Consider the following 72089-nt stretch of genomic DNA (forward strand, 5'->3'; position numbering starts at 1 on the left):
CCCTGGGCTACTTCCCCATGGCCTCCTCCCAACACCTTCTTTATTCTCACCATAGGACCTTCCTCCTGGTGTTTGATAATGCTTATACTTCTCAGTCCTCCAACAGTACGTGTTCTCACTCTCAGCTCCTAGTGCCTCTTGCTCCCAGCTTCTCACACACACACCACAAACTGAAGTGAGCTCCTTTTTAAACGCAGGTGCCCTGATTAGCCTGCCTTAATTGATTCCAGAAGGTTCCTGATTGTTCTGGAACCTTCCCTGTTACCTTACCCAGGGAAAAGGGACCTACTTAACCTGGGGCTAATATATCTGCCTTCTATCACTCTCCTGTAACCATCTGGCCTGACCCTGTCACAGCATATAAAGGGAGAAGGTTTCTGTTTAACTTTGGAGCTGTGATGTACCCTGCATCCATCCCCCCTGAATTTTTGTCTGATCAACTCAGTGTAGCACTGCTGTGTGCTAAATAAAGACACCTGAGTGACAAAAGCTGGAGTCAAACTGAGTTCTTGGGAGTAGAGTAGAGTAGAAAGAGGTCTCGGAAGGAATCTCAACACTTATATGAATCCATTCTGGTGATAGGAAAGTATCAGAAAATGATTTGGAATTGTAATCAAGGGATATTTCTACCATCAGGAGAAGGGAAAGTATTTAGTGAGGGGAAAATCCCTATAAAATAACCTAACCGTACAAAGATCTGCAATTTGAAATAGTGCAGTGGCCACTGATGCCTGTGATTACTGCGCCAGACCCACTACAAATAAACATACAGAACAGATCCCTTCCAAATGGAGATAGGTGTCAATTCTTTGGCATCCTGTTTTTTAATATTATTCTAGCTATGCATTTTATAAATTTGTCAAAATTAGCAACACACGTCAACAGTAGGAAAGAATAAACAATTTAAACATCAGATATATTCCATATTCCCAATCACCAGAATGTTACTTTCCTGACACAGAGCCCTCCGAAACAGATTTTTATTAAGAAGATACTAGAAGGTATTTTTCAAACTATTTCAATAGTCCAATTCAGATCTTACATATACTGGTTTTACACTAATGTAACTCCATTTTCCTTAACAGAGTTCCTTCCAAGTTATGCTGGTGTCATCAGAATCCAGCTCCACGAGTCCAGAGACTGGTGTAAAACTGACCAGGGAAACAGAAGTGTTTGTGAACAGCCACCACTCCCGCAGATCCTGGTTCTGAGACATTTTCTCATGCTAATTAGTGTGTAAGGGGTCTCACTGACGACAGTGTGAGCAGCCAGGAACCAGGTACTACTCAGCATGAGTGATGGTATTGGGATGTTGCCTGTAGCAAATCTGCTCTGCTGTGCAGGGTTAGATGGCATGCTCATAAACGTGCACCCTGTCTCCCACCCTTCCTACTGCCAGCAGAGCTGAACTGGAGCAGGAAAACTGACTCTTTCCTAGTGTAGACAAGGCTGATGTGTCTGTTCCTCAGATTTCCGATCTGTATATTGGGAATAAAACATCACATCCACATCAGTAAAGCACTCTGAGATCCTTGAATTAGGAAAGAGCAAGGAGCATTCTCAACTCCAATGGGCTTCAATGGCACTATTCATGTTCTTACAGTGAAGCATGTACTTACGTGCTTTGCTGGTTTGGGTCAAAGTGCTCCGCAGCTTGCCAAAGCAAACCTTAACTTATGCGTGTCTAAATATCCCACCTGTACAATGGCAATCATAATATTTTTGTTCTCTCACCCTTAGTCTAAGCCACAATCTTGCAAAGACTAATGCATGTGTTTGGTTTGACACACATGCCTAGTTCCATTGAGTCCACTAAATGTAAGCACAGGCATAAATCTTTGCTAGAGTGGGATTTAAGATTACAAGACCTTTGGGGCAGGGATTGCTTCTCTCTACATGTCTGCACATGCCCCGCACAATGGGGCCTGATCTTCATTAGGGCCTCTCAGTGCTATAATTATAAGAAAAAGAAGAGGAAGAAATATTATTAACAATAATTTCCAGGAGGTGTATGGTACCTTGCAGGATCACACCCTTAATGCAAAGGAACCATGTCGTGCTTTGGCCTCTTTTGTTGCTCCTTTGTTTAATAAAGAATAAAGAAAGATGTTCCTTGACATCCTGCCAATGGCCACACTAGCTCTCCCTTATTTTTCACTCCTCCAGGGTACCGTGTACCTTAATAGCTGTAACTGCTTGCTCGTCATTTTTCCATTTGCTCCTTAAATGCTCCTTACCATTCCCATTCGGTCTCCTTATAAATTCCTCTGACAACACTACAGTCACTAGCTCCCTGTGATTTTTTTAGAGCTCTGTTTTCACTCACAATTAACTTTAACAACTTATCACTCATCCACCTTGGTTTTCAAGTTTTATGTTTAGTTTTACATAATGATAAATACACTCCCCCTAAGCCAGCTCCGTCACCTCTTTAAAGCTCAGCCAGTTTTCCTTTTGAGGGCTATTTTTTAATTAACATTGCCAGCCTATTTCACCTAATATGATCCTCATTTGATCAAACTGGGGCTTTTTAAACTTGATTGTACCCGTATTTGTACCAAAAAGCCCTCCAATGGTTGAACATGGACTTTCATTACAATGTGATTGCTATTTCTCCAATTACCCTCAGTGGTCATCTCATTCATCACATCCCTTGGATGTGACAAAGTGAAATTTAAAACATTATCTCTTCTAGTTGCCTCTAAAGCTGTCTACCCTGGTGAATTCTGGCATACAAAACAACACAAATAAACCCTAAAGCACACAGGATATGCCCACACTGCAGCTGGGAGGGTGCTTTGCAGCACGGATAGACAGACACACACTAGCTCTGCTTAAGCTAGCATGCGAAAAATAGCAGCATGGCACCTGCAGCATGGGAGGCATTTAGGTAGCTGCCCAAGTGGAAACCTGACCAACCCCTTGGGTACATACTTTGGTGGCTAGCCCAAACTGTTGCCCCTGCCACCATGGCCACACTGTTGTTTTTAGTGCACTAGCTCATGCGAAGCTAGTGCATGTCTCTCTACCCACGCTGCAAAACACCCTCCTAGCTGTAGTGTAGACATACCCCAAATGTCTACATACAAATATGGTGCTACCTTCTAAGGGTACGTTTACACTACAAGTGAAGGTGAGACTGCAACATGCGTAGGTATACCCAGGCTAGCACAGGTAACAATAGCAGTGAAGTTGCAGTGGCATGGGCCCCAGCAGAGGCTAGCAACCTGAGTACATAGCCCATGTCACCATGTCTACACTATTGTTGTTACTCGTGCTAGCTAGATTAAAGCTAGCAGTGGTAGGCTACCCATGCTACAATCACACCTTTACTTGCAGTGTAGACTTACCCTAAGGGAGACTTTATACAATTTATGTTTGCCCTGCTGCAAGCTAGTCTAACTAACCATAATTCTTAGGCCATGCTAGCTTGTAATGTTACGGTGCTAGTGTAGGTGAGCAGCACTGACAAATCCATCTCACATAGTACAATTAGATACTCCCACCACTGTCCCACAATGCACTGGTCACTCCTCCAAATCCTCCAAAAGCCTTTACTTGATGGGAGAAGTTCCTAGCAGGCATCATGCTAGTATCGCTTTACTACATGCTATGTGGGGACATGGGGTGAATACAGAGAATTTAGGACTGATAGGCTGAGAAAGAGCCAGCATGAGCTCCTATCCTCATCTCCAAACCCTGCAAAAGCCAGAGCTACTCTCTCCTTCCTCCCGCTGTGATACAACAGGCAACCAGAGGGGGAGCAGTGGAGCAGGTAGGGGAGTTGCTCAGGGCATGCCACGCCTAGAGCACAGCTGCTCTGGGGTGGTAGGGCTTGCAGTGGGAGTCAGTTGGGGCAGGGGTGTGGTAGGGATGATCCACAGGGCACAGTTCAAATTCATGTGCCACTGAGTTACTGTGCTGGCTGGCGAGTGGGTGTTTCTTGGCACACCCACTGACAGATCTCGACATGTAGGGCTCCTCCCAGAGAGGAAGGACCCTGTCCCAGGAAATAATTCCATGGGTAAGGTTAAGGATGTGTCTTCCTTTCTTTGGGAGAGAGGGAAACTGGTTGGTAAGAGCAACACCAGCAGCAAGACGGGAGTTGCTTCTGTAGCCTCCAGGGACAAACAGGTGGTTCTGCGGTTTACTGAGCTCGTGCCTGCATCGTTCTTCTGGTGAACATGCCTGCATGTGCTACCCCACCAATACGAACAGATCACATAACACTGAAATACAACATTTCTTCTTCACTCAGTCACCCTGGAAGGCCACAATTTAGAGCAGGTTGGACACTGCTGGTGTAGATACCGTGTAAGAAGCCAGTACTACCATTCTAATTAAACATGGTTTGATTCTCCAATGTAGACAAGGCCTAAAACACACACACACACACACACTCCGATCCCCTAGAAATTAACAGAATACCTCTCCCTTTTTATCACTGTGTGCATGAATCTTCCAGTAAACCTGTGCCAGATGGAGATCTCCGATTTCCACCATCACTGCAGTTACTACCTATCTTCTCTTGCATCTCAGGGGAATGCCTCCATCTTGCTTTGAAGTGGTAACTCTACTTTAAAGAGAGATTCATGAAAGATCTCAAAAGGCATTATCCATTTTGAGGGACAGGCTGACATTTATCTTTCTTATTATTATAACGAAGGGATCTGGTTGTGGCCAAAGCCGTTCCATAACAGAATTAATATATGAACCAGTTCAGTAACTGAGAAGCCAAAAGAGTTCAGCAAGTACATTACATTCAGCAAGTACAGCAAAGACATGACGAGTTCTCCAGCTTGTAAAATGAAGTAACTGGTGAGATTAAAAAAAAAATACTAAATTTTGCACCGTTCAGACCAATTTACAGAAAAGGGGGAAAAAATTAGGGCCCAATTGTGATCGCAGCTAGACTGGTGTATGTCTGGAGTAATGCCACTGAGGTAGTCAAGTTACTCCATAGGTACCACTGGTGCAGACGAGATGAGAATCAGATCCTTACCCTCGCTATGCCTCATTCCGCAATCTCCAACAATAAAATAAGGCAACAAAAAGAAGAAAGATGTCCTTGAGGTTAAGGCACCAGAGTGGGACTCAGGAGATCTGGATTCTCTTCCTGACACTCCAGCAGACTTCCTGGGCAACCTTGATCAAATCACTTGTTCCCTGACTGTACAATTTGGATCATGATAGCATTTTAAAAGAGCCATATCCTCGGCAGGTATAAACCACCATAGTTTCACTGAGCTCAACAGACCAAGTTATGCCAGGTGACGAGATGGGCCATTTTACTTCTCTACCTTATAGGGTGTGGTGCAGATTATTCAGCAAATGGTTTGACAATGTAAAGAGCTATATAAGGGCTAAGTGTTATTACTATTTTGGGTGAAAATTTGTCTAATTTAATACAAAGGCAAAGAAGCAAAATGTGTGTCCAATGACAGCATTGTATGCCAATCAAATAGAAAAATCTAACACAGATTACAAAACATATCACTTGTATGTTCTAAAGCCCGGAGAGAGGTCTCCATAGGGAAATTAAAGGAATCTTCTTAAACCAAATTGGGTTTGATTCTGACAATCATTAGCTTCACTAGGAGGTCAGGGTGCTCAGCATATCTTGGGGGGAATCTTGCAAGATTGGGTCTTTATCATCTTTTATTTCCTAAAGCATGCTATGCTGCATTTCACACTTACAAAGCAGTGTGTTGGTAATTTGTGACTGACAAGGTGCTAAAGTTATTTCCAAAGAGCCAGATCCTTGCTATTTCAATTTATACCATCTGAGGATCTTGCCCCAAAAGCTAGGGTGGAGCCCAGGGCAAATACAGCAATGGTCCATGCTTTATCATTGAAATTTTAAAATAAATTTGCTGCAACTGGAAAAATAATGAATTTGCTTAAACTGTATGAAAAGAGCATGTCCCATTCTGTGTCTGTTTTGTAACAAATGAGAATCTTGGCAGGAACATTCACTGAAACAGTGGGGTTTAAGTGACTGTTAAATATACTCCAAAAAAGTGAGTTGTATAACAAGTATTCACATTGAATACATTATTCTAAGAGTAACACTCTTCTAATCGGGTAGCCGAACCATACCTTGTCACCCACATATGTCCAACCAAAGCAGCTTCAGTATTGAAAATGCACAGTGAATTTTCTGCAGACAAGCTCCAGATCAAGAACTATTTGGAGCAATTGCTCAACGAACAACATTCAATAACACACGCGTTGGCGAAAACAGTGATCGATCTTCACACAATTTGCAATCAGACAAAAAGGCAGAATACATCAATTAAATGACCCATTCTGTATTACTCACCCCAATCTAGTAGCTCCAGCTCAGTCCCTAAGGCTTTTAGGGATTCTGTTGAACTTTCATAATGTTCTGAAGCAGAAGAAAGGACTGTCTTGGCAGGTGGTGCAATGAGATCAGTGAGCTACAGAGCATTCTTCTGCTAAGAAGTTATACAGACACTAATGTGCTGGGAGAGGCAGCATGTCTGATGCCTAGAGCACAGGGTGGTGGTTTCACCTGTTAGCCCGGCCTTGCCCTCTATGAATTTGCTGCTGTCAGCCCCAGAGCCCCCTAGTCCTTGAGTGCCAAGAGCACAGATACAAAGATTTAACCCATGCAGTGGCAGGAGAGGAAAGGAAAGCTCCTTGCACCTGTAACCCTCACCCCTTTGCACAGCCAAACAAGTCTAGGTTCAAAGTCCAACAGATTTATATTTTAGCAATGGGCATGGGATTGAGCAATGCAGGTATTAAAATAATTCCCTCTGCAAGAAAAAATGAGGGTTAAATTAAGCAAGTGAAGATTAAGAAAGAATCACTGAGGGCCTGGAAAGCTTATGTGTTTGTCATCCCATAGCTTGCACACACATCACCATGTACCCTAACTCAACCCTCCATAACAGTTCAGTACCCAGCAGCTTAATATTTGGGAGACACGGTACCTCCCTAATGCTGTTCAGGACTGTGGTACCTTTTCCTTCATCCTGCACTTTCTGTCCATTGTCTGAGCTCACTAACTTTTGCACCAATCAGGATTTCAGCCATCAATATTTATTGATATTATAATTTTATTCACTGGATAAAATATTTTTTTCAGGTTAGCTAAGGGCTAATTCATCATTATCAACATCATCAATGTGTCCTTTCATTCCCCAAACCAATAAAAAAACAATAAAAAATATGAGGCAGATTCATCCAAACATATCCCCAGCATCTGGTAACATTGTTCCACCCTCTTGGCCAAACCAAAGGCTTTCAGTGGACAGAACCACAGGCACCATAACTGAATTGCTCACTGAGCAAATGAGCAGCAGATAAACCCTTCCCCAGGGGCCATGTGGAACCTCCATAGTATCTGAAGGCTCCAGGCCTTGGAAGCAGCTGGCAGGATAAAGGGCCAGGATTTAGCCCTAAAAATGTACACAACCCATTTCTATCAGATCAAAGAAACACTGATTTGCTTTGTTCTATGGAGGGTTTGGGGCTTTTTTAATATGATGCTTTCCCTGTTCAGCTGCCTGGTGTGGCCTCCTCCCAATGCACTGATTTCTCTTCTCTCATTGCAAAGACAGTCAATATTTATTAAGACATTTTCCCATTCCAAGTTGAAACAGCAACATGCATCCCTATGTTGACTTTAGGGACTTACTGCTCCTCCCACTAACAGAGGAGGGAGGATCCTGAGGGACCTTGGAGTGGTGTTGGTCAATGATATCACTCCTTTTCTCAAGCTGACATTCATCATTGAAGTCAATTATTTGTTGGCCAGCCTTGTTCCTCTGGGTTCACAAAATAGGAGGCAGGAGGATTTTGGTACAGCTTAGGGAAGATTCCTGGAAAGTCAGTTTGATGAGTACACTACGTCAGTAGGCTGTCTGCAGACACAGACTTCCTTCCACTATGTTCATCATAGCACTAGGTTGCAGCAGCTCTGGCGGCAGAACATCACTAACTCGCATTGTTTCCTATTGTATCATCTAATTTCATCTCCACCTGGAGATCCTTGCAATCACATGTGCTCCCCACAGGAAGATCACGTACTCTCACTAGTTGTCCTGATCCCATTCAGCAGAAAGGCGGGCCTGCTAGCCTGCAGAATCATTTCCACGGTGTACTGTTCTCCAGTGAGCTGAGACAAGATAATCCAGAGTGCTAATGAGGGAAAATGCTCAATGTCTAAAAAGAGAGAAGAGTTGGAAAGGCGTATCTAACATCACCCATTTGCAGCCTTTATGCCCTGTGATAGAGCAGTGCCGATAGTTTACAGAGGAAGTCCTATCCGCTCCTCCTTGGCCAGAAGGATGGTGGATGCCATGTGAGGTTTTACAGGTGAGGCCTGGGGGAAAGTTCAACAGGGGAGCAGAAAAGGAAACCTCTTCTTGGGAAGAGTTTTATTTTTTCACTGTAATCACCACCTGTCATTATTTTTGTACACCTTACATAGATTACTGCACAGACCCCCAATGAACTAGAAGTCAGAGTTTGTGCCTAGGTACTCAGTGACTGAAATCTTATGACTATCAGAGATAGCAATGATAGAGATAGAGCTAATGACCTTGTAATTTACAAATCAAAACAACAACTCTGAACTAAAACCAAACCTTGCTATATAGAAAGATGTCACTCTCAAATGTATATTGTATAACACCAGTCACCTTACCTGACTATAAGTTCTGCAACAAATACCCATGCATCTTGCAATAAGATCCGCATCAATTATTTGTGGACCTACCAACACAGTTTCATATATTTTTATGTAGAGTACATGACACTGGAAAAATTAACAGTGCCAACCATTACCATGTATTTATCATAGATGCGTCCAATTCCAAGTACAGTGTTGGGAAAAACCATGGAATTTCAGATACAATGTGTGGTACTTGCTGTTAAATGCTGATTTTTCATAATGACCACTGTACCAAACTCCTCTCCTAGTATCTATACTCTTATCTGTATAGAACAATGCCACTCTTAAATTCAGTCTATGTAGTTTATATGTACAGTAATTGCCATTAAAGGGTCAGTTTTTACCAACAGTTATCTTACTGGTGTTGGAGACGCTACAGCATTTCCTGATACTTAGAATAATTGAGACACTGCAGTGTGGTAGCTGTTGGTAAATCCTGACATTATAATGGAGACATCTGGATATTGACTTATCTGTCTGTAAAGAGCCCTAAACAATTTTTTTTAAAATTTCCAAAATAAAATTTTGTATGTTCTGCAAGGGATAATTGTTATTATAGATGTACATATATGCACAGGGATTTACAAATTTTGTGCCTGCCCCAAAGAGATCACAGACCAAAGACGACAAGACAATCAAAGACAAACATTCAATTTTGGCTCATGTACAAGTTGTTGATGTATCACTCAACCCCACAAATGCCACAATTAATTTTTTCCATAGTTGTTGTGAAGGAAGAGTCACCCCAGGGCCTTCTCTTGTAGAAATTAAGAGCCAAATGTGGATGCCGTTATACTGTGAAGTACCAGGGAACCACTAGAGGAATAATGGACTACTCAGTGTGAGTATCAGAATCCAGACCTATCTGTATGATTACAGCGGTCTCTATTGTGTGACATGATATGAAGTGACAGCATGTTGTGGGTCTAGATGGAAATAAGTCAGTTGTTTTAATTGATAACTGCACATGAACATATATGCCCAGAAGTATAGTTAGTGGGTTTGTGCCTTTAATTTGAACCATGAACCCTTGCAAGCAAAACCATTATGCACATGAAACCTCTGTATCCAATTGTATCTTATTAAAACTACATGGAGTCACAGTTTGGAAGCTACATGTTATATATTGCACTCTGTAATAACCTTTTATAGCATGTTAGTTGGACTGATCTGGAACATTGAACCTGCTTCGATCCATAATGTTTGCCCTACAGCAAAGCAAAACCAAACAAAAACCTAGGGATTAATACCAAAAAGTGTATGGTTTCATCCAGACCCAAGAGTTTCACTTTGACCTTGGTTTTAGGGTTCATTATTTTCCTCTTCTACCTTGTTTAAATCTTCAACATACAAAGTACACCAAAAATATTATCCCTGTGAGTACAGAGAATTGGAGGTACTATAGTTGGTATGGTCAGTAATGGAAAGCAATATACTTGGATACAAGCAGCTATGGGTCCATGTGAGTTTTGCCTAGTTGTATGCATGACAGAAGTCCTGTGTATTGTTAAGTTTGAACAGCATATTTTTAATACATCAGAAAGTTTTTCACCCTAACCAATTTTTGTGCCTTTGCCTTTCGTTTCTGAAAAATAGCAATCACGTTTCCAGGGACCTGTCTGGCCATGTCTTGCTTGCATTGGTCAGCTTTCCCATCAACATAATGTCTCATGTTCTCTCAAACCAGTCTTCAGTGCTTTGGGCAACCTTCTTTTGCCAATTAGCAGCAGTTGTCCCCCCAGCTGTTTTTAAGTGAAAGAGCTCTAGAGTGTTCTGAATTAGAATGCAGCATTCCACCCCCGTTAGCACATCACGATCCAAAGGAAATATGGTCTGCCTGTTTGGAGGCATGATCAGATGCCAAGTTCCCCATGCAAGCAACAAGGAAAACTGACTGGCTATACACAGGAAAATACGAAGCTGAGTATACACAAAGTGCTGTCAAAGGTACAAAATAAAATTTAAAAAAAAACAGAGAAAAATTACTTCTCTAATTTAGTGTCTATCAGTCTGTAGCGGGTTCACCCAGGTTCTGTCACCAACATACTTTCTATGGGGGTCATTCACTCTTGCATCACAATATCTACTGGACAGCAATATGCAATATGTTACTCTGATTCATTCCTCATTCTCACAATGTAACGTGATTACAGTACATGCATATCCATCCGATAGGTATTAATTTATCAAATGTTGACTGGATGGCAATAGATACACCAATATACAGGTGGTCTTGAGTAGCAGTGCTTGGGAAAAGAGGGGATTTTTTCCCCTCCACAGAAAATTACTACAAAAATTATGTTTTTTCTTTTAAATCCACTGTGACAAGGTATCTGATTTACTACTCTCATAAGGCAGTATTTCTAAATCAATTTTTCTTCAGGTGTTCAGTTTTTTATGAAAAAAATCTAAGTTTTCCATGGAAAGCAAGCAGACACTTGGTGCCAAAAATGTCATTTTGTCTAAAGCCAAATTTTCCATCAAAAACAGTTTTGATGGAAAAAAATGTGACCAGGATTAGGCAGAGCAGATTTCCCAGTATAAGCCAGTAGAGATTTCTGTAGGATATGGAGGAAGATTCATTACTGCATGATGAGCAAGAGAAATTAAAATGCATGACAGTGTCAAAGGGGGATTGGGTGTTATGAAATTGCTATCTCAGAATCAACTAGAAATTATAGTACAGAAGAATATTATTTCTAACATGATGTTCAGCAGAAGTCAATACCATTCATTTACAAACAGAAGGGACTTGTTATATTGCAGTGTGAAACCCTGGCCAGCAGTCATTTTTTTATGGTACTGATGAGAATCAGGAAGGGAATGGGGGGCTCATTAACAGGGTCCAGAGGATGATCATGGGTTGACAAAAATCACTAATTCCACAATGTTTTAGTCTGTTTTCTCCATCAGCATTGCACATGCCAGGGATGTTGAAGTTGCTGAGTCACATTTCTCTAGCAAAGCTGAACAGACACCTAGAGAAGCGAGGTCTCACTGAGAGGAGGCACATCAGTGTCCTACAACACAAAGTGTCGTATCAGAGCTCTCGAGGGGAGGTAAAGAAGAGAAGGTGAGGGGGAGGGAAAGAAGTGAGCGATAGAAAGAGAGACACGGGTGCAGGGCAGAAGAAAAGGGGAAAATGGAGTGGTGAAGGGGACTACAACCAGGATGAAGATTTTGCAGGGAAGGAAGGTATGATCATGTGCGACAGGGTTTTATTTGGAAGAACTGGTCAGGTAGTGAAACTTACAGTATCTGGCCATGATATTTGGGGACTACTGTATTTCACTGGCTCTGTCCAATAGATGCATTCGCTGCTTAAGTATGAAACCCAGGAACATCCATGGCCATTAATAATTTTTCATTATCCCTTCAGATTGAGAGAGAGAGAGAGAGAGAAATGTTGCCATCCTTATTCATGCCCTCATCTTTTTTCATTGACTTAACGAGTTTTGAGTACATTTTTCCATTGACTGCAGTGGGCTTTGGAACAAGCCCTCAGGTTTATAGCTTCATTTAAATCAATATGACTGCTTGAGAATTCAGGTACTACTCATTGTGAGAAGGATGGTTGGATCAGGCTGTAAATGATTGGACGGAGGAGAGCTATTTGGGGCCATAAACCTGTGAGATCTGTGCTCTGGCAAGTAATGCCACACTGCTGTGTTGTTCCTTTTTACACAAACCCTTCTGTTGTCTTTGAACTGAGCACAGCTCACCTCCTTCTAATTTCACTGGGAGACAAGTCTAACCCCAGAACAGGGGCAGCCACTGCGGTCTAGCAGGTAGAGCACAGGACTGGGACTCAGAAAACCTCGTTTCTATTTCTGGCTCAGCCAGCTGGGTGCCCTGCATGAGTCATGTCATTGCTCTGTGCCTCAGTTTCCCCACCTGTAAAATGGGGATAATGATACTACCTTACTCTGTAACGTGCTTTGAGCGCTATGACGGAAAAAGCTCTATATAAGAGCTACATATTATTATGACTTGCTGCTTTTTCACTTTGGATACAATCCAACTCCCAGTGAAGTCTTCCAGTGGCTTTAATGGGAGCTAGATCAGACCTATGAACACTGGACCTGTTGGAGACACCTCCATACCTTGAGACAGATGCTCTTTAGTTTTCTACCTTGTTTTCTACAGGCATTTGTATAGCATCTGTCATTCTGAAGCCTCGTAAAAGGCTCACTGGCTGGTAATCATACATCAGTCATCCACCTGGCCACATATGAGGTGACTCACAGCAACCATTTTGTACCAGCAACACTAGACAACTGCCTTTAGGATTGGAAGTAAGGAATGAGTTCTCCATCTGGAGGAGAAATATTTTAGGTTAGCAAAATACATGCTGTGACAAAGCTTTGACCTTGTCTCAGTGCGTCCTGGGCTTCCAAACGGATTATGCTAGCCTCAGAGGCTCACTGTGACCCTCCACATAGCCCTTCTCTCTCTAAAGGCAAGGGTCACAGCCTACTGAGCCAATTTCATCATAAGCCAGCAAGGGAGGTGGGAAGAAGCAACCTTCCCTCACACAGTCTATGTTGTCTCACAGTCTCTGTGATTAATCGGGGAGTGGGGGAGAGCCCGGGCCCACCCTCTACTCCGGGCTCCAGCCCAGGAACCCTAATAGTAGCAGCTATTGGTAGCAGACTTTTTGAAACAGGATGAGTACAATTCCCTGGACCATTTCCCCACAGCAGCCCCCACTTCCTCAACATCTACTTCACCCTTACCTCAGGGCCTCCTTCCTTGTGCCTAATAGGGTTTGTCCTGCCCAGTTTCTCCAGAAGCGTGGCTTCCTCCTACAGCTCCTAACACATGCCTCTAACTGACTGTTAGAGGCTTTTTACTAGTTCCAGCCAGCCCTTGACTGGCTTCAGGTGTCCCAATCAACCTACCTGTCTCCACTGCTTTCTAGAAGGATCTTAATTGGCCCCACGTGTCTTGATTAACCTGGAGCAACTGCCATTTGGTTGTTTAGCCTGGGGTTAACATACCCGTTTCTCACTACTTTTCTATAGTCATCTGGTCTTGCCCTGTCACACTGCACACATTGTAATCTGGACAAGACAATAAAGGGTACATCCCCTACTCTTGAAAAGTATGTGCCCTGGGCTCATTTGCAACTATATCTACAGATAGATTCAGTTTTGTGCCTCATCTCAAAGGCAACACTTCCAGCAGCCTGGTGCCCCCAAAAGGGTGAGGCTTCACTGCTGACTCAGAAGGAAGAGGAATACTTACTGAACAACCAACCAACACCACCTAGGTGTTTGTTGGAGGTCTCCCCTCTCCAACTTTACCCTACTGTGCTAGTTGATAAGAGATGCTGAGATCAGGTAGTACAGATGCAGGCTGCATTGGATGCAAAATGAGAAATGAATACAGTTAGCCTGCTGAGACTGGCAAGAAGGCAAATGAAAACATGAATTATGTTACCTCTCTGACCTTTCATTATAGGAAACCATTCACACAGGCAGATGCTACCATGAAACCTAGAAATGGACCTAGGAATGGGGAAAACAGAGTTCTGGTACTGGAGAGGTTTGGTTTGCCAAAGAAGCAAAGAAACGCTTCATCAGAGTTTAAATCAGATAAACCCTAAGTGTGCTTAAAACACACACACACACGAGAGAAAATAATCTAGAACAAATATTTATGTGATAGCCCATAATATTTCCAAAGGAGCCATTACAGTCTATCAGGTAAACACTGAGGTTTAAAATATCCCCCCAAAACATACTTCTTATGCACAATAGACCACAGCAACTCAGCATGAGCTGTTATAGTGTACTGGGTACACCCTTTCTCAGTTCATGCTGAAAACAGGCTTTCTGGGGAGCCATTGCATTATTATATTGTGTGAGAGAAGCTGACAGAAATGTTACAACGTGTGAGGGGGTTCTAGAGGTGTGATGTCCATTAGAAGCCACTTAGCTTTATGACACGATACGATCTGGCACTCGTTGCATTAGGATATGCAGTAAAAGCCAATATGAATTACATTATGATGTGAAGGGGGACTCATTACATTAGGTATAGGATCTCAGGTAGGCGCCAATAGGCATCAGATTAGGCTGTAGAAGGAGTTCATTACATCAGAATGTAAAAAGGTAGAGTGTTACATTTTGCTTTGTTAAAAAAGAATCCAAAAGGCATAACATGAAAGGGGCCCATTATCATGTTACAATGTGGAATGGAAGCCAATATAAATTGTATTATGATTTAAAAGGGTGCGGCTCATTGAGTTATAGTGAATAATTGAAGCCAGGAGGTCTTCATAACAACATTTACAAACCAAGAGGCATTACACGGTAATGTGGAGTGGGACTTGTTAGAGCTGAAGTGAGAAGGGGACTCATCATATTAGGATATTCAATAAAAGTCAATATAAAAGTGAGTTATGATGTGTGGAGAAGGACACTTCTTAACCATGTACAACAGCGACAAAATAGACCTCCTATTCAAATGTGATAGGATGGATGCAAAATCTCAAGGTGTATTTGTAAATAGGAAATGGGGAATCATCATTGAATGGGTGTGTTTCTAGAGGGGTCCCGCAGGCATTGGTTCTTGGCCTGATGCTATTTAATGTTTTTGTTAATGGCCTGGCAGAAAACATAAAATCATCACTGATAAAAGTTTGCAGATGACAAGGATTGAGGGAGTGGTAAATAGTGAAGAGGAGAGGTCACGGTGATAAATAATGAAGAGGACAGTGATCTGGATCCTTTGGTAAGCTGGGTGCAAGCACACAATATGCATTTTATTATGGCTAAATGTAAATGTATACATCTAGAAGCAAAGCCTGTAGGTCATACTTACACAATGAAGGATTCTATCCTGGGAAGCAGGGACTCTGAAAAAGATTTGGGCATCATGTTTGATAATCAGCTGACTATGAGCTCCTAAGTGTAACACTGTGGCCAAAAGGGCTAATGTGACCCCAAGAGGGGGACTCTTGAGTAGGAGTAGAGAGATTATTTTACCTATTTACCACTGGTGTGACTGCCGCTGGAATACTGTGTCCATTTCTGGTGTCCACAGTTCAAGAAGGATGTTGGTAAATTGGAGACAGTTCAGAGAAGAACCATGAGAATGATTAAAGCATTGAAAAACCTACCTTATAGTGATACACTACGTAGATTGAGATCCTTGAGTCTAACAGAAAGAAGGATAAGGGTGACTTGATTATAGTCTATAAGTTCCTACATGGGGAACAAATATTTAATAATAGGTCTTCAGTCTAGCAGAGAACAATAAATCACTATCCAATGGCTGGATGTTGAAGCTAGATAAATTCAGAGTGGAAATAAGATGTAAGCTTTTAACAGGGAGAATAATTAACCATTGGAACAACATACCAAGAGTCATGGTGAATTCTCCATCACTGATTTTTTAAAAATCAATATTGGATTTTTTTTCTAAAAGATCCGCTCTAGAATTATTTTGGGGAAGTTCTATGGCCTGTGTGATACAGGCAGACAAATAGGATGCTCTTAATAGTCCTTTCTAGCCTTGAAATCTATGAATCTATGACAAATCAGGCATGAGAGTACAGTATAAAGACTTGGATTTATCTGAGCTTGCTCTTCATTAGAGCAAGCAGACAACATAAGAGCATAAGAATGGCCATACTAGGGCAGACCAATGGTCCATCTAGCCCAGTATCCTGTCTTCCAACAGTGGCCAATGTCAGGTGTTTCAGAGGCAATGAGCAGAACAGGTCATCATCAAGTGATCCATCCCCTGTCACCCATTCCCAGCTTCTGGTAAACAGAGGCTAGGGACACTTCACAGCATGGTATTGCATCCCTGCCCATCCTGGCTAATAACCATTGATGGACCTATCCTCCGTGAACTTATTTAGTTCTTTTTTGAATCCTGTTATAGTATTGGCCTTCACAATATCCTCTGGCAAAGAGTTCCACAGATTGACCAGTTTGTTTTAAACCTGCTGCCCATTCATTTCATTCATTCATTTAATTTCATAGTGTGATGTGGAATTAATGCCATATTGCCACTCATTTTGAGGAAAGGTGACCAAAGGTCCAGATGATTATTTTATTTTGCATGCACTAAATGTGTTTTCCTGAGCAAATGGCAATAAAGAGCTAGCTCTCATTGCATGGAAATGTACAACCTGGAGGTAAGGTTGTGTTTTTCATTTACACTGGTAAAAATCCAGAGTAATACCATTGTCTTTAGCAGAGTTACTCCAGATTTTCCATGGTGGAAATGAGAACAAAATCTGCCTGTAGTTACTGTATTTCTCCTAAGGATGGGCTCAAGCTGAAAAATTGAGCTCCAAAACTGAACATTCCCAGAGTTTTGAGGGGGCCCTGATCCAAGGTCTCTAAATTTCTAACCTGTATGTAAGGGAGTTTAGTTCTACAAGTTTGTCATGCAGTACTGAGCAGAAAAATCACAGATGAGTCATGGGAGTTGTTGGAAGACCAGGAATAGATCACTCTTTAGTGCTGTACAGGAGAGTCCTGGGTAGAGCAGCAACTTGTCTTTCTTCAACCCTCTGTAGAGGGTCTTTATTCTGACTGGTGGGAAATCTCAACAGAAAATGGGAAGTCACAGAATCTATGAGCAAACTCACTGCCTTAGTTATTAGTAATGGATGAACCTCAACAATTTCAGAGTCCAGCGTCAGCATAAACAACCAGCCAAATATCTGGATGCTTCTAAACCCAGCTCCACTAGAAGCACACAAACTGAAAAAGCAACAACCACAAATCAAAGCCACAATCAAAACATCAGTGTGTTGAGCCTAAGGCTTGAGGAAATGCAAGGGCTTTTAAATTGGTTTTTAAAAGGGGCTAAATCCTTTGCTCACTTCCAGCCCACACCATACTCTTCAACTCTAAGCCTTTATACTAGGAGCTGGAGATCTACACACAACATAAAACTCTCAAATGTGGACTTGTATGCTGGGGAATGCTTTGAAAAATCAGGGTCCAGACACCTCCAGAGGAGAACAAAGGATCTGAACCTCAAAGAATAAATGTTTGTATCAACTGGTTGTATATAATTGAGTACAAAAATATGTTGAGCAAGATCTTTCATGAAAGCTTGTTCTGGATCTGATGGTCATTATGAGATATGTATAGACTGTGGTTATGAATCTATGGATTTATGTATTTAAAATATTACGCTCAAGACCTGTACTGTAATTTCAAATACATCTCCTCCCAAACCAGGTGTTCACACAAAACCATACACAAGTAACAATTCATAGTACAACTCATGTAAAGACAAATTATGGGCCATTAAGTTAATGGAAAGACACTGAGACACTATTAAGACACCCAGCTATTAAGAGGGAGTTCTTCCCCCACCCCCACCCCCTCCCTACTCTGAATAACCATGAATTACCATAGAGACAAGGTGGGTGAGGTAATATATTTTATTGGACCAACAATGGTTGGTGAGAGAGACAAGCTTTCAGGCCACAGAGAACTGTTCTCCACCCTCGTGGGGTCCCAGAGCTCAGGCTCCAGCCCGAGCATCTCTACAGAGATTTTTCAGCCCTGGAACCTAAGTCAGCTGACACGAGCCTGCCACAGGTGTGTAGACATAGCTCCAGTCTGATCTCCAGCATAACACAGGCCATAGAATCTTTCTCACTGATTCCAGCACCAAGCCCATATCTTGTGACTGAGCTAGGGAATATTATATGGGACATATAAGGCAAAGCATCTCTTGCCTTAGCACTAGGAGCAATAGTTCCAGAGAGCCAGCTGTGGTAGCAAAGGTTCCAGGACAGAAAAGGTGCCACTTGTTGGAGTAATTCAACCTTCCAGAGAAAAACTGCATTCCGAGGCCATGTGTGTTTCTGCAGGTTCTCTGGGCTGCCACTAGCCCCCTTATCTCTAGTGCGGGGGATGAAGCATGTAGTAATCTCCCAATTATTTAAATCAATTAGCAGGCTACGTTTCCATTTAGACATTTAGCTACGTCAGGAGCTTTCCAAAAGTCTGTTTCTTCTCATGGTTCTTTTCCCCAGCATGTTTTTAATTATGGCTGATGCTAATTTTAACGAGTTGTCTGCCTTCAGTTTTGCGTGACTGTAATGTTCTCCAGCTGATTTCTAAAAATCAGAAGGTTTTAACTTTTCAAGCTGTCTTTTCAACAAAAACAGCCAACTGTTAAATGGGTTGGCAGCCAGCCGTGCTTCGCAAAATGCACTGAACTGCATTCCAGTCTGGCCCTGGCCTGTCTGCATCTCCTTGGATAGAATCATGCATGGGTTTCAGAAGGCCATGGACAAAGAAGTTAGCTTGTTCAAATTAACCCCTTCCCTGATGCATTTTGCTGTCCCAGAATATCAGTACTTTAGCCTTATGTAGCAGCATCTTTCAGCCCATTACTTTATGCACCTTCAAGCCTCACAATGGGGTAAACCCAGAACGGCCCATTAGGATCATCTAGTCTGAACTCCTGCCTAACACAGGCCAGTGAACTTCACCTGCAACAAGCCCATATTTTGTGATTGAGCTATAACATGTTTTTAGAAAGCCCTCCTGTGCTGATTTCAAGCCCCAAGTGTTGGAGAATCCGTCACAGCCTTTGGTAAGTTACACTATTATATATGTTTGGCAGATAAGCCTAAAGAGGCACACGTGAATTAAAGAGAAAATCCTGACTCCTCCACAGCAGCAGGGGAGAGTGCTGGTCATGCAATTGGTATGGTTTCTAAAGGAAATAAAATGTGGAGAGCTCATGCAGGGGGCTCCCTGCACAGAGCTGCAGCAGTGTTTTTGCTAGGGTTCAGGATGGGAGCAATAGGTCCAGTGGAAACACCTGCCATTTCTTCACCATAGCAACCCTAAATAAGAATTTCAGAGCTACCCTGAAGCCTCCTGATGCAGATTCATTCCTCCCAGTCCCTGCAGATCTCTCTGGAACATAGCCCGTGTACTTGGCTTGTGCTGTAAGCTAAGAATTTGAGCCTAAATGCTTTGCTCAAGGTCACATAAGAATTCGGTGGCAGACAGAAATAGACGGCAGGAGATCTGACCTCTCGGTCTTTTCAGTAGATAAGACTTCTCCATTGGCATGGTAGCACCTGTAATGCATGGGGCAGCATCTGGTGCAAGGTACCAGATCATTTGGCATTGTTCCTGTGGTTACAAATCTAACTTACCCACAATCCTTTCACTTTTCTATCTGCCCACTAGAAGAAATAAAGGATAGGCAAGATGAACCAGTATGCACTTTGCATCAGGGTGAACTAAAGCTCTGAATCACTGCAAAGTTTTTCTGTCACGAACAACATCCAGACTCTCCTATGTCTGATTTAACTCAATCTGAAATGTATTTTGTTTTTATTTTTTCCCTACAACTTCATCCTCCTAAATGGACTTTTTCCATTGTTCCTTTCATGGCATGAAGTGAAATTTAAACTGTGCTGAAGTTTCAGGGTCAATTTCTTGCAGCCACTTTATATAGTTTGTTCATGCAGCTCTGAAGACGCTCTGTTTTTCACAGATATCCACGTGCATTTGCATTGCTGTAGGAAGGGAAATGTTGATCACAGCCCATGCTGAAGTGTATACGGTATACTCCACAAGGGGCCTGATCTTGCAAAGACTGATCTGCATTAGTAACTTTAACACAGGACTTGTCATTGAAGTCATTTATGAGCATAGTTAATCATTTCAGGCTCCGGTCTTTAAATTGGATGGCTACTTTATTGCAATCTCTCTCAGGGAACCAGGCTAATAACAGAGACGGCCACATAACTGGGACAGGACCAGCAGAAGTTCTGCTTAACGGGGATGTATTTGCTGATGCCAAGTAACAAAGGGGTGCTCTATGGTGCCTAACCACGTGTTAAATAGCTGTGAAATTCTAAGTTCTGGGCTTAAAACTGAAATTGCCAAATAAAATGAAATCCAATTTTAATGCAAGATTAGACTCATTCAATATTGCTAATACACCACAGAAAACGCTCAGTGGTGCCAATGTAGACTAGAAAGTGGTCTGACTCCATAAGCAGTTGGGTCTGACTGCACCTTCTTTTAACCAACAGGTGAGTAATCATGAATTGGTTTGAATAAGGGCTCCCCAACCTGGCCTTTTGTTATGTAACAATTTGCTTGTAGCGTTGTAGCTGTGCATGAGGCTCCAGAAGGGGATTTGCGTTCAGCATGGCCTTGCTCTGCTCCCACGGTCATTAATGGGAGTATTACCAGTGACTTCAGTGGCAGCAGACTTAGGTCAGTGCTATGGGCTTATCAGACAGACAGATTTACGGTTCTAAACTGGTTTCTAAATAAAGTTGTTGGCACTTTACAAAATAAGCTGATATAAGATGTCACTGCCAATTTTAAGATGTCCATCTAAATGCTACACACCTATACAGATAAGCAATTGGATTAATTTTATTACTATATAATATATTCCATACTGTCCCGTTCTCTCAACTCCTAGTGTAGTCTCCGAACAATCTGCTAGGTCAAGGTGTTAGCCTGCATTAACATATTAGCCTGTGCTGTATTTGTGTAATGTTTACTCAGCTGCAATATCCTGGGGAAGTGAACTGACCTGTCACTTCCCAGTACAGTACAATTTTATACCAAATGTAATGAATATTTTCAATATTTTTTCCAGACTCAAGTTTAGCACACAATCTAAATGAAGTCCAGAGACTCAACTATGCCTACAAGGCATGCCATGTATAATGTGTCAATGTGCTAAGATGTTAGAAAAATCTTTGAGTATCAAACAGCGCAATATGTGAGCAATGCATCTTCCAAAGATGATAGAACTCGTGAGGTTATTTTTTCCTGAAAACAGCAAAGGAATTAGAGGGAAATTTTCCAAACCACTTACAGAGTTTAGAAACATAAGCCATGCTGACTTTCAGGGAGACTTGTGATCTTAAATCCCACAGTCACCTTGGAAAAAGCTCCCCCTTAGTCCCCATTAGGGCTAGTGAGCTGCAATGTTTCATTTTAAAGAAATAATGCTGTTTTTAAAGTCACAATGGTGCAAAAAAACACATACCTTAAATATTATTTTTCTCCTGCTCCTGTTAACTCACAAATCCATGAGTTTCCCACTTGTAGGCCAAGTTTCAGGCATATTTTTCATGTGGTTGTACTCCACCCCCATTCAGATATACAATCTTCTTCAAAATGGGGCTTTATAATGGGAGCCCTGACACAGTCTTAATGGTAGTTTCACAAAGCTGCGTTACAAGTACACTCGAAACAGACTGGGATTTAAAGCCCATTGAAGTCAGTGGAACTCCCATTGACTCCAATGGGCTTTGAATCAGACCCTGTGTGTTTATGACACACATGTCTGTGTACATACATGCAGTATAGCCACATAATATATCCTTTCTGTGCCATCGCTGTCTAAGACATCCTAGGGAGAAACATCTAACATTACAAATTAATGAGTGATTTATACACCCTTGTCATTATTCATGGCTATAAAACATTATAATGCTCTAAATAAGTAAAAACATTTTTGCAGCTGCTGCAAATGTTTCATTCCTAGATGTAAACTTGGCTGGGAGCACAGGGATTTTTGCAGAAGTGCCAAATTCATAGTAAAGTAATTAGCACTTTGAAAAAAATATACCTAATGTGGTGCACTTACTAAAGTTTAGTCAACATTCAATGTTAACAACACTAACACCCAACCACAAACACAACCATCTCTCATGCTGCTCTCCTTCAGATAGGTAACTTTACCTCTCAGCCCAAAATGTATAGAAGAGCAAGGAAGAAGCATTATACAATTGGAAAGAAGTTCCATATTACAGATGCGTCCAACAGCTGGGTGAATGATGTCATTAAAAATGCTCCACCACCTCTGCCACCTCTGCTACTTGCTGTTGTTATTAAAAACAGACATTAACTTTCTTTACCTAAGAGCACCATGTAAACCTGTTGTATCACATTCTCAAGTACGAGCTGTTCCTAATTAGCGAAGACAACCCACAGCTGCTTCCCATAAACTTCTCTGAGCTGCTTTGAACCTTGTCGTGTTGTAATGCAGATGTGTTTTGCTTCTGAAATGCACATTTTTATCTGGATAGTAGACTCTTCCTCTGAACTGACCATCCAGGCTGTATTCACAAACCCACTCCCAGTGGAGCTTACGCAAGCTATAATGGACAAGAGATGGAATATCTTCTCATGGTCACTCTCTTCAGCGCACACACACAAGTATTAAAGTCCACAGGCCAGATTCTCCCTTCATATCGAAGTCAATCAAAAGGGACTTCCCTGAAGGCTCTGGGGTGTAACCGGCAGACCCAATGCCCATTAAAGTCAATGGGAGGCTTTCCACATGCTTCAATGACCTCTCTACCAAGTCCTAAACCAGACACTTCTCTTAACATAGAGAAAACAGCTCATCTGCTTTAAACAGAAGAATACTAATATTTTTAACAGCTCCCTGTTTTCCAGACAGTGCCATTAATATGCACAAACCACAAGGTCCCTACCATATGGAACATATCACCTAATCTACATATTTATATCATCCCAGCCAGCTGAGTTGTCATATCTACCATTTTAACTGAGACCCAGGGAAGCTGATGAGATTATTCACCTGAGTAAGCATGAATTGGTTTGAATAAGGGCTCCCCAACCTGGCCTTTTGTTATGTAACAATTTGCTTGTAGCGTTGTAGCTGTGCATGAGGCTCCAGAAGGGGATTTGCGTTCAGCATGGCCTTGCTCTGCTCCCACGGTCATTAATGGGAGTATTACCAGTGACTTCAATGGCAACAGACTTAGGTCAGTGCTATGGGCTTATCAAAAGTGCCTAAGTCTGCTCCCATTGAAGTCACTGGTAATGCTCCCATTAACTTCAGTGGGAGCAGAGCAAGGCCGCTGCTGAACACAAAGTCCCACCGAGAAGCCCCATGCACATCTACAAGGCTATAAGCAAATGTTACAATAACAAAGGGCCAGATTGGGGAGCCCTTATTCAAACTGCTTAACGTTTATTTGGGCAAGAAATCGGGTCAGTTTCACTGAGACTCACCAGCATCAGTAAGGGTTGCACAACTCAGCGCAAAACAATGAAAGCAACATAAAATAATTCCATAGCAACAACATATTGCTGGTGGCAGCAAGAGTTGGATTTGCATCATTGTCACTAAGGGTACATCTACACTGCAGTCACAGGGTCTTATTGCAGTTTAAGCAGACATGCCCGATCTAGCCACATATTAGAGACAATACAGAAAGGAACACCCAGCCTTAATCACCTTCCTTCTTGAGTCTAGGTAGCTCAGGGAGAATGAAACAGTGAAGCCGCAGCAGTGCATGCTTCAGCACAGGTTGTTCAAGCCTGCCTGGAATCCTGGGTGATTATTCCCAGGGCTAGCTCACACCAAAGCCCATGCTGCCATGGTTTCATTGGCCCAGAGCTCAAGATATCTCAGGTATGTCTACTCAAGCTGCAGTCAGACCCTGTGATCACAGTATAGACATACCATAAGATATTTTGGCTGTTATTCCATACCAAAAGCTACATGGAAAGAACACATAGGTTGCATGGTCAAGCACTCAAGGTATCAGGCAGTGTCAACAGTTAACATGATATGTGCAATCTTAACTCTCCTCCCTTGTGAAGGTCTGGCTAACCTCTTGTAGTATTTGCAGGATCAGTTCCATCGCAACAGGTGGGTCTCATGTTCCAATTTCCTTCATTCTTTTCCACTCATTTTAATTGTATTATTACAATTGTCCACTATGAACTTATTGACTTTGATTATTTATAAATTCCCAGTACACAACTTTGAGAGCAGTATAGGTAATTATCTGTTGAGTTCTCTTCTCTTCAAGCTCTGTATCTTAATAATTTAGTCTGTATCAATGTGTACTAAATATTTTCTCTCCACCCAGCAGCACAGCTTTCTTGAGGAGCAGCTGAAGTGATGAGGAAATAATCTGGCTCCATATTAGTAGGAAAGCAGGTATTTGACAATCATCTTGGACTTCAAAAGTATTTAAATAGCTCCACGAGGCAATGCCATGGCTGTAAATTTTACTAAACTATGCAGCAGGATACCAAGCCAAGTAAGCACTCAATGACCCAGTAAACCCCAAAATACACATCTCAGAGAACGATGGTTAGTCTCTGGCTCTTGAGTGTGAATGACTGGCATTTTGAGAGTACTAACAAGTAATATAACTCAGAATGGTTATAAGAAGAGGAAGCAGGGCTATTTCAGATGATTAAAAGTTATAGGGGAGATTTGCAACAGCACCTAAGAGATTTAGGCACCCAAGGCTCATTGAAAGTCAATGGGATTTGTGCTCCTAAATCTGTAAGGCATTATTGAAAAATCTTCCACTCAACGGCCATCTCTTTCTTCTGAATGTTAATCTTTGTTTGCAGAGGCATAACTAGGCATTTTAGCATGTGGGGCAAGCAAACATACTTGCATGCTCTGACACTAGTCTTTTTTCTGCCCCATATTTCCACCCCCATGGCTTTGCACATTGGGTGGCTGCCCTACTCGCCCGCCCTGGTTCCGGCCCTGTTTATTTGCTTTAGGAGTGTTGCATCACAACTGTAGAATTTTTAACATTTATTTATGTATTTATGATGCACATAAATGTCCTTTACCCCCATCAGAATGGCCTCTGGGTACCTTAGAATAGTAAATCAACAAAAATGTGAATATATGGGGCCACATTTTCTGCCAGTGTACACCACTGACTTGACTTATGCCAGTGGGGAATGCAGTCCCTATGGACAGCCAAGCAAGCCCCTGCCAATGAACAAGTTCAGTTTGTCTCCAAAAATCAACCTTTCATCATTGCCACATACTGGAGCGATGGTAGTCACTTCACAGCTAAGTTTCATAAACCCAACTTACAGCCTCCCACATATGCCTTCCAAATCCCTCACTAAACAGATGAACCATACACTGTTCTCTAAAGGCTGCAACACCCAGGCCTGAGCAAACCATCAAAGGAAGCCAATTCCACAGGCTAAAACTCTCTACTACCAGACTCAGAAACTTCTAGTCTTATCCACCCTGATGGAACACAGCCAAGAAGGCAGGCTATCAAGGGGATAGATCTCGGCTGATTGCTTTAAAGACCATCAACAATGAATTCCACCTGGGAACCAGTACTGTGACAGTCAGTACAGGGCCTGGATAGCTGGAATAAAATGCTCCTGGTGCCCTGTCCCATTTAAAAGGCCAGCAGTTGCATTTTGCGCTAGTGAAGTTTTCCAAGTGGTCTTCCACAGTAACCTCCAGCAGAGACAGGCCAGACTGGAGGAGAGACAGGCCTGGTTAGCAGTGTATTCTCTCCAAAAAGCTTTTGAGTGTTGATGGCAAATTTGACAATTTATATAAATGTGTGCCTGATGGAGTTGTACGGTGTTTCATATCCTACTCATCATTGAGCCTCATTAGTGATAAGCCATCATCACAAAGTTTGGTTCCAACAACCCCGAAAAGTTCAGATGCTTATCTTAACTATCAGACTGCTTTGGGTCTGCAAATGGAGACAGGAGAGCTCACAAGAATGTGTTTTCTTCCGTAATTCTTGAATTGTGGCATGGTCTGGTCAAGCAGAACTCTGACGCGTTGTGAGAGCAGCATTTCACACTATGGATCTGGTTATCCTTTCCTTTACACTGATGAAAATCAGGAGTAACTCCAGTGAAGTCAGTGGAATTACCCCAGTGTAAAGGAGACCAGAATCGAACCCAGTATTTCAAGACTTTAGTTCCCCATCCTGGCTGGAACCAGGAAGTGCAGAGGATGACAGAGAAATAAGAACAACACGGTAGAAAAGTTGACTACGCTTTTGTGAACCTCCAAAGGCATTTGGTTTTATATTTTGAGTGGTGGCTTAAGGTGGTTTCCCAGGCCTCAATCCTGCAAACACCTACCTGTGCTCTTAATTTTTCAGCAAGCAAATCCCATTGACTTTAAAGAACTAATCGTGAGTAAAGCTCAGCATGTGTGTAGGTGATTGCAGCACTGGGGCCTTATTTTTTAAAAAAATTACTGCTAGTCTAAAATAGCAAGTGATAGTGAGTATATTAACTGCACTGACCCAATTTTGATCTCACCTCAGTTTTCTTTTTATATAATTGCACTGACTTCCGGAGAGTAATTCTGGATTTACACAGGTGAAACTGAGATCTTGAATTGCGCTGGCTTTGGTCCAGCTTTCCTTCGTCAGATCTATTACAATCTGGAAGGCTCATTTGCTATTTTTCATGATTGATACCCTCTTCAATTTTAGAGCATTGTTTTTCGATCCAAATATCCTTGGCCACCTTCATTCCTTTCTTGATCTTTCTGCCAATTTCTCTATATTTATCAGCTCCTTCCGTGCAGTTCTTGTCTCTCTTGAGTTCTCTTCTAATGTCACACATTTGTAGTATTTCATTTGTGACCCAAGGTTTTCTCTTCTTACGGTGTTTCCTAAGGATGTCCATTGCTGCCTCATTCATTACAGCATTAAAATTATTGGTCATTGTTTTTACGTCTTCCTCTAGAGCAAGCAGCGGAGCAAATTTTCCGCCGATCATTGCTTGAAATGACTCTGCAATGCTTCGGTCTCTAACTCTTTCTAAGTCAACCTTGATTCTGGTAATACTTCGGCCTGAGGATTTTCCTTAGCTGCAGCCAAAAGTTTAGCATCAGAAGGTCGTGATCACTTCCAATATCAGCACCAGGGAAGCTCCTTGTTTTAGTTCTGTTGATCTCAGAACTAAATCAGTTTTGCACCATGATGTAGTCGATCTGACTGTGATGTAAACCATCAGGTGCATGCCACATTGATCATCTGGATGCTTTATGTGCTCCTAATATGATTGCAAGAACCAGATTGTTACAGCTGGAAAACTCCAAAAGTTTCAGTCCTCTCTCACAGGTTACCACGTTGCAGGGCCACAATAATCTCACCAATCTGCCTGTGTGTCAGTACCCATTTTAGCATTCCAGTCTCCCTGTACAATCAGGATATCTTTCTTGTGTACCTTATCGTTGATGTCTTGGAGCTGATTGTAAAAATCTTCAATTTGCTCATAGTCTTAGTCTGTTGTAAGGGTGTAGACTTGTACCACTGTGATATTAAATGGTACTGCCTTTAGACAGATGGAAATAAGCCTGCTGGATATTGGGTAACATCCTAATACTGAACTCTTGATATCTTTATGCACAAGAAATCCTACACCATTGACATATTTGTCCTCTCTACTATAATAGAGTACAAGGCCTTCTTCTATTAGTGCCTTTCCAAAGTTCTTCCATCTGACCTCAGAGATTCCTACGAGGTGCCAGGTGTATTGTTCCATTTCATACATGAGTTCTTTCAACCTCCCTATTTGTCTCAATGTCCTTAAATTCCATGTGGCTATGGAGATGTTATATCTTCCATGGATCCTCTTTGTTGGGGTTACACCAGTGGTATATGTGTCAAGTCTGCCCTGGTGGGAAACAGTAGGTACGGTCATTATTAACCTGGGCTGTGACCAATCCACTATGGACATGGTTGACTTGGGCAAGTTTCTAACCTGGTGGAGCCCATCCCTCTCCAGGCAGCCCCCTTTTAGTCACCTCTTACAACATGCAGGAGGAGCAGTGGGCATATTCTATCCCTGAACCAACAGAGGATGACCCAGCCCTTCTGCAACATCATCACCCAACACTCTGGGTCATATGAAGATCTCCTGACAACCGTGAAGAAACACAAGCTGAAGTGGTACAGCCATGTAACAAGATCATCCTTCAAGGAACAGTACAGGGGAAGAGAAGAAGAGGTAGACAGAAGAAGAGATGGACCGACAACATAAAAGAGTGTACAGGAATGGACTTTGCGGAGACTCAAGCACTGACACACAATCCTCAGGGGTGGAGAGCATTGGTTGACTGCTCATCAATGATGGTGCCCCAATGACCAATGCAGTTATGGGAGTGGTGATGATGATGATGATGAACTGAGATCAAAATCAAGCTTCATGTACTGATCGCTTATAGATCACTGTACAATTTTCCATGTAACAGCTACTCAGAACTACAGCATCACATGTGCCTTTTCTCTTTCTTAGCTCTCTCCCTCCCCCAACTTTTTTTCTTGCTCAAAATCAAACAAAAGAAAAGAATTGCCCGCACCTATTCTGAAGGCATAATTCCTCTTTGAGAAAGCTCTTCAAACACATGAGTTACTCTCTTGAAACACTGTTGCAGGCAAATGTCCTTTCTCCTAAAATATCCAAGCTGAAAACAGAAAAAATATCCAAAATAGTGTGAATGGTCCTTTTGTATGAGGCTTCTCACAGTTTTTTTTTAATCACTCTGTGGGTCTTGCAAAAGGTGTAAAATGCTCCCTAATAGATCGTTTCTACAGTGAAGTCAAATGTCTCTCAGCATAAGAGCTGAATGCTTTTATTATTCCCTGTAGAGCTGCAATTAAAATGGAAAAGAGATGAGAAAGTCCTTTACTGGGAAACTCTTATAGTTAAAAAACACAAAACTCTCCTCTAGGATACAGCTGCTGGGGAGTGAGGGGAAGGAGTAGGAATTCTCAGTGCATCACATTCATTCAACTGTAAAAGCATTAAAGGGCCACATTTTCCAAATTTGCCTCTAAAATTGGGGGAAATGCTCATGTTTTTGTACACATAAAAGTCATATTTTCAGATTTGCCTTGTCGCTCTCCTACGGGACATAGCAGGTAGATTTGTCTGCAATTTTTACATGCTTTTTCAATTTTATATTCTTAGATATGAGAGTGTGGCTAAGACATTTGTTATAATTGTTTATTTGTACTGTGGTAGCACCTACAGGCCCCAAGCAAGGATCAGGGCCTCATTAGGCAAAATGCTGTGCTCACCTATAATAAAAAAGACAGTTCTTGGTTCAGTGGGTTTACAATCTAAGGGCATGTCTCTGTTGCCTCGCAGGTCGGACTAAGGGGTTGTGAACAGAAGGGCACACTACAGTGGTGCGCTATAACTCCCCCATGAGGACACTGCAAGGACAAACAAAGGTCTCTGTGAAGGGTTTGGCTCACTGCTGGCACGTCCTCATGGCCAGACATGGCATGGCAGCTTTCTCTCTGTGGGATCTGCTGCCATAGGCCACTCCTCCTCTGTGGTGGCCTGCCTCTTCCTGTGACTTGGCCCTCTGGCCAGGTCACTTCCACATGTCTCTCCTTCTGGAGTAGTCCACAAACAAAAAAGCAAAGGGAGTTAACACAAATAAACTGAGTTGAGAGAGAGAGGGAGTGTGGGAATGCCTCCCTCTCAGGGTGTATCAGGATCAGGCCCTCCCTTCCCTTGGGGGGGACCTTTAGGCAAAGATTGTCAGAGAAGTCCCTGCCTTCAGTCAGCCCTTTCCACAGGAGCTTAGGGGTGAAGGCCTGTTCATTAACTTTTCTGGAAATCAAGAGCAACAACACAGTTTCAATCCAAATGACTGCTATTTTAGATTACAGGGTGGAAAAATCCCAAGCAAAGCAAGAAAGAATAAAAGTAGCATTTCCACGAAAGTGTACAGTGGGGGTGTCTCACCAGTAACAGGCAGTATCCAAACTGAACCCAAAATGGTAGTTGCCTCTGCAAACAACAGACTCCACAAAATTTAGGAGTGCAACACAAGAGGAGGAAAAACATAGCAGTTACATTGCTCCCCTCTCCGCCCCTTCATCTCCACCATTGGTGCTGGTTTTGTCTGATCATCTGTTGGCTTCTCACACAAGTCTCCCCGTGCTTCCTTCCTTGTTGCCTGAGATGCATGGAATGGCTTTCCTGAGCTCATCTGCAAGGCCACTATTTTCTCTGCACTTAGGTAACTCCTCAAGGTTCACTTCTGTTGTGGCGTCTCTGGGAAATGGAGCAGGGACTGTCTTTTCGTTCTGTCTTTGTACAGCACCTAGCACAATTGGGTCCTAGTGCAGGACTAGGGCTCCTAGGCACTGTGGTTATACAAATAAATAAATAATCATAATAAATTGCTGGCTGAAAATGGCTGAGCTGAGAAATATATGGAGAAGAGTTCACATATCCTATTAAAAACAGCACAATCACATGCACCCCTTCCCATGACCACTTGCCTTTCCATAGTGGGTTTCTTGTGACAGGGCTCGTGCCTTCTTCTAAGTGTGCAGCGTTTGTAGCACATGGATCCTTTGAGAAGCTGATCCCCTTCACCCACTGACCCACCGACAGGTGTTTCAGGAGTTTATGCCTGTGATTTGACCACTCATTCAATGGGAATTTGCCTCATACTTCTGCAGTGCCCTGAACATGCAGACATGAGGATTTTGAGATTGGGCTGGTCTCTCAGGCCATTGACTAAAGTTTTGGCCTAATCCTTCTTGCCTAATAAAGCAGACTGATTACTAGGGGGAGTTTATACCTTTCCATTTTGCTTTCTTGCAGTGACATAACATGGAGAGAATAAATGCACAACAATAGCAGAGGGCACATACATGGCCTATTGCAAGTTGGAAGCACTGTACACCTGAGCCCACTCCTGCCCCCATTGACAGCAATGAGAGTTTTCCCATTAACAGCAATGGGAACAAGGCCTGGGCCATATATTAATTAATGCTCATCAATGCCCTTGTATGACAAGGACAAGCATGCTTTTATTCTCCGTGTACTGAATGGGGAATCTGAGGCAGGGAGCCAACGTGATTTCCCAGTGCCATAGGGTGAGTCAGTGACAAAGGCCCTGACTCTAGATCATACAGCGTTTCTCTTGGGGGGTCTTCAAATCAGAGTACAGGGATACTCCAATACCAAGATGTAAGGCCAACGCTGAGGTCCTTATTCAAGATCATCTCATCCCAAGAACTTTTAAGCCACTCCTTCTACTGAAATCAGTGTAAAATATGCTGCTTCAGATTAATGGCCTCCGGTTTCATTCTTGGGCAAACTCCAGCTGAAGTCAGGTATATGTCCTAGCAAGGACTGAGTAAAAACTGAATAAGGGTATGCGGGATTTGATTCCTAATGAATATCTTGTACATGATCAAGAGTTTTACTGATTTAGCTTTCCCACTATTTTTTTTTCCAATTAAGAAAAATTAATTTGTTGGGGGCGGGGGAGGCAGTGAATTCAGTTACCAATATTAGCTTAGGCTCTTTAGTGTTTGTTTTCCAGACATGCTAACATATATTTCTTTTTTGCTGCTCTAGCCTGAGTAATAGCCATGTCCTAACTAATCAGAGCACCCTGTCACGGTAGCATTATTTATCTGTTTCTAAAATAACTGTATTCAGCATTCTGGGTGCTGAGAGATATACTGCATACAAATAGCAAAACTAACACGATACAATAGTAAACCAAATCTTTCTAGTGCAGAAGGAAAACCGAATTTTCTGATCATTCAATTCTCATATCATAGACCTCAAGTGTTGAAACTCTTAAAATGCATAAGGTCACCTCCTTTGGTTACTGACCAGATGTTAGGGTTATAAGTGAAAAATGTGAAGTGTCTATCAGGAGTTCCTGGCTCAGGTTGCTTATTCTCTTTATCTGAAGGATTTTTGAGGGAAAGTGTGTTTGCAATAAACATTTGATGCTTTGGTTTTATTGCTATTCCCCTCCCCATCCCATCTGAATTTTATGATGTGGGTTATCAAGGTCTTATCTTAGCGAGGCGTGAGGAGATACAGGACCATCAGACTTTAGGATAATTTACAAACATGCCTCTTCCATATTTTAGGATATGTGCTAACGATCAAATAACATGCACATTTTCTCCAGCCTTTATGCGGCTATGTTTCATTTATTCAGAAGCATCTCGGGTTAGACACATTTGTTTAGATTAAAGTTATCAGCACTGGTTGTTTAAAAACATAGGCCATAAACTAAGTTGACAGGAAGGCACCATTAACATTCTTGTCTTTATGGCCACCCAGGGTCTGTAAAACTGACACACAGTTTGGCTAAAACTGGTCAGAAGTAACTTTGCTTACATTACAGTTGCTACTACTTATAAATGCAAAACTCAATGCAACCTTAGCTATGGAACTGTAACTGGCACTTTCATAATATACCATAAATATAGATGTTGTGTCATACTCTTTCAGACAGAGAACCACATCATGATAGGTCCTTTAGCATAGCTAAGACTGAATTACCCTTGATCTGCAGAGCCTCTTTTAAATGTGGCAAGGAAGAGCTATTGGGCTGAAGTGTAGTGCTAGACAAGAACATATTCTTTCAACAGTCACCCTCTACTTACCTCCTAAACCTTGCATGCCAAAACTTTCTACCTCTTTGGAGCTCAGGAAAATTTGCACAAGAAGAGAAGACCAGTGAGATGAATGGAGGGTGTAGTGGATGAAAGTTGGTAGAACATTTCAATCTTTCTAAATGCAGAATAGAAGCCACTGACGGACACCTGAGCATGAGATAAGTATGAAGCAGGAATGTGGACTTATGATGATTATGAAGAAATGAGAAATCATTTCCATTGCACATGTGGAAGAAAAGAAAGGAAAGAATCAGGAGATCTTAAAGAGCACATCTGCAAAGAACATGAGACATATTCTACCTGGGTAAAGTGAGGTAACAAGAAGAAAAAAGGATGGATGGACAGGGATCCTATGGAAGATGGAAAAAGTGTTATGAAGAGCCTGCTTTCTCTCTTCTTAAACAATAAGGATCTTGAGAGCTATGTACTACCAGTCACAGGTGATTAACTAGATGAAACTGAAGGGAAACACTGGGCAGTGAAGAACAGAAAGGCATTTCTTTATGAATGAGGGAAACAAATCAGAAAGAGTGAAATACCCAAAAGACTGTAGAGGCTACAGAGGCAATAGGCTTGCCATGTCATAAGAAGAAGGGTTGGATTACATTGCAGTTGAATGGACACCAACTGGTAACAGATTTAGCTAAGGCCAACAGCAGAAAGGATGAGAGGCTGTTTGCCTTTATAGGACCTTTGTAGTAGTATTTGGCCCAGACCGAGATTCTTGGGGCCACTGAAATTGTGATGAATGATAAATTCATTTAATGTGTGTGTGTTTTTAAAGGACAAAGTAGGACACATTGAATACAGCACATGATGGGTGCCTAAAAACACCAAGAGCAGTCAGATACAACCCCTGAATAGGCCTAATTATGTTTCCTTTAGCCTGCTGTGTCTGTTCCTGAACCTTGAATGCAAACAGCTGATGGATGTTAGTAAGTTTGCCAGAATGATGAGGTTTTCACTCAGGGAGGACTCAATACAATGGTGTTATACTGCACCCCAGTGCCATTCTCCTCCAGCACAAGCCTTTTCTCAGAGTCAATGCCAGAGTGACTAGCACATTAGAAAATTGAAATTCTGGTGACCGCACAGCTCAGGGGACAGCAAAGTCTCTCACCTTCTGCAGCATCTGAACATTTACTGACATGGTCCCTTTCAGGAAGCTGAATCAGGAGAAGTCCTGGACTAATGTTCCTATGCTTATGCGTGCCAAGTCACCAACAATTGGAAGGCGACAGCATCAAATTCCCTTTCGCCCCATGCTCTCTATCATTCAAGAGTTGCATTTGGAAACTGAGGCTCACCTGTGCACCAGCCCCCATGAGAAAGCTGATGGGGATGAAGAAAAGGAGGGGGAAAGGAACGGAAGGGAGGAGACTACCACGTTTTAAGCAGGGTAGAAATGGGGGAGGTGTGTGTGGGAGAGAGGACAATGGTGAAGAACAGGTTGCAACAAAGAGGGGAAAAGGAAAGACGAGACAGCAAAAGCATAAATAAAAGTGGAGGAAATGTCAAGTTGGAAAAACATCTTGTGGGAAGAGAGGGGGGAAAACAAATGAAACATTTTTAAAGAGGTGAAAAATTAGGTGAGGGAAATGACAGGCCCTGAAGAGAAGAGACATCAGGATATGGAGATGCAGAGGTGGAAAAGAAGAGGAAAGAATAGAGAAAATCTAATCTGGAGAGTCACTTTTATTTTATCGCAGGGTTCATAGAATCATAGAATATCAGGGTTGGAAGGGACCTCAGGAGGTCATCTATCCCAACCCCTTGCTCAAAGCAGGACCAAACCCCAATCAAAGCAGGACCAATCCCCCCCCAAAAAGCATTGTGGCAGAGGTGGGATTTGAACCCAGACCCCCAAAAAAGACTGGAGCCTTAATCCAGCACCTTAAACCACTCAGCCACACATGAGGGAATGAAGGTTGTTTTATACTGTACAACTTGATGGGTCTATGATTTAATGGTGGCTTGTTGGCAGGACAAGATCAGCAACAAGAATATTCATAGTCAATCCCAGCAACTGCCTCCATCAGCACAGGCTCGGTTTCAGCAGCTGTCTTATACAGACACATTATTAGGATGGAAGATCAAAGCACCTGTACCAAGGAATGCTGCTACATGATCGATGATCACATGCTTACCAAAAGCTTCAGGGGTGCAATAAGATCGCCAGTGACGGAAATAAACTGAATAGCCAGCAAGACCATCTTCAAGACCGAACTAGAGATGGATCTTGGTGGTGCTTCATCTGCAAGGATTTATCATGATAACAATCATGATGTTCACATCTAGCAACAAATGTATGTGCCCAGCTTGTCACAGGGAGGGAAGGGCAGTCCTTTGTGCAACCCCAGACCCTTTGGGGACAGCCATGCTGCTGGCAGTGCTCTGTTGGCGCCTCAAGTAAAGTTGTGTTTAGGAGATCTCAGTGATCTTGACCTTGCTACAAAATTTTAGAGTCTTAGAGCATGACGTTGAAAGACTGATTTAACTAACATGATGCTGGTCACAACTTTGCAGCTAGGTTAGTCAACGATGGGTCACATTCAGCATTGTGTCAGCTAGTTATGATTAAAATCTGGCCCCAGACTTTAACAGAGCTACCACTGAAGATATAGTCCCATGATATGTCCCCTTCATGCACTCATTTTGTAATTCTATCATCAACAACACAGCAATAAACATCTGAGTAGATGGTATTCATGATTAAGTTTGGTCCTAGAAGACATTAGTTCTTCACTCATTTTCAAGCCAAGAAACTTGAAGCATGGTGGTACGTTCTGCAGTTGAGTCAGCATTGAGCTACATGCATGTTCAAGCCCCATTTCTACTACCAGTAGTTAAACTCCCACTAACTTCAATGGCAACTGGATCAGGCTGTTGTCACAAGCACACTGGACTTTGACTGACGTCTGCACAATAATGATTGCTATCTCTGCTTTTGTCACTCTGTCTGCACTGAGTTACTCTTGGGATTGCTACAGCAGCAGAAGGTTTTAGTGCTTTAACAACATGTTCAGTGGAGGAAAAGAACTGGGGAGTGGGAGGAAAGCTATCTGCAGTTTCTGCTTCCTCTGATGTTTTTTGGTTGATGTGACTGTCACCCTTAGCACCATTCATGTGCCATTCTGCAGGAGGTTTCCCTATGCTGGGTGGTTCTCTACACAAGCAGGACAGAGCAGAAAATAACAGGCATGGTGCTAGCATGACATGATTTATTGATGAATCAGAAGAATCCTGAAAAGGTGTTAACAGTGTGACCAATGGGCACCATATCTGGGACTGTGAATGTTATTCTTCTGCTTTTCCCTTTATTCATTCTTTTTGAGGATGAGTTTGTTTCACTCACCTTTAGCAACTGGCAGAACAGCAGGACTCAAATTCTTCACAGAGATAAGGTGGAGCTTGTTATGGTTGGTAGGATGAGGCTGTTAATAAGCACTCAAACATAAGAATCTCTTCAATGACAGTACAACTATAGTGGCTGTAGTTTGAATGTACATTGAGTAACAAGTGAGGGTCTAGCAGTTCAGTTTGGATAAGCCCCGAAACAGTCAGATACTTCTCCAAATCCCTTTGGTCTGGGAATTAGCTTAGCAGTCTCTCCAGAACAGTTTAATTCCCTCTCTCTCCCCCCACCCCCTAAGATTTCCCATGCTTCCTGGTTTTGGCTGGGACAAAAATACCACAAGAATGGTCTTTCTTGAAGTATTCCAGGAGTTTCATTTCCAATCCCACCTCAGGCTAGGGTGTGTCGAGGCAATACGAAAAGAAAAAAAATAGGAAACATAGCTTGATCATACCGAAGTCTGGATTTACTGATTGTGTATACTGGCTAAAGAGTTCAGCCACCACAGAAAACCACTAGCCTGTCTCTCTCAATTAAATCCTTTTCACAGCTAACAAATCCAATGGCATCTAACCTATGTATGCATTTCTAGTGCTCCCATCACCCTGGTCTCTGGGCACCAAATAATAAAATTGTACTACTTTTATCTGCAGAGGACTTATTCTCCATTACTCCTTCCTTTACGTAAAAGTCCCATACAATTTCCTAAATACGATCCCATTACAGTTCTATAGAAATTAAATAAATGTTCTATAGAAATTACTCTAACAATCAAGAGAATTTCATACAGTCAGTAAGAAGTCAATAAAGTCAATGGGAGATGGAGTGGCTTAGCACATCTGATACTCAGACCACTTTTATTTGCGGATATTGATGGAGATGTCTACCTTGAGCCACCAAGTGTGAAAATGTAGTCCTTAGCCTTTGTCAGCAGGCATAGACTTTGGGCTTTTTGTATTAAATACTTGCAAACAGCTTTTCACTTTAAAAACCAAACTAGCTATTGCACACTTGCAAGAACTAATTTTCAGTCTTTTTATTTCCCAAAATATGGATCCAGAGTGGTGAAGCTGTTACAGCTGCACAGCTGTTACATGAGGTGACAGAGTTGTTACAATGTCCATGAAAGTGTCACATGTACTTACTGTAACCATTACACAAACAACATCATAATGGCAGGAACAGTTACAGTGCTAATGGAAATGTCAGATTCTTATCTGAAGTAATTCAGATTATTTGTACCCCTTGCATCACTTCATTAATATCAGGGCCATTACACTGTCAATTACAGTGTTCCTCCTACTCCCACTTCCAATGCAATGGCTCCAGTGGAAGATCCTCAGGGCAGGCTGAAACTAGCCTATTTCAAGTCATACATAATACAATCCTAGTGGGCCCCAATCTGCATTGCCCTGCACTTTGTGCAGTCATTTACACCAGTGCAATGTGAGCACAGCGTGGATGAAAAACATTGCAATTCTGATTCTGACCCACTTTGTAGTGGTGGATATAACTGAGCAAGGTGCCAGGTAATGGAGAATCGGACTTACAGTCTCCTTTGTGAAGCAGTGAAGTCCTTGCACTGGAGCCATTTAAAATAGGACTGGACCAACCACTCATGAATGCACTATGCCTCACTAGGGGAGGGGAAAAACAAGAAACCCCAATATGTTCTTCCATCCTGCCATAAATATAAAGGGAAGGGTAAACCCCTTTAAAATCCCTCCTGACCAGAGGAAAAATCCTCTCACCTGTAAAGGGTTAAGAAGCTAAAGGTAACCTCGCTGGCACCTGACCAAAACGACCAGTGAGGAGACAAGATACTTTCAAAAGCTGGGAAGAGGGAGAAAAACAAAGGGTCTGTGTCTGTCTGTGTGATGCTTTTGCCGGGGACAGAACAGGAATGGAGTCTTAGAACTTAGTAAGTAATCTAGCTAGATATGTGTTAGATTATGATTTCTTTAAATGGCTGAGAAAATAGCTGTGCTGAATAGAATGAATATTTCTGTCTGTGTGTCTTTTTTGTAACTTAAGGTTTTGCCTAGAGGGATTCTCTATGTTTTGAATCTAATTACCCTGTAAGGTATTCACCATCCTGATTTTACAGAGGTGATTCTTTTTTACTTCTAGTAAAAGTCTTCTTGTAAGGAAACTGAATGCTTTTTCATTGTTCTAAGATCCAAGGGTTCGCTGTGGTCTGTGTCTGTGGTCACCTATGCAAATTGGTGAGGATTTTTAGCAAACCTTCCCCAGGAAGTGGGGTGCAAGAGTTGGAAGGATTTTGGGTGGAAAGACGTTTCCAAACTACATTTTTTCAGGAACCCAGATAAAGTTTGGTGGTGGCAGTGGAAGTCCAAGGGCAAAGGGTAAAATAGTTTGTACCTTGGGGAAGTTTTAACCTAAGCTGGTAAAAGTAAGCTTAGGAGGTTTTCATTAAGGTCCCCACATCTGTACCCTAGAGTTCAGAGTGGGGAAGGAACCTTGACACATACATATTAGCATAATAGTGTCAAAGAATGTCTGACATACCCATGATGACTAATACCATTAGTTGTTCCCATTGGCTTTTTGAATGTTTTGTGTTTGTAGCTGGGGTGGGGGGCATTATTCTGTGTTTGCAATGACAGGATAGCTATAAGAAAAATATATAATCCCATCAGGAAGAGTAGCCTACTGCAGGAATTGGACTCTATTTAAGAATCAGAGCAATAATAACCCTGTCCTGCAAAAGAAGCTTGGTTGGTAATGCTCACGGTCAAGAAAAAAAAGTAACTATTCCAAGAACTTCCACTTACTAGTGAGCCAACGGAAATGTTGTCTAAAAATAATAGACTGCAGAGTTTAACGTCATGTATTTAAGATAGTCTGGAAGAGTTTATTGTTTGATGTCTGTCCTATAAAATTATAGATTCAATGGACCAAAATTTATCCCTGCATTTCATGTCATCCCTCTATTTACACCGTAACACTTATGGCAGGAGTGAATTTTGCCTTTTATTCCTTTTCTGATTTGACAAAACTAAAGGTTTTGCAAGACACAAACTTTTACATGGGAAGATGATGATGCTAGAGTCCTAGCAGTATATTGTGTAATAATATACACATAGCAGAGCTAGAAAGAGTGCAATAAACACAATGGATTATGCACTGCCAGGTGATCTTCAAATATCTGACGTGGGAGGGGATTGCTGTTGGAAGGCTCTGTACGTTAATTCAGAGAGAACTCTTAAAATGTGAAACAGGGACCATTCATACCAGCTGGGGAGGTTCTGTACTATTTGGATGTATGTGAACAAGCTATAGAGGTTAAAGCTAGAAACTAACTGCCCACTGAAATGGAAATATTGTGGCCAGTTGCTGATCACTGATGTTGGCTTTGCAACGTGCACTATGACGTGCTATCATTAAATGTACATTTGTGTGTATTTAACTCCCCCACTGCCTCCTCTACCATATGGAAAATTTTCTGAGTAAATACGTTCAATAGGGACTAAATCCGAAGAAGTACTGAGCACCTGTAACTCCCATTGTCCTTGTTCCTTCAAAGCTGGGCACCTTTTGTGAAGTGCTGAGAACTAATGGAATTCATCAGTTTGCAAGACTGGTCCCAACAGGAATTGCAAAGTGCTCCACATCCCTCTTGCAATGGACCCTAAAAGTTCACAAAGTAATTATTTTTCAAAGGGATCATGCAATTCAGGAGGTCCAGATCCTGCAAAGCGTAATCAAGTGAGAGGTACTTATTCAAGGGAGCAATCCAATCTCACCCTGAGCAGCTTGGTGTGGAAGGACACTATGTGAGCTAGATCATAAACAATGGTGCAGTTTAACTTGCTTCTTATTATTATCCAGCTCACTCCCAGGCCAGAGCCAAGAGGGAAGGAGAGCACCCTGGGCAGTCTGTCGTAGGTGCACAGAGGCCCTGATGCAGCAAAGCACATCAGCATGTGTCTAACTTCAAGCACGTGCTGAAATCTGATTGATTTCAGTGGAATTGAAGGCCATGCTTAAATGCTTTGCTGGACAGGGAATAGTGATGGGATTGCTTAAAGTGAAGGATGTGACTGAGTGCTTTGTTGTTCAGGGCTAGAGACCAGATAAAAATAAATATCAAAAACCCATGATATGATGAAAGTGGTTAGATTTTTCATCTATAAATAATTCGTAAATATTTTGCCCACTGCATGGCATTCTAGAGAGGCAATAGGACTTCCTCTGCATTCTTACGTGTTTGTTTTCCTCGCTGGTCCACCTACTGTTCTTGGATATGAAAACGCTTGAAAGGAGTGACAGGATAAGCAACTTCATGCCCGATTAACTCTTATGTCAAGATAGGGCTTCCAGCTATTCTGAACTACGTCCATTCCATGGAGGAATCTGGGGTCTCTCTCCTCGATTAGTGGGAGTGTCTTACTTGCTCTATCTACCTAAAACAGCTCAGCTCTGAGACCATCACTGATCTGCCTTTCCACTCCACACTTTGGCTTCAGTGCTCTTTTAAGGCAGTTGCTTTCATGCCAAATTATGGCAGCATCAGAACAGTAGCCATAACACAGTACAGGGCTGAGATTTTTTGTACTGGAAAGATATGCAGAAAGTGCGGCTCAGTACCACCGGGCTGTGAAAGCACTAGCAGGCTTGTCATTCTTTTCAGCAATTCAGCAAGTGAAAGGCAACAATCGGGAGACAAATTCAGTAACAAATAGCACTGCGCAGCATAGAACAAGCCACATGAGTCAATCACAATGGGAGTGAATGTTAAGATAAGGCTCCACACAGCAACTCCACTTGGGGGACAGTATTGAGTCTACAGCACACTCTTACTCATCCTGACCCACGGTTCAGGTACCTGCATGAGGCATACTCGCGGGGGCAGGGAGTTACTCCCCATTGCTCCCCTGCATAAGTGCATTGTCCAAGTCATAATCTACTTTGCTGAAATCAAGGGATTATGAGAGGAGTAGGTGAGTGAGGGTGGCAGAGTCAGACCCTAGGTGAGATTTACAGTGGAAGCAATCATGGGTAAGTCTGCATTGTGGTCCCAGCTGACCAGGGATTCATGAATTTCATAAACCTCATAATTAAAGCTAGGAGTTGTCCATGCAGTCAAACAGCTTGTGATTTCTATGCTTTTTTTAGGAAGAAGTCAGTGAGCTGAGAGCCTGTCTCCTCTGACTCCCTGCATTGCTGCTGCTATGGGGCTGAACTGATAGACCATGGGGGAAGGGGGCATTGACCCTGGGCCAAGCAGGTATTGTTGAGTTTCACATGCCCTGAACAGTGGTGAATCTCACCCACTTACAGGCTTTTTAAGTGGATTTATACTGTAGTTAAATATCCTAAATATGTCTGTGTGACTTTTATTGTAAAATAAAGGATATGCCAATTAAACTAGTGCAACCCATGCCATTGGGCACTTTCAGGGTTGCTTTCCTGTCTTTCCACACACCAGGACTATAAGGAGGTTTTTTTCCTTTTCATAATTAATTATGATACACCACTAGGCTGTAGGAAATCATCCCATGTTGGATCACTAGACCACATGGCACTGACCCTTGGCCAGCTAGGTATTGATGAGTTTCACATGTGGTAACATGAAAACTGGGCAACTTAAGGGAAAGATATTTAGGGCCAGACCCTTAGGTGTGCTCTGACTGGCCCTCCTATAAGTCCACAGTGCAGAGGGCATTTTCCAGTGACCAGGGTGTGGTTACAACCCAGCAAGCCTCAGCTTCCTAGAATGGCCCATGGGAATTTAGAGCAGCCCTTACTTACACCAAGAACTGGACCAGCTTCATGCTCAAGGGAACATAGATGTAGCTTAAAGCCACATCTGTTTTCCCTGAGTTAAGCATGACCTTGCCACACCAGAGGATGTGGCCATGTGCTACATTCTAAGCAACATCTGTCCCAGATCTGGTGCCAGAGACAGCTGCTTTCTAGGACATCCTAAATTTTCAGGAATGAGAATTAAGCTCTACTTCATGTGGTAGGGAACAGCACACAGTGAACAGCATGTGTGCATTGTAGAGAGTATGGATTGTGAGAATTTTCATTGGGAATAATGGCACCGGGCCATGGTAAATGTGTTAATAGTGCTGAATTATCTCTGGCTAACTGCACTAGTATTAACATATGTCGTCATGGCAATTTTACCATAGCAGGTTCGTGCTGTGACTAATATACTCCAATCCACTGGTTACTAGTGGGGTGGGCAGTAGTACAGTTGGCTCTGCTGGAAAGTATCCCAAGATTTAATAATGGCTCCATTGTCACATTCATGTTCTTGAAAAATGTGTTTTCTCGAGGCCAACTCCAGCACTCACTGAAGGCAATGGCCTCTGGAAACAGGCCGTGTGTAATTTCTTAAACTATAAAATAAACAGAACAATTCTATAGTTTCTGCCCATCAGTGAGCTCTGTACCATGGAGATAGGAAGCAATTATGTTTTCAGAGAGAAGGTAATGGCCAGTGTAGACTCAAATTCACCTTTTGCTTCTGATCAGTGCTACTGTCCATCCCCATTTTTGCTCTCTAGAGTATTATTTTCTTCTAAACCTGAACTGCAGCCTACCACTTCAGTAGAACTACTCAGCCCACTTCCCAGGAGAGATGGGTGACGACACCAAAAAGGTAGTTATCAACTGGATATCTGTGGCTTTTCAAAATAATGCCTTCACTAGTGATTCTTCCCCGCTTATGTTTGCTTTTTTTCCGAAGATTGGACATGCTTCTAAAAGAGCTGCCCTAGGAATTATTTTGGGAAAATTCTATGGCCTGTGTTATACAGGAGATCAGACTGGATGATCATGATGGTCCCTTCTGGCCTTGGAATCTGTAATCTATGGTACAGCATATGCATGTTCTAGTCCATTTAGTGTGTAAGGACGTCACAAATTCTAACAAAGAATTCTGATTCCTTCATTTACACCCAGAAGCATGAGGCTCAATTTCCTTTGTTCTAAGTCACAAGATTGTCTACCAATATTATTCATCCTCCCTAAAATGATATTAATCCAATGTCAATGAAGCCATACCAGTCCCAGGATATTAGAAGGATATTAGACCTGAAGGAGAACTCTGTGGCTTGAAAGCTTCTTTCTCACCAACAGTAACTCACCTGGCAGTCCTCTGGCTATCAAGCTCTGCTGCCTGGAGCTAGTCCTTTGGGGAAGGGGGGATGTTAGGACATGTGAAGAGGAGACAGTCTCTAAGAAGATTGCTGTTTTATGAAGTAGCCACAGAATGAAGATTTGAAAACCCATTTATCTCATCCTGTTAGTTCAGAATCACTGCCTGCCACCATCACTCCATGGACGGTCCCAGTGAAATTAATGTGGGCCTAGCAGAGTAAGCATGGCTGTAGACAACTGGAGGCTTGAGGGGGTGTTAGACCCCCAGAATGTAATGATTGCATTAGTAAATAAAGGAAACTCTGTTTGCATTTATCTCACTTTATTAAAATTGGACAAATAAAGTCATGGTACAAAACTACTCATTAAAGTGATATTCAGCAGCTATTTCATTATTTTTTTTAACTCTAGACCCTCTAAATAAAAAGTTGTTTACGTCCCTTGTAAGCTACTACTCAGTGAAAGTACAGCTGGCAGAATCAGGCCCTTACTTCAAGCCAACCAGAAAATTTCATTAGCATTTTGTACATTTCACAGACCTGTTTTCATTGCTAAAAGGTGGGCAGAGCATTTCTGCTGATACAATTAGTGTGGCACATGATTGATCAGCCCTTCTTCTGGCTCATCCTTAAGCCTTGCCCCTCAAGGGTTTTACCTGGGCAATAGGGAAGAGAGGGAAGTTGCCAACAGCCTCTCCCATCCCCCAAGTTTGCTGCTACTGCAACATCGATAAGGGGCATGGGAAGAGAATCACCAAAGGTTTGGACAGTTTGAATAAGCACCCAGGCTTTCAAGTGCTTTATCCAGTTCAAATCTTCAAACCTTCTGCCCACTAATGACATCAAATGTAAATATGGGAAACATGGGTTTTTGGGTAGTGTGAAGTTTGCATGGAGAGCAGAGCCATTTAAAAAATCAGAGGACAGAAGCACCACTGGGAAGGCCGCATCTCAAGTGGCCAAAGGAAGAGAAAGGAGTACAACATGAAGCTTTGGTCCTACTCCTTTGTTGTTTGCCACATTTTTATTTTGGGGTGTAAGGGGAGAGAGGTGGTCTCTCATCCAAAAAGCAATTGAACAACTGAACAAAAAGCTTCAGAGTACAATTTGTAAGGCCCCCCACAGTGACTTAGGTGCTTAAGTCCAACAGACTTTCAGTGAGGTAATGGGCCAGATTTTTCAAGGCATTTACCCCACAGCTAGGTGCCTGAACACCTTTAAAAATCTGGCCCTTAGACTTCTGAGAACTAAGTCTCTTTGGAAAATGGGACTTCAGCTCCTCGGTCATTTTGGTGCTTTAAAAACTGTCAGCAACACAAAGAAAATAATTGTTCAATGTATTTGGAGGCAGAAGAATGATGGATAATGGGGAAAGAATATGGGCTAATCTGTGTCCTTAGGCAGAGCCATGGGAAGGGGCGAAACAAATCATACCAACCAAAGAGTAGCTTCGGGATTCTCTGTGCCGCAGACAGACCCCTCTGAGCTATAACTCTCCTGATTCTTCCTTCCACGGGGAAGGTGGCCAGCAGCAGATTTGGATAACTCCATGCTGGATCAGCTGCACTGGTGAGTAGTAGAGAAGCCAAGGTTTTGCGTGTTACTCCCCCCACCTAGAGCAGGTGGCTGTGGAATCAGGTGCATAACACCTGTCTACCCATCTGGGATCAAGAGTCAGGGAATCTAGGTAGAGGAGCAAAAGGGGGGGGTTCTTAGTCCTTAGCATGGGCACATAGCCCAGTCAGTCATAGCCTAGCCCTTTCTCTCTGCCAACAGACACTCCCCCCTGTTCTGAGAGCTGCTGCAGGGTAACAGCAACAGGAGATCCTGATTCACAGTCACCTGTCTGGTTGGGGGCTTGAAATAAAAGTTTCTATGGCAAAATGGATTCTCCATCAGTGACAATTTTTAAATCAAGATTGGATACCTTTGTAACAGCTCTGCTCTAGGGATTACTGTGGGGCAAGTTTCTGGCCTGCATCACCCAGAAGGTCAGACTAGATGATCCCAGTGCCCCCTTCTAGCCTTGGAATCTATGAGCAACAAGTGCCTCAGGAAAAGTACCTCAGGAAAATGAATGGCTCTTCCTCGGCCTCCTGCCACACAATGTGAGGAGCTGTCCATTTCACATCCCAGGCCGAACGTTGGTTTTAATCAGCCCCGCCTCTCTTTACACCATCTGCACTACAGCTAGGTGGCTGCAAGAAAGAGATGGAAAACGGTCAAGAAAAACAACGTTAGCTCTCCCTTTGCAAGAGAGGCTCTGTTGTCTCTCTTCACAAACAACAACATGAACATCTGTCAGCTCCCTTGGCTACAACAAAGGTTGCTATTTGTTGTGGTCATGGCAGTGAGCTTGCCAGAGCCATATTTTATCCAAGTGGTATATAAGCAAAATGGGGATGGGTAGCCTTGCCAAGATGAAAATCAATTTCCCCAAGCCACAAACAAAATTAACAGCAAAGATGAAACTTGGAGTTTAAGGTCCTTTAAAGCAGCACTGAATTTACAGTGGGAGTTGCTCCTGCCAACCTGAGCTAACAGAACAATGAGATATTAACTAGAGGAACCCTCTTTACAACTCAGTTACACTTCAAAGCACAACCCGTGAGGGTAGATTAATACCACAGGGATTGGCAGCAGGAAATATTCTGACAGCATTGTAAATATCATTGGCATGTCTCAATTGTAAATGCTTCTCCGCCATGTAAACACCTGCAAACTCTAAACTATCTCTTGTAACCACTAAGTGCTTGTACATAGCACCCTGCACTTGTTTGCTATATAAATCATCAGTAAAGTGGCAGGGCTTAATTCACAAGGGATTCCATATAACTGACACAATCCTCTCTCTACTGACACACAGTGGCCACAATAACAACATTTGCTTTGCAAATAAGGCCGCCTCCAAGTTATTCAAGGTTTTTTGCAGCAGAATTCAGCGGAATGTATGACTCTGTTGGTGATGCATGAGCCAGAATACAATCCCGGTTCCTCTCCTGTATCTGGCCTGGCTCTGCAGGGGAAATTATTTTGTAAGACAATAGCGTTGAACAGGTGTAACTGAGGGCACAATTTGTCTTGTTTAATCTTTGTATGTCAGAAAGAGCCTGGTGTGACAATTAGAAAACCTGTAATTGAGCAAATCTGACCTGAAGTCACTAAGAAACAATATATGCTGATACCCTCTGCCCTGCTATGCCATTTTATAGTCACTTTTCAGATGAGAATAACACTTTTTTTTAAAAAAGGTCTCCCTTTCACCTTGTAGCACTTACAATAGTGGGTTAGAGTTGCACAGAGGGTCACAGTCACCACCCAAAGATATTAAAGTAGATGCATAGAACACAAAGGTTCCAGAAAGCATACAGGAAATGACAGGCCATAGCACATCCGACAGAGAACACAGTTCCTGCTGCTGACTTATTGCAGGACCATCTCTTTCTTGCTAATCATGCCATGTCCAGCAGAAGAGGGCAGAGCTCATTATTCTCATCTGAGCACATGCGTCCCTTAACAGAATAATTTCATCACAAAGTGTTCCCTTGAATCCAAAGCACGATCTCTACTTAATGCTGCAGAGGATGAAAAATGAAAACAAAAAGAAAAACCACCCAAGAACCCTGCTAACGTGCCATTCGGGAAAACCTCACCCTCACTCCCTGTTCAGTCTTATGTGAGCAGGAATCATTATCGTTAAGCATCTTGTCCCTGGCTTCTAAGTAACTCTGCATATTTTTCTTGAATCTTTATAAAGTAGATGGCTTAAGGAGTTCCAAATGCCAATTCCCACAGAAAAAACAGTCCATAAATTTATTTTAAGTGATTGTTTGCAAGACTGAATGAGTGCTGTTTTCCTTTGGACACAGCCTTGCTGAGGTCCCATTTACATACAATTTTGGTCGCCATCCCACCCATGCACCTCCATTCAAATTAAAAAGGCTACAGAGAAAAGTAACCAAGAGAAGAGCCTTGGAGGGGCTGACATATGAGGAAAGTTTATAGGTACTTTAGCTAAGGGAGGGACCAGGGGAACATGACAGCTCTGTGCAAATATGAAAGAGGAAACATAGCTTAAAGAAGGACAGAACGCTCCTTCAAGATTGGTCAAAGATGTATGATAAGAAATGGCCTGAAGCTAAAGGAGTGAGGTTCGATAAGGAGAGAGACTTCCTAATTAGAGCTGCTGACAAGAGAGGTCATCAAATGGCCACCAGGGTAAATGTTTTTGACATGGGGAGATTATCTAGTGCTAGAGCTGGTGGAATAATAGGAGGATTTACAGTAGAAAAATCAGGAGTGGATTTACAGTTGATGAAAAGTGCTGGTTTGACAGCCCCAGAGGCTGAAGTCCCCTCTTTATCCCCTAACAGGCACAGCCTGGGCAGCAAGCTCCCCCCACCCTCCCACAAAACCCACCTTGAGACCTTGCTTAGGGGATGAAATGACAGCTTGTGACTGTCACCCACTCAAACTGTGGCCTCACTGCCCAGACTTGTCAACAGGTTCCAGTTTCTGCAACATGGACACCAGTGCATGAGAAACTAGACTACAGCGTTCCCACTCATTTCACAATGGCTGCCACCAAATAGCCTACAGAAGAAGGTAACAGCTTGTAGTCACCGCTGGCCAAAGTTCAAACTGGTTTGCTCAGGGTAAACGGTTACCCGTCCTTACAGCCATCCAGCACAGTCTTGCAGAACTTTGACTCCTGGAAGAGATTTGTCATGCAGAAATTTCCAGCAAAACCACAATTTTGAGAGGAAAAATGTCACCAGTGGAAATGAGACGCTGTGTCCCAGCTCTGACAGGGACAATCCTGTGTCTCCTCCAGCACAGCACACAAAGGGCCGGAGCAACAACCCCCTGGAGCCAACAAGAGGATTTCCATCAACATCAGTGCACTTTGGCTCATGGATACGGTGCCTACCATGCTCTTTACAGAAGAGAATGTCATATTATGTCCTCCCAAACATTCCCGATACCTCCCACCGCCCTGACAGGGCAGCCCAGCAGTATCCTGAGAGTTTCAAAAGAGGTGGAAAATGCGGGAAACACTAGGCAGAAGATTGGAACCTGTTGAGAAATGCCACCACATGCCATTAACATTTCACGTTTTCTTTACCCTGTCTCATGCCAGAACAGTCACGCACATTTATAGATGCGTAGCAATAAACGGCTGGCCTCTGATGCTCCTGATAAGAAAAAGATACGTGTAGGAAACATACTGGGCCACAGTGTTAGTTGATGAGACTCAGTCTAGCTCCACTGAAGGCCAATGGAGAGGGGCTGATTTATAACAGCTAAACTTCTGGCCCTCTATGTAAGTTTACTCAATGCATGACATTGTATCTGCTTTTAAATATAGGTCACAAAGCATTGTTGGCACCCCATTCAGTCTCAACACTACATTTGTCGAATTTCCCAGGGATGCTGGCAAGTGCTATTCCTATGCTGAGGTACAATGTGTACTCTTTCACCCTATTTTTTTTCCTTCCTAGTTCCTAACATTTCCTTTATTATGCAGCGAACTTCCTCAGTGCAGAGAAAAACTGCGTGAACTGGATGACTTCAAAAGCTGTATTAGCAATGGCTAAACCTGCTAATTTATTCACATTAGCGACATTTAGCCTTATTCTTGTCCTCTGTAGCTTTCATCAAATATTTGTTCTGACTGTGATTAATTGGATATGGAACAAGTGCATTTGTAACAAACAGAATATTCACTACAGCCACGCATATATTCTAGATTCTGGGCAGTTAAAATCATGCAGTCTCCAGCTAATTCTGAACTGGTATCTTTGCATCATGTTTATGCCCTTTTATTTTTGCCAGTGGTTATTTCAACTGTCAGTCTTTCTCAGCAATAACATAGTATTTCATAAATCTCTGGCAGGCTCTTTAAAGGATCTGGGTCTTTCACACAAGAGAATATAAGCTCTCTTTCTACTTGCTTGGAGCAGGTCATTTTGGGAACTACCCAAGCTCACTTCGAAATATTTTTCCATGTGCCAGAAGTTGCTTTTGAAGTCCTCTGCCCAACCCACATGCATTTCAGTGCCAGGCTGCTCGGGAGCTGTACCCAGTAGTCCATAACAGGAAGTGTGTCAGCACTATCTGTTCACAAAGAGGGTGGGGAAGAGAGACAGGGGAGTGGTACAGACGCTCATTGAGTGGAAAATCATCTGACATGTCCTACGTTTAAGATCCAATCACAGATGGGTCAGATGAAACCTATTCAACCCCCAAGTTCAAACAAGGCTTTATTCTTTCATATTTTTGGCCCTTGGATGTGAGAGCATGTTGTAATATCATGCTTTTTAAAAGTGCAGTATGCAGGAAATCACATTTGAAGGGCTTGGCATGTATGGTATTCTTATGGAGTTCACTTTTCCCCATTGCTTTTCATCTGTTTTCTACATTTTTTTTCAGCTTGCTTTTCCTTCTGATTTATTGTTTTATTAGTCTATTTTTAAAATAAGACATATTTCAGCTTAAGGGTTTTTAATGTAATTCATATGAAAATTAGTGATGGATGAGCCTCAAGCTCTTTAGAGGCTAGATCTGTTTAGGAGAAGCATCCAAAAGTACAGAGGCTTATCCAAAGCTAATCTGAAAATATCCAAATCTCTGGTCTAGACATAGACATAAGAACCTATTGGCTCAGAAGGTCTGTCGTTCTCCTATATGGGCCTACTTCTCATACTATTGATTCCTCACTACACTTTCAGGCCCAGATTTTCAATGGGTCTTTGTTGCAAAATTTGCAGGCACGTCCCTTAGTGTGGGCAAAAACATAGCACTTAAGTCCTGACTAAACAAAGCACTTAAACAAATGCTTAAATCCTATCACAGTCAATGAGACTGAAGCACATGCTCAAAGTGCTTTGCTGAAGAGGCCTTAGGTCCTGATTCAAGGCCACCGGAAAGACTCCCATGGCTTTCATTGGGCTTTGGAGCAGACTATTACTGCCTATACATATTTGTACATGCAAAGGCCCCATTTGGTCAAGCCCATAAGCGGGTTATACACTTATATCCATCCACAAACAGAGCAGAGGCTGGCTGACAATTTCTCCCGGATTACTTCGTAAGCGCCTTAGCCTACAAGGTTCATGGTCAGTTGGAACTGAGGGCACCCAATGCTTTGTAGGATCAGACCCCAAGTTCTGGCAGGACGTTTATATGATGACACCAGCCACCCTCTCATTCCTGCCTTTATAGTCTTGTCCTGAAAACAGATTTATGCTGAAATCATAAAAACGGGTTTCTTTGGGTGATTTCTGGTGGTTCCTAGTGTATTTTCCAATCAAATCAGAAATACTACAAGATCAACCATTCCCTCAGTTTTTTCTTTCCAGCCTTGCCTAGCATCCGGAAATGTTAAGCACACAATAAAAGTTATACAGTTTTTAAAAAATTAAATCACACTTTTGAACTCCCAGAAGGAGTTTGATCTGTGTTGAAGTTGCATTTGCATTTTATATTCCGGCAAAAATTCAGGTGGATCCTTATTCTATCCAGTTGACATTTGCACATCCCTAATGTAATAAGAGACATGAAAGTGATCAGTTCAAGTAATACAAGGAGTGACTGGAGTAGGTGGACTTGGAGGAGTCTAGACAGAGAAATGAAGAAGGGATATTTGTTAATGATATACTGGATCTATCCATGTCCTCAGTCAAGTTCACATTTAGCTCCTGAAATATGCACAGTGGAGATCAACTAGGAAGGAAGATCAACGTGATATAAGTATACACAAAGTCAAAAGACACCTCAGAACAGACTCCAAACATGTCACTGACTACCTGTTACATCACTGGTATCTTTTTCATTCTGAGATACATGGGCTAAGTTCATCCCTGGTGTTCATCTCTATGGATGTCCATGCAGTTAATCTAAGAAGCGATTTGTCCCCCTATTTTCTGGAGTCTAGTCTAGCATTGTTGCAGTTCCCATGAAAGCAATATGAGCTACAAGTGCATGTTCATAGCAGAAAAGACAGCTAGGTTGTTTGATCAATCAGAATGTACTTTCCAGAGATTTATGAGGCAGAAACTAAAGATAGGTGAATCAGTTCAAATAAAATATGAACCTCTTTGGACCTTTGACCAGTTTTACAGCTGAACTCAGTCTGCAATGAGTTTTTTGTGAGTTTCAGCAATGTTCAGATGTGTGTTTGCAGGACCAGGAACGGAAGCACAAAACACTAGGAGAAAAGCTGCTCTGTGGCTGGGCCTGGAACAACAGATGGAGACAAACATTTATTGATAAAGTCTGTTGTCACAAGATTTCCAGCCAAGTTTTGCAGACTCAAGTAACCCATAGTTTGGATAATCTCTGTATAAACATCCAAAGCCAGTTTCATACTGACCTTTTGGAGGCTTTCCCAACACGAGCAAAAATCTACACCAAGAGAAAGGATGAGGAGGAAGTGGGAATGCATCACCCAAGAAGATAGTTTCTAGTGATTCCCATGACACAACTGAAAGAAAAGTGGATCGGAGAATAAATCAAACCAGCTGATAGGAGAGCACAGCAGAGCAATCAAGTGGCACTTATTGATCCTGGCCAGTCACACCCGAGGATGGAAACCTCTAATGGAGTAATAATTACACCACTGGGCTAAACAGTATCAAGTTTTTTGCAGGCCTCACAGAAAATGTGAATTTCAAGGAGGGATTTGAAGGAGGATAATGCATTAGTTCTGTGGTTGTTTATGGGGACCTCCTCCCAAGCGTGAGAGACAGCATGGGAAAAAGAATAAAGGTATTTGTTTGAAAATGCAACAGGTGAGCAATGGAGGTGGGCATCCTAAGCCAGTCAGAGGCTGATGTCAACATCTCAATAATGTTTGAGAGATTATAGCTAAGGAGGTACTAATAGAAAAATTAATGAGCTCATAAAGTAAGTTCTCTGATGGAAAATGCTGGGATAATGCAGAAATTTCATGGCGAGACTTTCATCCAGTGATAAACATGACAGTTAGGACAACAATGGTAGGTCTTCAAATGAAGTGAATATAACTAACGAAAGAACTCATCCTAGTTCATACTCCGACTTTTTTAGCTAAAAATCCTTTGCTGGACAGCACTGCTATTTCAAACCCTCTGCACGTCTAGGCCAATTGGTGGAAACATTTGCATAGATCAATGAACTTAATGTCTGGTAAATTCCAAACAAATAAAAAAATACTGCTTCACCCTCCATTTATAGTCAACCTATGGAATTCAATGCAACAGAAGGTCACATGGCTGGAATTTGTAAGGGGGCTGGATGGTTTCCTGACCATTAATTACATTTGTGGTTATTCATGCAGTAGTAAGGGTAAGATGACTATTTCCCACACTACATCTAGGATGGTTAGATGAATTGGAAGGAGCGGATGGTGCTGAATTTGCTAGCTGCATTATTGGCTTTTTCACCTTCTTTTGAATGAGCAGTTTTTAGCCCTGGCTGGAGTCAGGATACCTGTCTTGCTGGATCAGTAAGCACACCCTGTTCCAATATGATTCAGAGAAATGTCATCCATCTGAGAATTCTACTGTGTGCCAAAGCCTGACCTATATGCTTCATTTCCACTTGTTTAGCTGTTAGTCACTGTATCAGTCTGTCTCTTGAGAGCCCCTTCCTAGCCTGGGGTGACACTGCAGTGTCCTGCCTCAGTTTCCTCCCTCAGATAACTCAAGAACTCTACAACATGCTTTCTTGCTTAAATAATACCCCTTCGAAGGACCAGTTTATTGCAAAACATCACATAAACAGTCTGTAATAAAAGTCCCAGAACATAATCCATATTACCCCCAGTGTCCTTTAAACCCCGCTCTTCCCAGGGGGGAACAACCCCCCTCCAGCCTTTCTGCTGGGAGTGCATCTTTACAATACTCTGGTTGCTTCCGCCACACCTAGGCTCCTTGCTCACCCTTGTCTGTTCTTCAGGCAGCAAACTCCGGCCATTTCAGCTGAAGTGCAACCCCCTCGTCCCAGCAGGAACTCTCACAGCCTCTCTGCTAGGAGATCATCTTCACCAGGAGAGCATCCCTCCCTCCCCCTGACTCTCTCACTGTTCCCCTGGATCCAGCTCTGCAGCATGGAGGTGTCAGTAGGTAAACTTTTCTGCAGTTCCCTTGCCTTCAGCCCTCTCTGTCCCTTGGCTTCGTCTCTCTGGCTTAGAGCTAGAAGCCACCTCCCTCTTGCCTTCTACCCTCTCCAGCTCTCTGGCTTGGGGAGGTCAGCAGACAAACCTGTCTTGCTGCACTCATTGTCTTCAGCTGCTCTCATCTGCCAATCTCCTCCTCTCAGGCAGCTCTGACTCACTAGGTTTCTCCCCCCTCTGTAGCTCTCATGCCCTCTTTTAAGCCTAATTGGGAGTGAACCTGCTGATGAGTCACAGGTGCACTGGCTTCTTCCTTCTTAAAGGGGCTAATGCTGCCCTGTGACAGTCACATAAGCAAAACCATGGGACAGCCCCCAATTTCATTTACACCAGTGTAAATCCAGAGGGATTAAACTAGTGTAACTGACATAGGAACCTGAGCCCTTATGCTTAGAAAAAGTACATGAGATAGGGAAGAGCCAGGGACCGAACTCTGGAATCCTGACTGCCAGTTCCAGCCTCTAATCAATAGACTATGCTCTCTCCCTGCCTGGAGCCAAATTCTGCTTACTCACTGGATTTACACAAGCTTAACTGAGAACAGATTTTGACCCCTATAGTGCTGTCTGTTGTAGTTACAGAGCTTTCCCCAGAGGATCTAGAGTTTAATGCTACGGAGAGAAACTTCTTAGGAAGAGTCAAATGTTTTGTCTACAGAAAGACATATCCCCATCTGAAATAGCAAAACTGACTCCAGCCTCAGATTGCCCTTTTGTCCCACTGATTCTTTTCAGACACCAGGATCTGCTAGTTTTCATCACTTTCCTCCTATAAACTATATTTTCTGGCCACGACCTCTTAGAAAAACTAGTTAGTATATTAGTTTTCCAAGACAGCTTCAGTATCAACAGCAAGCAATGTTGTGAATTTGATGACATTGCTGGGGTTTTTTTCCCCCTCTTTCTCAGGGGAGCTATTAAATGCACACACATGGCTAATTGTGCACTGTGGCATAATGAGGTGAGCCTTAGAAACTGCGAAGTTTTCCACTCCCTTCAGCTGCAGGTGGGGCGTGATGCCATGTGGAGAATAACTGATGTGGTTGCAGAGTTCCCAGGATCGTGTCACGATTCATTCATACTCAGACGTTCTGGAAGAGAAGTGTTTGAGACTGGCCAGAAGCAGAGTGGAAGGACTATTTGCTGAGAGATTTTTTTCAGAAATATTTTAAACATTTTTCATTTTTCCAAATATCAGTTCAGCTTCCCACCCCCACCCCCCTTTCTTTCCCTCTCTAAGCTTTTAACTGGATAATGACACTTATGTCTGATCCTGCCATTCCAACTGAAATATATTCCAGGCCCAGTGACATAAGCTGCCCAGAACAATAATTGAAAGACCATTTGGCCTTCTTATAAAGAGGAGATTTGGATGGCTAGGTATGTCTAGGAGTGCATTATGAAGCAACCCCACCAAAGCTGCTCACCATGCACCAGAGTGCCTGGTTAATAGTGTGCTCTCTTACCCTTTTCACAGTTCACTACTGAGAAATATCAGCAACATATGCAAAGTTCTGAAGTGCCTGAACTCCAGTTTCATATTCACAATGCAGAGACATATAATGCACCACAATGCAATCTACAGAAAGCCCATATTGCACAACTGATTATAGGACACTCTCCATTAGTACATCATTTCATTTGAAAAAAACCCAGTTGCTAGATCTTCCCTTTATAATAATTTTCTTTAGCATGGGGTTCAATTCCCTACTGAGAAGGCACTGTGCAGACCTTTGTGGGTATGATATGCCCTCTGACACTGCCTGTCCCATGTCCTGAGCTCTACAGCACGAGAGAGGTCACTCTGTCTAGGAACACTCATGGGCTGCAGGCTACAAAATCTCTACTACTTTTACCTGGGATATTGCCTTCCAGCAGGAAACCAGAAATCTGTCTCTGTACCCTCGTAAAGAATATTTCATGGGTGGCACGTAATGGAGGCTGGAGAAGGCTAAGCCTCCCCAAACCTTGAGCCACTGTGGGGGGGCAGTGCTGGATTTGGGGCCCCCAGAAAAATCCCCCTCTACCACGGCTGGAGGAGCTCTGGGGGCCATGGCGGGGGCACAGAGCTTTTCCGGTCTTGGGGCTGCAACAGGGGAGGGGGGAAGGAACAAGCAGGGGACCAGACCTCGGGGAGGAAGGGCAGAATAGGGACAAGTACATGGGTGAGGCCACGGGCAGAATGAGGGAGGGGCTCCAGGCTCAGAGCTTCAGCCATGGCCAAGAGCTCAACCTAAAGTTGCCAATCCTCCAGGATTGTCCTGAAATCTCCAGGAAGTAAAGATTAATCTTTAATTAAAGATTATGTGGTGTGATGAAACCTCCAGGAATATGGCCAACCAAAACTGGCAACCCTAGCTCAACCCTGGCTGGGGCCAAGCTCTCAGCCCCCAATCCCCTCATTCCCCTTACCGGGCTCTCAGCCCACACCTTGCCCTGGCCAGGGCCATGGGGAGGAGGGGCCAAGCTCTCAGTGACCCCCCTCCGCCCCCTGCCCCGGGCCACGCAGAGCTGAGGGCAGCGAGTGGGGGCAGGGCCTCAGCCAGAAGAGGTGGGCCAGAGAGCTAGCCTCCCCAAGGGGAAGCTTCACTCATTGCCCATGGAATATTTTATACTTTTAATAGGCCATCTTGACTTCTGTACTTCTATAATGTATTTGCCAGTTGTATGCTGAACAGAAAGCAGAGTCTTGGGATGTTACTGTTTGGCATGATGGACTCTTAATTAATTAATAGGCAGTAGGTTTAAAACAAACCAAAGGAAGTATTTCTTCAAACAATGCACAGTCAACCTGAGGAACTCTTTGCCAGAGGATGTTGTGAAGGCCAAGACTAGAACAGGATTCAAAAAAAAACTAGAGAAGTTCATGGAGGATAGATCCATCAATGGCTATCAGCCAGGATGGGCAGGGATGGCGTCCCTAGACTCTGTTTGCCAGAAGCTGGGAATGGGCAACAAGAGATGGACCACTTGATGATTACCTGTTCTGTTCATTCCTTCTGGGGCACCTGGCATTGGCCACTGTCAGAAGACAGGATACTAGGCTAGATGGACCTTTGGTCTGACCCAGAATGGCCTTTCTTATGTTCTCTGCCCACCACCAACATCTTCCTCCCTGACAGTATTGCCATGGCAGCAAGAACTGGTGAGGCTGAATTTTCCCAGTACTGAAATAAGCAACTTCCCATTCCCATCAGCCTCAGGGGAAAGCAGCTGATTAGCACTCAGCTTGCATGCAGTAGACTCTGCCTAATGACCTGGTGACCTGTGCCAGATCAGCCTGAATGTCCTCCTCTCTTCAGGGGCAAACCACCACCCAGTGGTGCCCGCTTGACAGCCCTGTTCCCAAACCCCCTCCAAGGTGGGGTAGAAAAGATCCGCATTCTTGCTGGCAGAATAGACATAAGAAGTCCTTTGCCCTCAATGAGCTTGTTCCCTGGCTTGTAGGTGTGGGGACAGAATCATAGCTACCTCAGGGAGCAAGCGTACAACCTCCCCAGGTCCTAAAGAAGAGAAGTGATGTCAGGCCTCGCCCACTTCTGCATGCTGCATTTTGCTCTTCATTGTCTCCATTGGAGGGGAGGGAGAGAGTGGACAGAGTGTTCAGTGGGGTGGAGCCGAGTGAGTGATGGGTGGCAGGCAAAGGTGAGTAGGGGAAGGCCCAGAGAGGAAAGTTAGTGATATGTGTTCGAGCTGGAGGGGAGCAGACAGACAGCACCTGAGAAACAAAGGTGAATGGAGGGACAGAGGGAAGATAGAGGAGAGGCTGGAGAGCACATTAATGTTTAAAATTACTGAGTAACTTTTCATTTTATACTGTTAGAAATATTTGAATGTATTTATGGTATGTTTTTTAGTTTCTATAGAATCTACCATCTGAGCAGCCTACACGATCCTTCTCCACCTCCCCTCAGCCTGGCTCAGACCTGGCTTCCACTCAGGTTGATGGCAAAACTTCCCCCTGGCCTAAAGGACGTAGACTTGTGGCTCTTTACCAGTATGTATGCATAATTTATACACAGAGCCAGATCCTCACCTGGGGTGAAATCCTGGCCCCGTTGTGTCTGTACAGCACTCAACACTCTGGGGTTCTGGTCCATGGCTGGGTGTTCCTAGTCCAAATAATACATAATATTGAATTCAGTGGGAGTTTTGCCATTAACTTCAATGGACCCAGGATATTGCTCCTGGTGTAAACTGGCATAGTTCCATATACTTGGATGGAGCTGTGCCAGTTTACACCAGCTGAGGGTCTGACCCACCAATGCTTGGGTCAGCTGGGAAGGCGATGCGGAGTCTCTTTGTATGGGATCCCAGGTTTTCTAGATCAGTCCTGAACCGCAGAACTGGGACTGTGCATATCAAATGAAGATTCCAGTTCAGCAGAGCACTTAACTAAGTGAATAGTCCCATTGAAATCAGTGCTCGGCTGGTTTGGGACTGGCATGATTAGTGGAAACATAGTGGCCTGAAACAAAATCATAAAAAATAGACCGTAACAACTGAAAGAAATAAAAAGTTGAGATAAAGTTTGAAAAAGTAAAAATATTGGAGAAAAATAATATTTTTAAATGAATAAAGGAAAAACAAAAAGTTAATACGAGTACCTTTTGCTTCATTCATTCATGCTACCAGTTTATTTGTAAAATTGACGGGGATGGGTGGGTAAAAATGACGGGGAGGAGCCCATCACAGTCCTGGAAGGGTAAGGAGAGGAGACCATGAGCTAATTACAGCCGAGACAGGGATGATGGACAGCATCCTAGTGCGTTTACTTTTCCAGTTCACACACTGCTGACAAAATACACTGGATCCCCTCATTGGCTCTCATTACACCATTCATTATTTCATCTATCTTTTGCAAAGTCTGTTCTCTCTCTGTCTTCATTCCAAACCAAACAGTCTTTTTCACTGCCTCTCCCAGGGACATCTTTCCACAAGCCACTCACCCACCACTCCATTCTTCTCCCAAATGCACCGTGAATCCAGTGATATACCTGAGAAACATCAATGATATTTTCATCCTCTGGACAGAGAACCTAAACTCCCTCATATATTTCCATCACAACTTCAACAGCCACTACCCATCCATTACACTCTCTCTGGAACACTACCACTTCCTAGACACCATGATCAGCTTTAACAGTAGAACTCTACGGACAACTATATACAAGAAACCCATGGATGACCCCCAAACATACCAAGAAATCTACAGCCAGGCACTCAAATGCCATAAAATATGCTCCAAGGAGAAAGCATAACCTCGATTGTATTAGAGCAAAATTCATTTGCTCTGAGATAAAATAAATGGTCAAGATTTTTTTTAAATGAATACCCAAAGTCAGGCTCTTAACTCAAGTCCATATCTAGGTACCTATATGGCCTGATTTTCAAAAGTGCATGAGTCCTGCCAACCAGCTGAGTGCTTTTGAAAATGAAGTAACTTACCTAGAAGCTTCATGTTAGATTTAGAAGCCTAATTGTAGGCACTGTGTTTTTGAGCAGTAATAAACGAGAGAGAGAGAGAGAGAGAGAGAGAGTAGTCAGATCTGGAACTTTGTAAGTTCAGCTACATGTAACAGGACTTTATTGAACGATTATTATATTCATCATTATATTCATTATTTATATTTAAGGCACCTATCATCGTCACAGCAGTGAGGCAAAATTTTGCCAATATTAAAGATCAGTTACACAAGGCCACTCACAATGGATGGCTCTAACATACTGTTCTTTCACAAGGGATAACAAAAGCAGACAAAAACTAAGTCAGAGATGAGGTAAACCAAAGGAGAAGGTTTTACATTTTATTCTGAAGCTCATTACAACAAACATCTACTTAACTATTGTCTAGAGCATCTTCCTCTTCCCCACCACAGCCCCTATTTGTGTTACAAAGACATTTTCCCTGGAATGTAGCTGAACCTCAAACTGGCTTCTATTATTGCAGGCTCAATTGCATCTTGGTAGGGCCCAGATTCAGCAAAGCACATTTTCATGTGCATTGATAGTGTTGGCCATACTGCACAGTAAAACAGAAAGGGGATTAGAATGATACTGCTGTTCCCCTTTCCCGCCCACAGTCCATGACAGTATATATACACACACTGGGATAGATCCTTGACCCTTTGTAGACGTCATGATCTCAGTTCCTCAGGAAGAAAAACTCGCTTCCATAATTTTCCATACATGCCCGCTACAATTAGCTTGCATGCTGACTGTGGCAATTGACAAAGACTGGTGGCAGAACTCCCTGGGAATGATTGTGATCTCAGTTCAAGTGGTGTTTATTCAGAGTAACTCCAACAAAATCAACAGTGACTTTGGATTTCTCTCCGAGTATCTGAACCTTGCCCCATAGATTCTTAGTTCTGTATATACACCATTGCTTTCGCTTTGCCTTTTTTTTTTTTTTTTTTAAACTGGAGCAGGCCTTCTACCTGGCCCCAGATCAGCAAGGCACATAAGCATATCCCTTTCTTTGAGCACAAGTGGTTCCACTGAAGTCAGTGGGGTTATCTGTGCTTAAAGTAAGGCAGTGGGACTGCTCATGTGCTTAAAATAGTACATAGGCTCAAGTATCTTGCTGAGTAGGGCCTCTGTCATTTCCCTTCTCCACTCTTTTTTCTCTGCTATGTTTATACCTATAATCTCAGATGATCTCTTCCTAATTATTCTTGGAATTACATAAGAGAACTTTACTCATGAGTAATCAGGACTACTTGGATAAGTAAGGTGAACATGTCATTACTTGCACCCTCCTTTCTCCCAAATGATTGGCAAAGGATACCAGTAAAGGCACATGCAAGAACCACCATCTTCACATGGGAAGGAAGAAAGGCCCCCGCAGTAATGCAAGTCACATCTGCCCTTCATTAGTCAGTCTAGGGTTACAACAACCTTGAGAAAAGAGTATGAGAGGTTCGCTGGCATAATTCATTGAGAATCTTCACATATTTCCCCCTCCTGCCCCTGGCACAGAGGCGTCATTCATGCTGGTAAAATATATGTGGAAGTATTCAACCACCTGCTGTTACTTGTTCCAGCATCAACTGCTCTACTACAGATAGGTCCGCCATTGACCTAGGGGAGCAGTAAAGATTTTTCAGACCCAATGATTGTGTGGTACTTGGTTTAAAATACAAATCCTCCTGTGCGTTTAACATTCTCAGCACCTGGAGTTTTCAGTTCTCTAAGGATCCATCCCAGCTTACGGACACATCTCTAACCTGGTTAATGGAAATTTGCAGTGTCTCCTACACCAATGCTCTATGCCTGTAAACAGTTCTGTGGTCATTCAGGGATAGACTGTCACAGATACTATGGAGGTGAGAGTGGTATATATAGAATAGACTAGCAGTACAGTCTGTCCTGCATGAGGCGCAGTGCATACCTTCCCCCCCACCCCTAGAAACAGACCAAAATGAAGGACACATTTCCTCTCCTGTCCTCACTTGTTCTGGGGAGGAGTAAGTTACTTCAGCTCTTTTCATGGAGCAACTTACTCCCCTCTACACTCCGAACCTGTTATTCTGCCCTCTGAGTCAGGAAAGTGGAAACATGGCTTCTCCTACTCCTGTCGCTTCTCCATTTCCTCCCTGCCCATCTGTGGTGGTATATGGTGTGCAGACCTCATTTCCCCTCCTCAGCCAGAGTCGCAACCTGAGCAGAGCTGAGAACAAGGTGGGGCCTTATTCCCGCTCCTTCCCATATGCAGCTGAGTAAGGGCTCTGACAATCTATCCCTTGAAGACACCCACCATTTCACTGCTCCTTCCCCTCTGGAAACTCATTGAGAGTCATGCTGCAGCCCTCATTCACACTAGAAACCCCTGAAGTGCTGACAGTTCAAAAGGGATACTCATCTAAAACCATCATTTTTTGCCTGGTGGGTTGCATCAAACAGCAGCAGTGAAGGTTTCTCAGAGTTTTGGCAGGAAATCATAGGTGGGCCCAGGTACCTAACAATGGGAGCAAGTTCCCTCAAAAAGCATTACATGTTTTAAAGCTTGTTGCTCTGATATGAAAAAGATGAGTCACCCATTCTCAAAACTGTATTTCAATGGAAAATTGAGGGGTTGACTAAACAATTGTTTCATGAAAAGTTATCTGCTTACTGTGGACAATTTTGATTATTTTATCCAAACAAACACACCTGAAAATCTATACATTTTTGGATGAAAAACCAAAAAAAACCCTTTGTTTTCATCCAAAATTGTTTAATTTTCTTTTGGAACAAGAAACAGCTTGAATAGTAACATCGTCATGACATGTACTTGCAGCATATTATTCAGCCACTAGATTTTCCTGTGTGCTGTCTACAATTCCAGACAGGGAGTGGTCCATGGTGAACCAGACAATGGAAAGGATGCTGTGGGGAAGCCTGTTTACTGGTCTGTAACATACAGTTCATAGAATAGAATATCAGGGTTGGAAGGGACCTCAGGAGGTCATCTAGTCCAGCACCCTGCTCAAAGCAGGACCAATCCCCAACTAAATCATCCCAGCCAGGGCTTTGTCAAGCCTGACCTTAAAAATATCTAAGGAAGGAGATTCCACCAGCTCCTTAGGTAACGCATTCCAGTGTTTCACCACCCTCCTAGTGAAAAAGTTTTTCCTAATATCCAACCTAAACCTCCCCCACTGCAACTTGAGATCATTACTCCTTGTTCTGTCATCAGCTACCACTGAGAACAGTCTAGATACATCCTCTTTGGAACCCCCTTTCAGGTAGTTGAAAGCAGCTATAAAATCCCCCCTCACTCTTCTCGTCCGCAGACTAAACAATCCCAGTTCCCTCAGCCTCTCCTCATAACTCATGTGTTCCAGTCCCCTAATCATTTTTGTTGCCCTCCACTGGACTCTTTCCAATTTTTCCACATCCTTCTTGTAGTGTGGGGCCCAAAACTGGACACAGTACTCCAGATGAGGCCTCACCAATGTCGAATAGAGGGGAACGATCACGTCCCTCGATCTGCTGGCAATGCCCCTACATATACATCCCAAAATGCCATTGGCCTTCTTGGCAACAAGGGCACACTATTGACTCATATCCAGCTTCTCGTCACTGTAACCCCTAGGTCCTTTTCTGCAGAACTACTGCTGAGCCATTCGGTCCCTAGTCTGTAGCGGTGCATGGGATTCTTCCGTCCTAAGTGCAGGACTCTGCACTTGTCCTTGTTGAACTTCATCAGATTTCTTTTGGCCCAATCCTCTAATTTGTCTAGGGCCCTCTGTATCCTATCCCTACCCTCCAGCGTATCTACCTCTCCTCCCAGTTTAGTGTCATCTGCAAACTTGCTGAGGGTGCAATCCACACCATCCTCCAAATCATTTATGAAGATATTGAACAAAACCGGCCCCAGGACCGACCCTTGGGGCACTCCACTTGATACCGGCTGCCAACTAGACATGGAGCCATTGATCACTACCCGTTGAGCCCGACAATCTAGCCAACTTTCTATCCACCTTATAGTCCATTCATCCAACCCATATTTCTTTAACTTGCTGGCAAGAATACTGTGGGAGACCGTGTCAAAAGCTTTGCTAAAGTCAAGGAACAACACGTCCACTGCTTTCCCCTCATCCACAGAGCCAGTTATCTCGTCATAGAAGGCAATTAGATTAGTCAGGCATGACTTGCCCTTGGTGAATCCATGCTGACTGTTCCTGATCACTTTCCTCTCCTCTAAGTGCTTCAGAATTGATTCCTTGAGGACCTACTCCATGATTTTTCCAGGGACTGAGGTGAGGCTGACTGGCCTGTAGTTTCCAGGATCCTTCTTCTTCCCTTTTTTAAAGATGGGCACTACATTAGCCTTTTTCCAGTCGTCCGGGACTTCCCCGGATCGCCATGAGTTTTCAAAGATAATGGCCAATGGCTCTGCAATCACATCCACCAACTCCAGTTGTTGCCACTCATCTAGAAAGGACTGTGATCCCACATATTATGACGCATAATGAGGTTTCAGGCTGCCTCCTAAAGCCATTCGCTTTAGGTGCCAATGCGAGTTCTCACTTATCTTAGATACCTGCCCAAATACAGACTTATACCATCTCTCAGTAATAGATTTCATGGAGAGAAAGGATGGCAGAATCCAGGAGGGCCATGTCTAAGATGAGGCTTTCTGAGCATCTCACCTGATGATGGACCTGGTGAGTCACTTTAGCAAAGTCCTTGTCACTGAAGAATCCCTATGTTAGGGGTTCTCAAACTGGGGGTCGTGACCCCTCAGAGGGTCACAAGGTTATTATGTGGGGGGTCGCAAGTGGTCAGCCTCCACTTCACCTCCAGTATTTATAGTAGTGTTAAATATAAAAACAGTATTTTTAATTTATAAGGGGGGGTCGCACACAGAGGCTTGCTGTGTGAAAGGGGTCACCAATACAAAAGTTTGAGAACCACTGCCCTGCGTCTTTTGCCAGCAAGGCCTTCATCCTCAAATCCATGTGTGGCCTTCCTCAAGTGGCAAATGTTTTTGTCTGGGTGTTTTTCTATTGCGCAGCACTGGTTGTAAGTTGCCCATTTGTCTTCAGGGTTACTGCTATGTCATTATCAGGGCATTATTAATGATTAACAATTATCATAGTTATGCCCATTTAGAAGGTGCACTTACATAACTTAGATCAAGAAAAGCACGACACTCCACAATCGACATCATCATAGTCAGAGTCAGCTGCCAAAATGGGCCATACACTGTGGGGGGGGATGTGGGGGGGAGGTGTGAAATCACAGCCAGGAGACTAACTCAAGTCAAGGAGGCTCCAGTTCCTGAATGAAGCCAGGCATTTTACAGCTCTATAAGGGCCTGATCACCGTTCAGTTAAAGGGAGTTGGATCGGACTCTGAAGGTGGCCAGGTCAGAGCTTAGACTGATTTCTGGTGCGAATTAGATCCAGCCCAGGATTTGTTGCTCATAACATCCTACTTGCAAGTTCATGAGGAAACTCAAGAAAAGAGCTGCACGGCAGGCTACTAAGAGTCATGTTTGGTTCAAAGGTCCTAAGTTAAGTACCACAGGTTTAGAGTTAAGAGGCAGATTTTCCAAAGAGCTCAGAACCCAGGATGCTGGGTCACACTGAGGAGTGCAGGCTCCAAAAGCGAGCACTAACCTCTGAAAATCTGACCCCAAAAGTCTCCCCTGCTGTATCTTTCAGATTTGACATAAAATTCCCATTCACAGTTCTGGGATTTGTGCCTTTTCCCTGCCATATAAAGGGTTTTTAAAAATATATCCCTTTATCTCCCAACAAAAACACTTAATGGAGATAGTTAAACCATCTTCTCCCAGATAACCAATTAGATTGTCTCCAGTGTTCCTTACACATCTAAACACTGTCTAAACAAGTGCAAAATATCCTCACACAATCTGTCCATTATAAAAATGGAACTGGCCTCAATATTGATGTCTCCCAGGTGGAAAATATCCCCAATATTCTACATCTGGTGCTAGTATGTTTAACCAAATATTAGTGGGGAACAGTTTTTTCTTGGACTTGTGTGCACAGGGTGGTGCATAAAGTAGAGAAATATGGTAAGCCCCAGAGAATGTGTGTTGGGCTTGTGATGACTAATCCTGGGATATAGCCACCGGACAATATGACTGATTATTATAATATTATAGAAAAATCAAACAAGGAGAACCTATCTGGCCAAGTGAAAAAACAGGCATTTAACCTGATCCCTTAACTTTCTCTATTCTCAGATTCTCCCCACTTCTATGCCATTGCAACTCTTGGGTTCATGCATCCAACGAAGTGAGCTGTAGCTCACGAAAGCTTATGCTCAAATAAATTGGTTAGTCTCTAAGGTGCAACAAGTACTCCTTTTCTTTTGGGTTGGAGTAGTGTAGCAGACAGAATTTGGCCCATTGTTCCTAACTCTGCAGTACTTTTGGTTTTATATATACACTGACTCTTGAGAAATATACAATAGGTTCCTTCCAGATAAGACACACAGAATTAAGTGCCTATGTTTAATTCAACTTCCCAGAAAGGTGTAAACCAGTGTTTTTCAAACCGTGGGTCACGACCCAGAACTGTGTCATGGAATGGAAGGGACTGGGTCGTGGCAACTCTGGTCAGCACCGCCAACTGGGCCATTAAAAGTCCCGTCGGTGGTGCTGCCCGGCTAAGGCAGGCTAGTCCCTACCTGTTCTGACACTGCACTACACCCTGGAAGCAGTCAGCAGCAGGTCTGGCTCCTAGGCGGGGGGAGGGGGCACGGGGCTCCGCATGCTGCCCTCGCCCCGAGCAGCAGCTCTGTACTCCCATTGGCCAGAACCGGCCAATGGCAGCTGTGGGGCGGTGTCTGTGGGTGAGAGCCATGCGGAGTCGCTTGCGTGCCTCCACCTAGGAGCTGGACCTGCTGCTGGATGCTTCCAGGGCACAGCGTGGTGCGCAGTGCCAGGACAGGCAGGAAGCCTGCCTCTGCACCCCCGCTGCACTGCTGACCGGGAGCCACCCAAGGTAAGCCCATGCCCCAACCCCACGCCCCAATCCTCTGCCCCAGCTCTGATCCCCCCCACAAACCCAGAGCCCCTTCCTGTACCCCAAACCCCTCATCCCCAGCTCCACCCCAGAGCCTGCACCCCCAGCCCAGAGCCCTAACCCCCTCCCACACCCCAACCCCAACCCCCTGCCCCAGTCCAGAGCCCCCTCCCACATCCTGAACGCCTCATTCCCAGGCCCACCCCGCAGCCCTCACCCCCACACCCCAACCCTCTGCCCCAGCCCTGAGCCCCTCCCACACCTCAAACCGCTCATCCCCAGCTCTGCTGGGTCTTGGGCATCAACAATTTTCCTTAACTGGGTTGCCAGAAAAAAAGTTTGAAAACCACTGGTGCAGACCATGCAAATGTTCTCTAAAAACAAAGGGAGAGATCTCAGAGCATCACAAGAGGAGATTATCACATGCAAAAAATCTACATCAGCGCAATGTACACTTTGAGATCAGGGAATGATTTTTAAACAGATGTCAGAGTTTTATAGGTTCAGTTTTGTGCCCAAAATCTGTATGGGTGCAAGAGATGCCATTTAGATGTTTAAGACCTCAGTCCAGCAAACCACTTAAGCATGTGCTTAATTTGACCTCAGTGGGATTACTCATGTGCTCAAAATTAAGCACATGCTCAGATACTTTTCTGGATCAGAACAAGATGGTCAAATGACATTAATTGGAAAATTCAGAATTCCCACAGCACCCTTATTTCTATCTGTTGTGGTTAGATGCATTACAATAGGGTCTCACGCATGATCAGAGAACAGAGACAATAAGACAAGATGCTGCTTGCATCAATATGAATATTCAGTTACAGGAAAAGCGTTCAATTTAAACTTAAGCCACCCCAGCACCATTCAATTACCTTACACAGCATTAGTGCCGGGGCAGTATTATCAATCAGCTGGAGATCACATGCACAAAGTGCCAAATCCCAACCCAGTCCCATAAGGGAGAAAGGGACATTTTGGTGGCCCTTTATGCACACATATACTGACACTGAATTAGTCTGACCAGTCCCAAGGACGGGCAGGCTTGGGGGGAATCCATGCACACTTGGAAGTCCCATTAGCTGTGCTGGAGGTGGGGTATGGTCAAGCCAATAAGCAACTCTTAATTCAAGCATGGACACTGGTGCCCCTCTCCCTGCCCATAAAGGGCTCATAGATGGTGCTGCAGCATTGCAAAGCAGAATGCGATGGACCCAAGACTAGCTCTAAGAGAAAGGTTTCATATGTAGAGGCAACAGCAAAAGGTTCCATCTCATTAGACTACACCATAATATCTGCCAAAATCTGTCACACTGACAGTGTTGCCAGTTTTCACAATTGTATCACAACAAGTGTTATTTTTAAAGCCCCAACTCCAGGAGCCATGTGATTCCATAAGAATCTCAGCTTCCATTTTAAAAATAAAAATACCATTTCTGGCCCTTATGGTCACAGAAAAGCATGAAAACATGACTCCTAAACTCTCAACAAAAAGACAGCAAATAAAAAGAGCAAAACATTCATTCTTTTTAATAAATCTCATGATTTTAAGACAATCTCATGATTTGGGGAGGCCGGACTCATGATTTTTGAATACTGAGTTTGGCAACACTGCATTCGTCATGCACCCAAACTCCCAATGAATCTAGGAATGCAGAATCAGGCCCTGAATCAACACCACACAGCCCTGCAAGGTTGTGTATCATCTCCTCATAGAAGACTGCCTGTCTCTTTCCTTCCTTCACTCCTCATCAATTGCACAAATACAAACTGGGAAATGACTGCCTAGGAAGGAGTACAGCAGAAAGCATCTGGGAGAGTGGATCACAAACTAAGTAAAAGTTAACAATGTAATATGGTTGCAAAAAAAAGTGCACATTATTCTGGGACATATTAGCAGGAGTGTGTTGTAAGCAAGACATGAGAAGTAATTCTTCCACTCTGCTTAGCACTGATAAGGCTTCAACTGGAGTACTGTGTCTAGTTCTGTGCACCATACTTTGGGAAAGATGGACAAACTGGAAAAAGTCCAGAAGAGAGCAACCCAAAAATAATTAAAGGTCTAGAAAACGACCTATAAGAAAAGATTGAAAAAAACTGGGTTTGTTTAGTCTGGAAAAGAGAAGACAAAGGGGACATGATGACAGTCTTCAAGTACATAAGAGGTTGTTATAAAAAGGAGGCTGATAAATTGTTCTCCTTAACCACTAAGGACAGGACAAGAAGCAATGGGCTTAAATTGCTGCAAGGGAGATTTAGGTTAGACATCAGGAAAAACTTGCTGTCAGGGTAGTTAAGCACTGAAACAACTTACCTAGGGAGATTGTGGAATTTCCATCACTGGATGTTTTTAAGAACAGGTTAGACAAACTCCTGTCAAAGATGACCTAGAGAATACTTAGCCCTGACATGAGTGCAGGGGACTGGACTAGATGACCGATTAAGGTCCTTTTTAGTCCTTCATTTCTAGTATTCTATGGTTCTCCATCTCATAAAAAATAAGAATGGGGGGGGAAGTCTTGTCAAACCCCTGGGGATATTCCACCTCAATCCTGCAAAATACTGAGCACCTTCTGTGAAGTGCTGGGTGCCCTTAACTCCTGTTGGCTTTGATGGGCCTTACAAGCACCCAGTACCTCTCAGGAGTCCCTCAAGCATCTTGCACAATCAGGCTCATATTCAGTCAAACCTATTTGAACATGACATTATTCCAGTCTGCCTATATCACCTGACTCCATAAGCTCCAGCCACATACCGTAGCGAAACAATGTTCTTTTCACAGGATTCCCCAAAGCAAATGATTTGAGAGAGAGAACTGCCTATAGTCAACTGCTGTAGCGGCATCAAACAAAGTGGTACATTGAACAAGAGAACTGTTAGATTTGGGGAGGTCATAGACCTCTTTGCCAGGGGATACATATATTTATTTAAGATTGAAATCCTTTTGGATATGCCCTCCAATACAAAAGGGAAACCAGATCTTTCCTGGGGCATCCAGTAGCCCATATTGGAGTTCTGGCTCCTGCTACACTTGCTGGCTCCGATGTAGCCAATACTCAATTTGCTAGCTTTCAGATCTGGATCCTGTACCCTTTTGCAGGTGATGTGCTCATTTGCTGATGCTTCTTCTGCCTACAACATTGCTAGACCACAGGGTCTAACAGAATGGTTCCTACAAGCTCTGACTTCTCTACCATATGTTATTAGAGAAACCAGTCTGGCACTTGAGGAAAAATAGCTGTAATCTATTTGCATAAATCTGTTTTTTACTGCAGTTGATGGGCTGTAACTACCTTAAGTCTAGTAACCAAACAACTAATTGGTAGTGACATTTCAAGTGTTTCCATTGGGAATAAACTATGCATGTTGAGTCTCATATATGGCAAGCGTGGTCTAGTGGCGAGACCAGGAAAACAGGAAATGTGGCAGCTAGCTTGCATTCCCAGCTCTCTCCCTGGTTTGCTATGTGCTCTCTCTGGCCTGGTCTTCAGAAGTGCTGAGCACCTTCAACTCCATTTGAAGTCAAAGAGAGCTGCAGGCAGGTGGTCATCACCTCTGAAAATTAGACCATTGTTTTAGCCATATTGCAAATGGGACTTACCTGAGGTTTTCAAAGCACTTTGAGACTCTCAGATAAAAGTAAACGCGTAGAAAAAACAGGCAAACTTGTGACAAATGACTCCTGAAGTAGCCCCCACTTGTGGCAAGCTGTCGGGTAGCTTTCAGAGCTGCGTGCAACAAATCGAGAGGTCCTTTAAACACAGAAGCCAGAAGGCATTTTCTTTGTAAGTGTTTGGTAGGCGTATTTTCTTTCAACTTGAGGAGATGTTATAGCTGAGCTAGCTCCTGGCAGATATAAAGACAATCTCATATAAAGCTCATATAAAGACAATCATAACAGGGATAAGAACCATTTCCTGAGAAAGCCAGACAGACAATTCATATCAGCCATGTGCAAGGAAATCCAGGGCCATTTTTCCCAGCATCCCTTTCTGAAATTGAATATAGAGGGATCGTGATAATAAAAGGTGTGACTGATATAAAATGTCAGCAGAACATCAAACCATTCTGAATTTAATAACCACAGGGGTCCTGCATCAAAGAAATCTGATCGGCATTATGAGACAGCATACAGCAAAGAGGATATCATTCAAATATGTGCTGTTGGATTGGAAAAAAATACTGGTTTGCTTCCACTATCAGTGGCTATTACACTGATATAGTGTTTCTCATACGGCAAGGAGCTGGCCCTGCTTGCTTGGGACTTTATGGTACTACAATGCAGAATCAAAATCTGATGCTAATAAAGATCTATAGGTAGTTAGTACCTTTCAGCTGGAAGAATCATGGAGGATTTAAACAGATGTCCCCTCTGCTGGAGAAACTCTGACAGTTAATTTTTCCTAGAGATGCTCAAACCACAAAATTCACATCTGGGATCTGGATTCTGAACACCCCATAATTTGAGGGTGTTTGGATCCCAGGTTTTGGCTTCAGCCAAACCCTATTGATGGGCCATTTCCCCTTTGAGCTCAGCACATGAGGGCCATCTGCTGAATGGTTAATATTAAAATGGATAAAGCATTCTTCTCTTCCCCTCCTAAACTGCTGGGCTGTGGCACCACATATTTAAACAACTGCTGCATTCCACCCCACAGGTGGCTGCATTTCAATAGCTTATCGGACTCATATGTAACCACATGATCCTAAAAAAGAGTTTGCATTCTTTCAGAATAAAGTGTCCTCTCTCATCTCCCCATATCCACCCCCCAGATCTTCCCAGATTCTTGATATGATCCAGAGAAACTCTAGCGAGGCAGTCTACCAGCTGTGGGTCATTAGGCATGTGGTAGGAACCCTATGCTGGCTTTTTCCCTGACTGTTTCAGTCTCCAACCTGCTCTGTCATGTGCATGACTACTTTTATTTTGATTTCAGTTTCCTTTTTTTCTCACACAGACACAATGTGCCAGGGGGAGAATCAGCTTACCGATTATCTCTGCTGTCACCTGAATAAGGAAAGCGTCTGTTCCTCCATCAGTGGGGCATTTCCACTAGCACCGCAAAGGGAAACCTGGCTTCTCCATTTGTTACCCAAGAGCACATTCCTGCTCCCATTTAAGTTGGCGATAATGCTCTGCTCTTTTGGCTTTTTGCATGTTTTTCTCCCCTCTTCAATCTTTCTTGTTAATGGGAGTTTTGTGCTGACACGAGATCTCAGTTTTCCAGTCTAGACTCACCAGCTCCCTGCTGATTATTTCTCACTCACCCACCTGAAACTTTCTGACATCACCAGTTGCCATGGAGGTGGCAGTTGATTCTGAGGTCACAGGGACACATCATCAGGTGGGGAATAAGCAGTAGAAGCTGGGCTGGGCTTACATTCAAGCATCTCTCAGTGACACTCATCCCAGAAAAAGACGGGAGGGGAGGAAAACAGGATATGGTCCCTAACTAAACTTCCCAACAAGTCACTGGTAATAAAACCAGGTAAGATCATTCTTTAGAACAGGGATTCTCAACCCCCTGAGTGGAGGGGTCATAAATGGGTGTGTCAAGGCTGATTCCCCACTCTGGCACTTCGAGCACAGAAGGTGGGGGCCCGCAAGGATTTTAAAAATTAATACTGGCCACTCCAGGCTGGCATTAAACTCCCAAGGTCACAGCTTCTCTCTGATCTTGGATGGGTAGATGCTGCCACCACCCAAGTGCAGACCCCTCACCCCCCTTCTGAGAACCCAGGAAGGAACACTTGGGAATTCCTTCCTGTGGGGTACCCTCAAGCCCTTTCACCCCACTTCCAGGGAAGAGCTGAGAGGGAAAAAATGGAAATCAGCTGTTGCCACCAGCTAATTAAAAAACATGCACAAACCTCTTAGGGGATACAAAAATCCAACCCTGTTCTTAAAAAAGGTAAATTTTATTAAACCCAAAAAGAAAGGAAATACATTTGAAATTTAGGATTTTTGCTAGATCTTAAAAGAAACAATTACAAAACTTAAGCATCAAGATAGCTCTCTTGAGGT

At 43.1% G+C, this 72089-nt stretch overlaps 1 long non-coding RNA gene across 1 annotated transcript; it reads right to left on the reverse strand.

The window, feature by feature from the left end:
* Positions 1 to 1044: 1044 nt before the first annotated feature.
* Positions 1045 to 53734, reverse strand: LOC122461421. The gene is made up of 3 exons (XR_006283295.1): positions 53666 to 53734; positions 45486 to 45619; positions 1045 to 1478 (listed from the first exon to the last, which is right to left on the reverse strand). It is a non-coding gene; the product is annotated as an uncharacterized LOC122461421 (long non-coding RNA).
* Between the last annotated feature and the right edge of the window lie 18355 nt (positions 53735 to 72089).

The sequence above is a fragment of the Chelonia mydas genome, chromosome 8 (assembly GCF_015237465.2).
Source record: "Chelonia mydas isolate rCheMyd1 chromosome 8, rCheMyd1.pri.v2, whole genome shotgun sequence".
NCBI lineage: Eukaryota > Metazoa > Chordata > Testudines > Cheloniidae > Chelonia > Chelonia mydas.